Source organism: Durio zibethinus, chromosome 26 (genome assembly GCF_047325235.1).
Source record: "Durio zibethinus cultivar Kanyao isolate XHJ-2024 chromosome 26, ASM4732523v1, whole genome shotgun sequence".
Lineage (NCBI taxonomy): Eukaryota > Viridiplantae > Streptophyta > Magnoliopsida > Malvales > Malvaceae > Durio > Durio zibethinus.
This window is the reverse complement of record NC_143187.1, coordinates 2573167-2642156: the sequence shown is the minus strand read 5'-3', so window position 1 is coordinate 2642156 and position 68990 is coordinate 2573167. Positions and strand designations below refer to the sequence as shown.

Sequence of the window (68990 nt, the reverse complement as noted above, 5' to 3'; positions counted from 1 at the left end):
TTTTTTCTTTTTTTAATTAATTAATAGTATTAATATTAATATTAATATAAAAACAAAAAAATCGTTAGTCAAATTTGGTGTTTACAGCTATCCCTCTTTGCTTATTTATGAGAATCTAGAATAGAGTAAAGATAAAAAGACACCAATTTTGTTCAAGTAAACACATGTAAAAAATGAAACATTGAACATAAAGTTTTATTTTTTTAAAGAAAATTTGAAAAGCTTCTTTAAACAGGGTTATGAAACTTTAAATTCAAAAAGCTCTTTTGACTAGAGGCAACAAACTTTAAATTCAAAAGAGCTCTTTTAACCAAAGGCAACAAACTTTAAATACTAAAAAGCTTCTTTAACCAAAGGCAACAAACTTTAAATGTTAAAAATCTGAGATGACTTATAGATTATACAATTTGGTTTTTCAAATCATGCCTAATTTTGATAGAGTCCTCTGACCAGAGGATCTTAAAATTAAAAAACTCATATGACTAAAGGCTATGAAACTTTAAATTCAAAAGGCTCCTCTGACCAAAGGCAATAAACTTTAAATTCAAAAGGCTGAAAGGCAATGTTATTTGAAAGATTTCTCTAAATAGAGGGTTCACATCTTTCCTGCTTTTGACTTTTTCTTTTATTGGTCTTGGATTGTCCTAGCCCATAAATCTGTTGTGTCACATGCATGTGTGAATAACATTTTCATGTTTTTGCAATGCCATGCAATGAATGATGATCATGATGCGAATGCACTCATTATGCAAATGAAAAGACCATTTTCTTTCTCTTTTTTTTTGTTGTCATTTTGTTTTAATCTTCAAAATTTTTCAAGGTTTGTTTCTTTTCTTTTTCTCTTGAATCCAATGTATTCCAACAATTGATTAAGTTCAAATAAAAAAGATTTCTCTTCATATCCCATATTCAATGTCGACCACTTTTATGACTTATAGGCCACATTTCTCATTAACCTTGTTCTTTACTATTTGGCTTATCATTTTAAATCTCCTTTAAAATAATGTATGTGTCTTTTATGGTCATTGTTATTCCTTCATCATCTTTTTAATTTTACTACAATTATAACACATTGTACATTTTTTTTTAACAAGAGGGATAAAAGGAAGGATAAACAAAGAGGTATTTTATTTCGATAAAAGGAAGAAATGTTTCATGCATTATCCAAAAAGATATAACAAGGACAACAAGTAATCACATAATAAATATTCAGATGATCATGAACTAATTCATCATGGATTCTTTTCTAAATACTCTTGATTGGTGCCCTTAACTTTTGAAAATGTAACGAACCAAGCTACCATTTTAGGTTTTTAACTCAGATATCTTTTCAATTCATTTTGTTTTTTTTTGTTTTTTATTTTTTTAAGCATAATACTTTTTTACTACATCGACATTGATTGGATTAGGCAAATCATCTCTATCCATTCTTGCTAAGATCAGTGTCCCACCAGAAAAAGCTTTTTTCACCACATATGGGCCTTTCTAATTAAGAGTCCATTTTTCTTGAAGATCCTATTGGTTAGGAAGAATCTTTTTAAATACTAATTCTCTCTCTAGAAATTGTCATGGGTGAACTTTCTTGTCATGAGCTTGCATCATTCCTTTTTGATATAGTTGGCCATGGTAAAGTGCAACTAATCTCTTTTCTTCAATGAGATTCAATTGTTCATATCGAGCACGAACCAACTTAGCTTCTTCTAACTCAACTTTCATGAGAACATGCAAGGAAGGAATTTCAACTTCAATGGGCAACATTGCTTTCATCCTATATACCAATAAAAATGATGTAGCTCTTGTAGATATGCGAATTGAAGTTCGAAGATAAACATGTAATATAAATGGTAGTTTTTCATGCCAATCTTTATATACATCTATCATCTTTTCAACAATTCTCTTTATATGCTTATTGGCCACTTCAACTGCTCCATTCATCTTTGGATGATAATGCGTTGATTTATGGTGTTTGATTTTAAACTGAGCACAAACTTTAGCCATCATTTTATTATTTAAATTAAGAGTATTATACGAAATGATCTTTTTTGGAAGGCTATATTGACATATGATCTCTTTCTTGATAAACTTACAAACCACCATTTTTTTTGCATTAGCATATGAAGCTGCCTCTACCTATTTTGTGAAGTAGTCAATCATCACTAAAATGAATTGATGCCTATTTAAGGTTTTTGGTGTGATAGGCCCTATCACATCCATTCTTCACATAGAGAAAGGCCAAGGTGTTGACATAACATGTAAGGATGTTGGAGGAACTTGAATCTTGTCTGCATAAATTTGACATTTATGATATTTTCTAGTATAGTCAATACAATCTTTTTCCATTGTCAATCAATAGTATCCTGCTCTCATTATTTGCTTAGTCATCATGTAACTGTTTGCATGAGTTTCACAAACACCTTTATGAATTTTTTCTAGCAACTTTTTGGCTTCAGCAGCATTCACACATCTTAATAGTGTTTAGTTTAGACTTTTCTTATTTAAAATTTTTCCATCTAGAAAAAACCCATTGCCAATATTCTCAAAGTTCTCTTATCATTCTTTGATATGTGCTTTGGGTACCGTTGATACTTAACATATTGTAATATGTCAAAATACCATGGTTTTCCATCAACACCTTTATTAACATTTGAACAGTGAGCTGGTTTCTCTCGTAAGCTTAATTTGATGGGTTGGATTTCAGCATTTTCATTTAATTTGAACATTGCTGCCAATGTACCAAAGTATCCACCATCTGATTCTCTTCTCGAAGTAAATGATGAAACCAAATATTCTCATATTTTTTGATCAATTTTGATATGTATTTTTAGTATAAAATCAATTTTGAGTCTCTGGTTTCCTATTCTCCTCACAATTGGTATATGACCAAGGTGGAGTCTCCATAAACTTTTAATGCATAGGCTATTCTTTCAAGAGCAGCTTGAAGACCCAAAACACATGTTTCATATTCTACCACATTATTAGTGCAATCAAAATTTAGTTTTGCAGTGATTGGGTAGTAATCCCCTTCTAGAGATATCAAAACTACTTTTATATTGTGCCCTAAAACATTTGATGCACCATCAAAATACATTTTCCATATATCTTTATTATGCTCTTCTTTATCTATGTATAGTATAGACATTAAGTCCTTCATCTTTATAAGTGCGTTCTGTAAGAAATTCAGCAATAGCATTTCTTTTGATTGCCTATTGGGATACATATACAATGTCATATTTAAAAAGTAATGCTTACTATCTTGCTATTCTTATCGACAATGAAGGTTTTTCAAAGATGCACTTGATTGGGTCTAATTTTACAATGAGCCAAGTGGTATGATACAACATGTATTGTCTGAGCCGACGAGCTGTCCAAGCTAGTACACAACATATCTTTTCCAATGGTGAATATTTTTACTTGTAATTAGTAAACTTTTTGCTCAGGTAATAAATAGCTTGTTCTTTCCTTCTTGTTTCATCTTGTTGTCCCAAAACACATCTCATTGATTTTTCATGCACTGTTAAATATATGATAAAAGGTCTTCCAGGGACAAACGGCATTAATACTAGTGGGTTTGATAAGTATTCTTTAACTTTTTCAAATGCCATTTGACAATCTTTATCCCATTCTCCTAACTCGTGTTTTCAAAGAATCTTAAATGTAAGATCACATTTAGTTGTAAGTTGAGAAATGAAACGAGTAATATAATTCAATCTTCTTAAAAATCTCTTTACTTTTTTTTTGCATGCGCGGAGGTAGTAGCTCTTAAATGGCATGTATCTTATCTGGATCCACCTTTATTCCTCTTTTACTGACAATAAATCTTAGTAATTTTTTTGAGGTTGCACCAAAAGTGCATTTAGTTGGATTGAGCTTGAGCTGAAACATTTTTAATCTCTTAAATAGCTTTCTGAGATTAGTCACATGATTTTCTTCTTCACGGGATTTGACAATCATGTCATCCACATACACCTCTATTTTTTTGTGCATCATATTATGGAATAGAGTTACCATGGCTCTTAGATAAGTTGACCCAACAATTTTCAAATTGAAAGGTATGACTTTATAGCAAAATGTTCCCCATACTGTCATAAAAGTAGTATTTTTCATATCTTCTTAAGTCATTTTAATTTGATTGTAGCTTAAAAATCCATCCATGAATGAAAACAGAGAGTGCTTAGCGGTATTATCCGTTAGAGTGTCAATGTGAAGTAGTGAAAAATTATCTTTTGGGCTTGATTTATTTAGATCCTGATAATCAATACATATTCTCATTTTGCCATCTTTCTTAGATACTGAGACTATATTCGCCATCCATTTGAGATATTTGGCCACTTCTAAGAATCTTACATCAAATTGCTTTTTTACTTCTTCTTTGATTTTTAATAACATTTCAAGTTTCATCCTTCTTAACTTCTGTTTAATTGGTTTGCACTCAGGCTTCGGAGGTAACTTATGCACTACAATTTTAGTGTCCAACCTTAGCATATCTTGATAAGACCAAGCAAATACATCTATATATTCATATAGTAACTTTATCAACTCATGCTTTATTAGTGATGACATCAAAGTATCAATCTTAACCTCTTTTTTAGTTTCTTCATCCCCAAAATTAACAACTTTAGTGGCTTCTTGATGAAGTATACTTTGCTTTTCTTTTTATTCCACTAATCTCAATAATTCTGGGGTATTGCGTGGTCTTCCACATTCTCTTCAAGTTCACCAATATAAATAGAATTTTCAAAATCAAATTTCAGAATATTGTAATGATGATCTTCATATTCATTATTCAGATACCTAAAAATAAGTAAATGGATGAAATGTAGAAGGACATATAGTAATGCAAGGAATTGAAATGAAAGATGCAAAATAATGGACAAATGTGCTATGCTTATCATTATTCAATTGAAAATGAAGAAACAAACACATATAAGACATTTAATGCTTTTAACAAAAGCATTTAGATTAGGTTCAACACATTACTTTGGAGAAAATTTAAAAACAATAGATAGCTCCTCAACATGCCAATTTTTTAGTTCTGCACAAAGAGAAGTAATATAGACCCATAAACAGCTTGGATTTTCATTCCCTTCTTTTTCACCTACCATTTGTATTGAAAATTTAGCAAAGATATCTTTCAATGATGCTATAAATTCTTTCTTTTTGTTTTCTACTATATTTGGATAGATATAACCGACTAAGATGAAAATTTCATAAAAAAAAAGAAAAAAATAGGCCTTCAGTCTCTACCTCTTACCCCAAAAAATGAGCTAATCTTTTTTCTCTTTTTTCCTTTATGAACTTCATTTTTTCTTTTTGAGTTGATTTGTATCCTAGCCCAAACTGATCATTTTTCTTGGGCATCATCCATGGTCGTTGCATCCCTTGCAAGTCAACCCACATCTGTTATCCTTTCCTTACCACTTCTTTGAGGGCTATCTTAATAGCTTTAGATAGACATGTAATAGGTATTTTTGATCCTTCACCTACATATATTGCATTAACAAATTCAAAAGATCTAAAAGAATATTCTGGGGCTTTCTCAGCTGCTTCAACATATAATGCAGTAGAAGGTTTAGTCACCAGCGGATCTTTTTCACCAGCAACAATGACCACTTTTTCATCAATTATGAATTTCACTTTCTGATGCAAAGTGAAAGGAAAAGTTCCTACCATGTGAATCCATGGTCTTCTTAAAAGACAACTATAGAAAAAAGTGATATCCATTACTTGAAAGACTATATCAAAAGGTCATGGTCCAATTTGGATTGGTAGCTCGATATTGCTTATCATTTCACAACGAGTTCTATAAAAAACCTTCACTATCATATGGCTCATCTTCATGTAAGATATGTCAACTGGCAATCTAGATAGTGTAGTCATAGACGACATTTTAAAAAGATCCATTATCAATGAGCACCTTTGCTAGTGTATGATCTTTGTATCTTATGAAGATATGCAAGGCCTTAACATCACCTCTACCATCAGGTGAAATTTCATCATCACTAAACGATATAAAATTTTTCACTATGATATTTCCCACTATGCGATCAAGTTTTTTCATAGATATATTATAAGCTACATAAGCCCCGTTAAGTACTTTAAACCAGGCATTTCTATGAGGCTCAAAATTTAACAATAACGAGAACATAAAAATCTAAGCTGGTAAGTGATTTAATTGCTCTACCACACTATATTCACTGTACTTAATAAGTGTAAAAAACTTACAAGCCTCTTTTTCTGTAACTTAATTTTTACATTCTCGATCCAGGACTAAGGTTAAGTGAGTCTCTTGGTCGTTAGGCTATTTATTTTCTTTTTCTAAGCTTGTCTCCCTTTTTTTTACTTTTTCTTGTCATACTCTCTCAAGTGCTTCTGGGGTATAGCATTGCTCACTTTGAGTTATGCCCTCTACGTCAGTTATGTTTGTTGTACTTGCATCACATGAGCCATATTGAAGAGAACCATTATCCAAACCTTGTAATATGATATTACAATCATATTTTCAAGGGATTGCCTTATCCGATTTGTACAGGAATGGGCTAGGGACCTCAATTGTCACCTTTGGCGTAGTTGTACAAATTGGTTCACCAATTTTAGCACTCAATTTTTCATCATAAAAGATCGTGACAGCTCAAAATTTATATGAACTAGCTTATTAACCTTAACACTTGGTTTTTCTTCATAGAAGATGATAATAGGCTCAAAATTCATTTGGTAAGGTATACTTTTAGACGAGTCTCCTGTCACAATATTCACTGAACTTTCTTCACATTTTTCATAAAATTCAACCAAAAAAGAATCCATTATTCTCTACAACTCATGTCAAAATGCTTCATAATCTTGAAGCGAATGACCAACCATCCCCATATGGAATTCACAAGTGTGATCTGAATTATATGTGAAATTTCCATTATTTAAGTTTTTAGGTATTGGATGAATTATATTTGCTTTCACAAAGGCAACAAATATTTCATCCATAGAGGTTTTGATCTTGTTTACTTCTTTTTTAATATTTTGAGTTGTCTCACTATTTAAAGCATTTATTGATCCTTCACTATGATTAGGTAACGGATTGACCTTCACACTTGATCCAGCTTTGGTTGTGAAATTTAAAATTTTGTTATCAATCAGGCTTTGGACCTTACGTTTAAAAGCTATATAATTTTTTAGATAGTGGCCCTAAATTCCATAATGATAGTCATATGAAGTTTCAGGATCATAATTTTTGGATATGAAGGTTTCAAGGGCTCTATAGATTGTCGAGCCATCAAGTGTTTCTAGAATAACTGAGGGAACAATTTTATGTATGTCATAGGAATTGGATCAAATTATTGTTGCTTTCGATTATTTCGAGGTTTCTTTTTATTAAAGTTTATGGTATTTGACTGAGGGGAAGGTCATGGTGAAGATGCTCGAGGATGAACATTGGCTTGGAAAGTAGATGTCTAGGTTTGCACTGGTTGGTAATGGTGTGGGTTTTGGAAAATGTTAGAAATGGTTGGGTAAGAAGGTTGGTATATAAGATATGAGTGGTATAGGATAAAAGGTCTTAGTTTTAGTTTTTTAATGGTGACAGCTTGCACTTTTACTTTTTTTTTCTTGGATGATCCTTATTTTTTTGATCCAAAAATATCACCTCCATCAATTTTTTCATTTTTAATGGCATTTTCTATTATCTCTTTCGTAATCACCATATCAACAAAGTTTTTTCATGGCCTGACCAATGAGCCTATCATAGTAAGGTGCTCAAGGGTATTGATGAACATAATAGTTGTTTCTTTCTTGATGAGAGGAGGTTAAACCTGAGCGACAACATCTCACCATCTCTGGGTATATTCTTTAAAATTTTCATTAGCTTTCTTTTTCTTGTTTTGCAGGGACAGTCTATCTAGAGCCATGTCTATGATATGTTTGTATTGAGTAATAAATTCTTTGGCCAGATCTTTCCATGAATGAATACGACTCTTGTTTAATTGAATATATCATCTGGCAGCTGATCCAATAAGACAATCCTAAAAATAATAGATAAGCAACTTGTCATTGCTTGTATGCTCAGTCATTTTTTGATAGAACATAGTGATATGTGCCTGAAGGTATTTGGTTTCGTCATATTTTTCAAATTTTGATACTTTAAACTTTTATGAGATTACCAAATTTGGGACCAAACTGAGTTCACTAGCATCAATTGCACCAAAAATATTTACACCTTCAATAGCTCGTAGCCTTTCTTCCAAGAGATCTAACTTCTGCTGTGCCTTTGTATTCTTAGATTGTTCAGACATGCCTTTCTTTCGTTTCTCTTATTCTCTTGGGTTATCTAAATCTGAGACCATAATGGGCTTAACATGACTTGCCCCAATATTTAAACTAGCATGTCCTTAACTACGTGGTTGAACTGTGAAGTGAGGTAAATTAAATTGAGCATGTGGCTACCTTTCAGGCTATGTCATTTGTGGATGTGTTTGATAAAAGGTTTGAGCATACGGTGGAGTAAACCCTGGTGGATACGATGGATTTTCCTTATCATCGGTATTTTTTTGGGCTTAAGGCTCTTTCTTAGTAGTCACTTCTTCAACTACCCATTTTTCTTTGTTCATTTTCGTTATCATGTCCATCATTGCAGCCATCTCTTTTTGAGTCTTTTCTTAAGTCCTAGTCATTTGTTCTATCAACTTTTATTGAGACCTAATCATTTGCTTCTACATATCAAATTGAGTTTTTTCTATCCTTTTTATTCTAGATGCTTGCTCGCTTTCCATGATCCTGACTTGTGAGCAAATGTTGTAACAATGACAATTGGTTTGATCTATATATTTTTTTTATGGCCTAACTATCCTTGTAGCTGATTGAGTTAAAGGAAACTCTTTGAGATTTGGTATTTCGAGGCATTTTTCTTTTAGTCATGATGTATATTTTAAATGAAACACATATATGATGCATGAATGGAAATAATGTGCTTATTATATATCCAATATTTATAAATTTAAGTTTGAACTTAAACCACCATATCATAATTTCACATTATCTTTACAAAATACTTCTTTCATTACAATATTAAAATTTTCAAAAAAAAGCATTCTACATGCTTGTATTACTCATAAGCACTATATAAAAAATTGGTCAAGTATTGGCTGTGCTATCCTGGGTAAACTTCTTCTTTTACTCGTTTAGCTTTTTAGGCAATATTTCTTACTTTGAAGCTAACTTCTCTTATCTTTTCTACTAGGTGAGTGGCTTGAAATTCTTTCAATTGATATTTTTCTTTCCAATACTGTGCTTTATGTTCAAATTGATTTCGTTCCTCTTTCAAAACTTGAATGGCTTCACGTTGATAATGCATTTGCTGTTTCAAGTCATCTACGAGACCTTGTAGTATCTTCTTTTCTTTCACAGATTGACTAAGCTCTTTTTCTTTAGATAACAAATTAGACCAAATTTGTTTTGTATTCTTTTTGAATTTTTCAAGTTATGTGGTCATTGTGGTGATGGACCTATGCCAGCTTTTAGAAATATTTTCTTGTTCTCTTTCAAGCTTTCGAGATTTTGCTTCACTCTTATCAGGTTTGTCTTTCTACTCATTAATCTCATGCTGGAGCTTCTTCTTTTTAAGCATCCATATTTTTATTTTTTCTTCAAATTTATGCTTTATAGTTTTTATATCTTCAGGAATCTTTTCATAATGGGTGTTTTCTTTAGGACCAACTTTGCTTGTGACTCATTGACTTCTCCATATCAGATATTCAGGTGTGGCTTTGTCTGCATATCCTCCACGATCTATTCTTCGAGTCTGCTTCTATTCTTCGATAATCTCTTTTACCTTTTCCAGAAATTATGATTCCTTAAAAAAGAATTCTAACTCTTAAAGCCCATGAGTCATTAGGACAAATTGCTCTAATCCTAATTGTTGATGAACTAGTGCCGAAACATAGGTCGTACCTCTCCACGGTCCTAAGAGTGGAACCCATGGCTTGTCACCACACTTGTATAACATAGCCTCTCGTGGCATTCATGGAGCTCTCCATATAACCTGAGCAATAGTGAGATTTTGCAAAGTCAATACCCATTCTTCTTTAGCCTTTGATTCTGACCACTCAACATTGTAACATTCTTTTGGTCTACTTTTATTATAATAAGTAGGATGAAATTTACCTACGGGATGTTAAAGATGACTTTTTGCCCAAATGTAAAGTAACGGTACACACCCTATGAAGCATCTTTCTTTTCTTTGACAATGATTCAATGATCTAAAGGTTTCTACTAGTATAGAAAGAGCATGATTGATTTTATTGTCCACCTGCTCAAGAAAGTCAATCACTGATACCTCATGTGCCCCAAGACCTTCAAAACAATTATCAAGCCATAAATTACCAAAGCTATCATTCTCATGCCTCATTCATCCTCTAAGTGTTTGATGATGTGATCACATAAGATTTCCCATGGGATGCAGTCACTTTTGCCTTTTGTTTGGATATATAAGTTCATATTCTAAGTGGGGACCTCCATCATACAAGCGAGTTTCTTTTGAGATCCAAGTTTTTGACTTTACCAATAGATTTTATCTTGATTAAAAAAATGCAACTATAACAATGTAGTATACTCTTCAATTGATGGGGTCATATTTATTTCGTTGAATATGAAACATCTGTATACAAGGTCCCAAAATTGAACTAAAGCTCTTATTAGCTGATTTTTTATAGATACCTCAAGCAGTGAAGCAATATGACTATATTTTACCTCGAAAGTCATCTTTCTAGAAGTTGTTACACAGCGCCAAATCTTGACCAACTCAAAAATGTCATTTTGTTGAAGTTCCAATTTGATTTCTTCAGGCAAAATTTGCAGTGAAGCAATATGACTATATTTTACCTCGAAAGTCATCTTTCTAGAAGTTGTTACACAGCGCCAAATCTCGACCAACTCAAAAATGTCATTTTGTTGAAGTTCCAATTTGATTTCTTCAGGCAAAATTTCTTGTTCAGATTCTTTCAAACAATTTCTCATTCTATTTTAGGCTTATAATGATAGAGTTATCACCACTTTGGTCTCTTCACACACGGTGAGCTTCAAAGTTGAAAACATCATGATGGTATTTCTGAAGCAAGACTAAAAATCTTCTTACTGATATTGGCATATTGATAAGCATATCCTTTATGCAAGTGTTTATGATGATGCATGATCATGAAATGAAAAGAAAGCAAAACAAAATAGGGATAGTAATCATATTAAAATAAATATTCCCTCACGTATCCTAATTTAAGGTATAATCTACAAAAATGGTAAGGCCTTATCTAAGGTTGGTTTCTTAAGGTTCATGCATGGTTTGGTAATTAACACAGGCTAAAAATGTTCCCAAATTGATCTTTACTGTCATCCACTCTAGACTAGCAAGGCTCCCGATCTTTACCCATAACGGGCTGTTGATGGAAAGGGTTCAACTTGAGTGAAAGTATTTCGCTAGCCCAAGTGGAGGCATTATAACCTCACGAAAGTGTAAGTACTCTACTCCCTCCTAAAAAGGGATAGATTTGGGAGCTCGGGTATAGAGCTCATGCATGAATGCAAATGTGCACATGTGTGAGGGAATGTAACAATTATTAATCAAATTAACAATATAGTTAGCAATAATATAAAATAAGTACAATAACATATCAAAACTAAATGAAACAAAAAAAATTATTCTAAGATGAGATAAGAAATTAAAATTAAATATAAAAAAGAGCATAAAATCAAAATTTGGATGACGTATGTTTAATTTTTGGCTTGACTCTCAAGGATCTCTAGCGGAGTCACCAAGCTGTAATAACAATTTTTCGTCTAGGGGACTCGATCGCTAGACTTGATGAAATTTTCGGAGTCGCCACCAATATTTCTAGAGGGTATGATTGGCCACCCAAAAATATCATCTTTTAATAAAAATCTTAAAATTAATTAAGATTTACTAAAAGAAGTTTAGGTCTACGAAACTAAAATTAGATTTTGGAGTACGATTATGAGTGAGGGAGGTATCAGCACCCTCACGTTGCTGGTTCAAAGAATAGTACCAATTAAACATGTGTAATCCTTTAATTTTGATGATATAGTCTTTTATATTTATTTAATTTCTTAAAATTTATTTAAAAAAATATTTTTTTGTTGTGAAATTAGTATTATTATTATTATTTCATATTCTATAAATTCTCCAACACTTTGATGGAATTTATAGAAAATCACTATTTAGAAAGTATTTTGAAAAAATTGATTATTCACAAAATTCTTGAAATCTTGTTATAAGATATTTTATTTATTTGTTTTAAAAAAAGATTTTAGGAACATCTCGACTCTTTGGTAAGTTTTCAAAATTTATTAAACAAATTTTAAGATTATCTCGACTATTCAGTGACAACCTAAAAATTTTGAATAAGTTTTAAGATTATCTCAACTTTTGACAAGATCCTAAAAATATTTTTTTTTAATTAAAGGGAATTAATTAATTAATCTTTATTAGGATTATTTTAAAAAATTTTATTATTTATTAATTATTTTTATTATAAAAAAATTTAGATTATCTCGACTCACCGATGAAATCTAAATATTAATATCTTACTTGTATTAAAGAAAATCAAACCTTTTCAATTTTTTTATTTTTTTAAATATTCAAAATATCAATTATTATTATTTTTTATTATTGTTTTACATTGTCTAAATCAATCTTTATTTTAGTAAAAATAATTTTGGATTATCTCAACTCTATGTTAAAATTTGAAAAATTATTTTTACTTGCAACAATTAAAGAAAATTTAACTCTTTCAGCTTTCCCTAAAAATTACACTTACAAGTTTCATTTAAACAATTTATTTTTTTATTTATAATTTATTTATTATTATTTATTTAGCAAAAAATATTTTTTAAATTATCCCAACACTTTGATAAAATTTAAATAATATTTTTGTTTGTAATAAAATTTATTTCCCTTAAATAGTTATTATTATTAATTTCTTTTGCATATTATATTTTTTAGGTCGTTATTTTATTTTATTTTAGTTTTGTTTTTTATTTTATTTATTCATTTCTAAAAAATTATTGCTAATAATAATATAAAACAACAATAATAATACTAACAATAACATTATAAAAAATCAATATAAAAAGATAAACATAAAAATTAACATAAAATAAATAAAATCAAAAATCAAAACAAAAAATAAAAGGAAAAAAAAAGAAAAACCTATGAAATGGGTCGGGTTGGCGCACTGGTTGACGCGTAGATTTTGTATGGGTCAAATGCCCAAAACGACGTCGTTCTGGAGTGCTTATAAATAGGCCAAAATCAATTTTTTTCTTATTTTCTTCTTTCCCCTCTCTACCCTAAAGCCTCTCTCTCTAAAAACCCAGCAACCAATCGTCATGGCAACCCAGATTTCGACCGGTTGCTATTGTGCACAAGTGGTCGGAATCTTCAACGGCACCAGAAAATTCAAAGATCCCCAGATTTCGGTGGTCGAAAAATTTAAACTTTTTTAATTTTCAATGACCCAAAAAGTTTTTAAAAAATTCTCAAAAAATCCTAAATTGCTCATTTTTGTTTTTTAAGTACTTCTTCAAACCCAGATTTTTCAAAATAAAATCTCAAACCTCTTAGATCTAAAATTTTATTCTCGGTTATTTTTTTTTCTAATTTTTTGTTTTACTATTGGTTCTTCAAAGAGGATTGTGATTGCTCCTTTTTTTTTTTGTTTTGCAGAACCCCTAGTTGTTCCCCTATATTCCCCTCTCTGTTTTTTCCTGTTTTTGCAGAAATTAACTCTATTTATAGAGCTTCTAAGATTCAAGATCCCAGATCTCCTGGGATCTTTTGTGAAAAATTTGAAGATCTGTTCGATGACTTTTGGTCACCGGATTTCATGCTGCCAAGTTAGGCAGTGTCAAAAAGAAAAAAAATCACTTTGGCAGCTTGATTTCAGTTACCAGAATTAAAACCAAAAGATTTTTTTATGACTTTTTTTTTCTTTTTTTAATTAATTAATTAATAATATTAATATTAATATATAAACAAAAAAAATCATTAATCAAAATTAGTGTCTACAATAATAATAATAATAATAATAATAATAATAATAATAATAATAATAATAATAATAATAACAAAATCGATTAAATTTGGTATATATATAACATATGTATATGTGTGTCTGTATAAGAGTAATTGATAAATATGCAAATAAGAGAATAAGATAAAAGCCATATGCACTAAATTTCTTTGTTACACAAACGACTAAATCGGTTAAGAAGACAACAAACTATAATATGCAGTTTTGCTATAATACATATACATCAAACATTCATATATAATCTTCTAAGGGGTAAATGGAAATAAATAAACAAATAATTAACAGCAATAATTTTCATTTTAAATTACACAAATTTAGCTTGCTTCGACTTTTATTTTGATACAGGTACTATGTAACATTCAAATCTAAATTCAGTCTCTCCAATTCATCCTTCCAAACACAGCAATAAGAAAGTAATACTAGTAGCTACACACCACAATAATCTGAAAGAGCACATTTTGCAGTTTGGCCAGCCTCGGTGTAAAGGAATCCCAAAAATTGATCATGGGTAAAGGGTTTAAAGAGCAAGGGATGTTGTTCATCCACTAGCTCTTCGGGGGCCTTTATTGTGTAACCGGCTTTTGGGATGGAAAATAGTCCCGCTGAGTGTCTTGTCTTGTTTCCCTTCAACATCACACGATGAAATGGAGAGTGCACGTGACCATTTAACCATGCCTGCAAATTTATGATACAAACTGAGTTTCAGCACAAATTTAATTTATGTTTCCAAATTCATATACTCCCTCTCCCTTCTTCATCATGTTTGTTTTTTACATAAGAAAGAAGGATAGTCTATGAAAACTAAGTTGTAAAATATTTGTTTAGTGATTTGTTTATTGCTTTCAGGGTTAAAACACAAAGGAAAATTAGTAAAATGATGAAGAGTGACGTTTCAACCGAGAAAAATTTAAGTACAACAGCGACATAGGAGTTGAAATTTTTCGATAATATTTTAGCATCTTACGAGGATTTTTGTCCAACCGATGGATACTTCAGAGTTTAAACCTTTGGACATCATCTTTTTTTTTTTTTTAATCTTTTGACTTATTGAAAAGGGGAATGGGAAGGGACTTACATAGAGAATATCCCCAATCATCACAATGAATGAGGCAGGGGAGGGCTTGAGGTGGATCCATTCACCATCTTTGGTTCGAACCTCTAATCCATCCACATCATTTTGGTACAATATGGTCATTGTATTCTTGTCCGTGTGACCATATAGTCCAAGCTTTGCCTCAGTTGTTGCAGGCCCTTTATATTTCATGAGTCTAAGAAGGTAGTAATTCGACTCCATGTGCTCATCCATGTATTTCTCAAGACTTAAGCTCTCCAAAATCATCCTCCTAACCATTCGTTCTATTCCTAACACTTGCTCAGACAAAGACTGTATCGATTTGCTGCCAAGATCAAAATGCAAAAGATCAGTATAAAGAGTTATCTCTCGCATAGAAATTAAATTTGGTTGACTTTTTTTTCTTTGCCGATAATTAGAGTAGGAGAGGATGATTGTAGAAGGGAATTAAGCGAGTATTGTTATATAGAATTAGAACCTGAAAGCTGTATTCCCTTGGGGCCATAAAATGTTAGACAAGCCTTCTACATTCTGGGTGATGTTTGGTTCATCAATACCAATGCTTTCATATAGTGGCGACCTCTCAGGGTGAACCCCCAGATATCCATGGTAAGGCTTCTCAGAAACATTGAGCATTTTGGTTTCCAATGGGAGGTCAAACACTTCTTCCAATGCTCCAAATACTGCTTCTCGAAGCTCTATATCTTCATCGACCAAAGCCTCAAAGCAGCCGAATTCTTCAAGTGCTTTTCGGACTAGAACTTTCACTGAATCCCATTCAGGGGTGCCTTGCTTTAGGTCTTTGTTTGAGAAATCTATGATTGGAAGCCTAAGTGGTGTCTCGCAACATATTTCTTCTCCCATCGCGTGGTAAACAACAATGGCAGATGTAGATCCTTTCTTTGGGTCAATTAAGCTAGCATTTTAATTAAATTGCTTATATAGTTTAATATGATGCTTATATTAATACAATATTTAGGAGATAAATGAATGATAGTGGGTTTTTTTCTTCTTTCTTTACTAATTAATTTTATTTAAGGAAGGCCGAAACTTAATGATTATATCAACAATCGCGTGGTCGATTGGTAGATTCTTAATTTAATAAATAAGATTCAAATTCTAGCAATCTAAATATTAAAAAAAAATCAATGATCATGTGTTATTTTAAGAGTAACATCAGTTCTCTCATTAACGAGATTCTTGGCAATGGGCAAATCACTTTGTATGTGCTGGCTATAAACAGCTAGCTAAAAAGTCAACTCCCAATTTCATCATTAAAAAGGATCATTTTTTAAATTGTTGCTGCTGATTGGACCTGATATTGGTTCTCTTACTGATGATGATGCAAACGTGGTGATGGCTTAACTAACTATTATTTAATTTTATTTCAGCCACATTTCAATAATAATCGATTTCCTTGGTTTATGGTTAAAGAAAATGGGGCATTATTTACATTTTGTAGGATGATAAACAAATGCCCATCTAGTTGTTTTCTTTCTATGGAGTACAGCTTTTTGTTTAAAGATCAAGTTTCTTTTAGGTACGTTATTGATTAATCAATTAATATAACGCCACTAGACAATCAAGTTGAAGGAACAAAAATGAAGAAATGTTTTAGTAGGTTTTTATTGGGGAAGGAGGATGTGAACTTGGTTATTTGAGTAGGAGTAAAATGTATCAATTACATACATGATTTTTGTATAGTATTTTAATTTATTTATGGCTTTTAAATTTGAGTTCTTTCATTCATGATCTTTAAAATATGTTCTAAATTCATTCATTTCGTCGATCATTGTTAAAAATTTAACAAAATATGTCATATTAACACAAGTGGATGTTCTTATGGCATAAATTTTAGCTAAAAAAAAATTAAAGACTGCCGTTTTGCTCATGTCAACATCCACAAAGACATACGCATAACCTTGAGACGATAAATTTTGTTGTTTTAATGACAACTGGTGGAATGGATGAATTTTGAACATTTTAAAAGGTTATATACCAAAAAAATTGAGTTTTAAAAATCTTTGATGAAAATGAATTGTTACTTAATGTCGTGGATCTATGATGTAATTTATTCTAAGAAGGAGATATAAGGAATTACGTGTTAGTGAATCAATTATTGCTTGAGTGCCAAAAAATGGTTTATGATATCGCTTGAATCTCTAATTTTGCATCGAGGACAATAGAGCGCCACATATATCCCGGCTTATATTTTGAGAAACCTCGCTTATGAAACAAAACATGAAACTAAAATGTTTTAGTTGCTTTGATTTCTTTGGATTTAAAGTTATCAAAAATTAAACTTTGACACTTGAAATTAAAAATTTAATATTTTATCAAAATCACATGATTATTTATAAATTAATTGCTCAGATTCAAAGTTAAAATTAATCCGAAATTGTATCACACGTTCATTTTTTTTGAACGACATCTCCCTACTTTCAGGCAAATAATCAGAGTAACTCGATTTGTTTTCTGTTTCCAGTGAACTAAAAAAGAAACAGAGAGAGAAAGGAATGAAAGAAGAACGCATGTGACTTTGCCACCAAATCAGCACACAAACGCAACATATGATGGTTATTGAAGAAATAAAATAACTTCAATTAGCGAGAATATTGCAGCCATCACAACCAGATGAAAGGTTTTCCTTAAAAAATTTGGAGACTTCTCTTTTAGGACACTGCCGAAACAGGTCAATCCTAGGCAGCTGTACTGAGGAAGAAAAGAAACACACAAATGACAACCACATTAACCTGGAAATGATAAAATTTTTATAGCTATCGTTTTTTTTCCTTAAATTATCCATATCCATATCTATATTACTTGTAAAACTTTTGTTCGAGTTTAATATCACGAGTCAAATGGCACAAATTTAATTTAAAAATAAAAAATTAAATAAAATCATAATATCAAATAATAAAAGCTGATATTCATGTCTTTCAATTTTTTATATAATTTTTTTTTTTGAAAATAAAATTGCCTAATGCTTCCTATATATAAACCTCTTACTTTTCCTTAAAAAACTACCCACACGTAACTTCTTATTCTCTTCTAATATAATTTTATTTTATTTATTCACATAATAAGTGAAGTGTGCACATTTTTAGTAATTTAGGTAACAACAATTTTTGGAGAGTTTTGCATCTCTCTTGTGTTTTGAACCTGTTTGTACTTTGGCAGTATTGTGGATCAGCTAAAATAATAAAGGAGTCGCTAAACTTTATCACTTTATTTAGAAAAATTATTATATTTTTATTTTACCCAAAGAAGCTCTTTTTTTTTTTTTTAATCTAAGTATGCTTTTATTTCAAACAAAAGATTAATTTATTTTAAGAGTTTATTTAGATGCAAATTTAATAATAAAAATTTATTTAGATACAAATTAAATGATAAGACCTTATTAGTGTGTAAAAATTAAGGGCTTATTTGGGTTTAGCGCCTTATATAAATAAAATGGTAAAATTCAGATTTCTTTTTCTTATTTTAACCTTGTGGGTCTGATTTTTTTTTTGGAATTTGGCCCACTTCCCTGCAGTTAGTGTTTTGATTGAATGAGGTTGTAATAAATGATCATTCTCATCACTGTCAATTAATTTGTTGTGGGCTAACTTGAAATCTCATTCGCAGCAATCTTGACACAAGTCTTGATTCATAGGCCACTCAAACATATTTTACATATACTAGTTAACTCATATTTTACATATTGTTTTACATATTTCTGTTATTAGAGAATTTTTCTAGTTAAAATGTTTAAGTTTTAAATACAAAAATAAAAGTAAGTATATATCATAAAATTATAAATATTATAAATAATTGTGATATGTATTTAATAAAATTAAAATGCAATTTGATTTTTGTAAAAGCATAAGGACATTCTTTTTTTAAGTAAAAATACTTATTAAAAATCAATAAATTATATTGGAATTTATACCTTGCTTTTTAGTTTTTCAATTGAATTACATATCATTCTCTCTCTCTCTCTCTCTCTCTCTCTCTCTCTCTCTCTCTCTCTCTCTCTTTTTTTGAATTAACCAATGAGAAATTTTCTTTAAAATTACTTTTAAGGACTACCTGCGTATAAGTGTTAATTAACTCTTTTAAAAGCTAAGCTCGAACTTGGATCAAACCAAACATTTAAATTTATTATTGAAATATATGAAAAATTTTCTGTTAATATTAAATATTTTTAATTATTTTTTAAAATTAAAATAATTTTGATTTATATAGTAATATCCTATGTTGGGACCCACCTAAAAAATTCTATCCAAATCCAAACTCATGAACAATAGACTTTGGCCTCCAAGACCAATATTTTGTCACTGGAAGCCCTATTTTTCTTGTGGTGATATTCTCACACTAATAATAACAATCCATTTTTTAGTCATAGTAGAATCTTTAAATATATAACCAACAAATCTTCCATTATTCAATTATAAAAGATAATGTCAAAAATAGCGTGATATATTGAAAAAGTACTGAAATTCTTAATTTTTTGAGTTTCAGTTTTGAGAACTTCAAATTACAATACTATTAATTTAAAGAAGTACTTAAGGTTTTGAAAATATCGAATTAAGATGCAAACTATATATATATATATATATATATATATATTTAGACACCACAATAAACTTCAAGAGTAGAGTGAGCTTTTTGGCCATCTTCGGTATAGCAGAATTTCAAGAATTCAGCGTAATCAAAGGGCTTATAGAGCAAGGGGTGTGCTTCATCCACTAGCTCCTCTGGTACTTTTATTATGTAGCCTCCTTTTGGAACTGAAAACAGTCCAAGCGAGTACCTTGTCTTGTCTCCACTCATCATCACGCGATGATAAGTATACTTCAATCGCCCATTTAACCATGCCTGCAACATTCAACTCAATGTATCTATAAGCATTTTTCTTTCACTTCAAAATTTTATTAATTAGCCTAAACAGGATAATTATAAGTGGTCTATATATATGATACAATGTTAAATCATAAAAATAGAAATTCCACTAAATTTGGTTTAGCTTTTTTCTTAACGAATTCATTAATAGATGGGAAAACTTGGAAGATACTTACATGGAGAGATTCCCCAATGGTGACAATGAAAGAGTCTTTAGAGGGTTTCACATCGATCCATTCTCCATCGTTGCGCTGTACCCCCAACCCATGAACCTCATTTTGGTACAATATGGTCACTACGTTCTTGTCTCTGTGAGCTTTTAGTCCAACCTGTGTTTCAGTGGTTTTTGGCCCTTTATACTTCATTACCCTAAGAAGGTAGCCCGTTGAGTCCATGTGCTCATCAATATATTTCTCAAGATGGAAAATCTCCAATATCATTGTTCTTTTCATTTCATCTAACTCCGATAATTGCTTTGAGAAGGATTGTATAGTTTTGCTGTCAAGATTAAGTAGAGGTAAAAAAACATGTTGATAAAAAAAATTTAAGAGAATAAGTATATGTATACATAGACAATATGCTATTTCATGGAAAAAAAAGGCAGAAGGAAACTTATGAACCTGAAACGTGTGTTTCCTTCAGGCCAAAGGGTACTAGTCTGGGCTTCAACTTTTTCAACAATGTTGGCATGTTCAATGCCAATGCTCTCAAACAATGGTACTAGAGGGTGTTGACCAAGATACCCATTCTAAGGCAGTTCGGAAACATTGCGAGTTTTGATTTGTAGAGGGAGGTCAAAAAGCTCTTCCATGGCTCCAAATATTGCATCTCGAATCTCGAGAGGGATCTTGTGGAACAATGCCTCAAAGCAACTATACTCTTGAAGGGCTTGTTCCACTTGCCCTTTCAGCAAATCCCACTCAACCGTGCCAGGTTTTAGGTCTGGCTTAGTGAAATCAATGACTGGAAGCTTCAAAGTAGTTTGGGAGTCCATTGCTAACAAAGAACAACGGAGAGGAAGTTAATTTTTTCTTGTGATTAGATCTGAAGTATTATCATGTAAATGAACCAATTTATATACAGCTCCAACGATGCTCGAATCCTTAGGGACGCTTGAATGATCAAGATCAGTTTCTATTCAAATATTAAAATTAAAAAATGGTGAATAAATTATGGCTTTAATATTTCAAGAATTCATTTACAAAAGATACTTTTAATGTAATCCTTGTTTTTATTGAAGTTTCGACTTCCGATGAATCACGTTGACATTTGATAAAAAAAATACTTATAGAAATTAAATTTGTTTGGAGGCGGTATGTTTCCAGGAGCTTCACGTGTTTTCATGTTATTGATATCTTTTTTTTTTTTTTCAGCTGGACCTAGCTGCTTCATAGTATGTAAGACTTGCAGTTCATTTAGAAGCCTTCACCAAATTCACTTCTTGAAAATTTTATGATGAATATGCAACTACTATTTTCTATATTTTTGCGAAATAATATTTACTTCTGTCCCAAATTTGAGGTATCTTTAGAGCTCACACCCTTCTATCCTAATGATCTCTTTCTCTCATCATCTTCTCCGATTTGTTTTAATGGCCAGATCTATTAATTTGATGCTTAGCATGAATGCTTTTGGGCAAAACATCTCATGTTTCTCTTTCATCTATTCATGAACAACCCAAAAAGTTTTCTCTTCCCATGTTATTTTTTGCTTTTCAGTATAGTGTATATACGATTTCTTTTTTTAATGAATTATACAATTTACAATTAATCACAATTAACTAATCAAATATTACATTTATATATAAAAAATTATTGAATAATCAAACAAATAAATTAAAACATAATTAGATAAATTTAACATAAATTTAAATCTAAACACATAATGAAACTTGAATTTAAAATCTCATAGTTCTAAGACCTCTTCTATATATGATTTATTGTCATTTGTGGCCAAACAATTTGATTTGATACGAAAAAAATTGTAAATGAAAACATCTAAGAAAGAAGAAAATAAAAAGAAAGATCATCTAACTTTGTTGCAATCTTAATAATTAAAAGGATAAAAGAATTTTTTTTAAAACAAAAGGATAAAGAAAGTGTTAAAATATTGACTAAAATCTCGACAGTTTTGATAAAAGATTTTTTGAGATTTTTTTTTTCAAGTCTACTAAAGATATTGTTTGACAAGCGTGAAGTGAGCTTATAAATGGTGGGCTCATGATGAATGTTTTATATTTTGAAGTTTGGTTGGAAATTGTTAGAGAGAGAGTGAAAGAAGAACGCATGCGAGTTTACCACCAAATCAGCATCAACAGCGTGTATAAATCCATTAAGCAACGTATGATTACTAGTGAAAGAATAAAATAACTTCAATTGGATAGAATATTTAAAGCAAAGATCACAAGCAGACAAAAGGGTTTACTTAAAAAATTTAGAGATAAATGAGAGTGGAGAGAAATGAAATTTCATATCTATTAAATTATGGATAAATTGGATACATAAATATAATAAGAGCTTCTCTCGGTATTAACCTCATTTGGGTACAATATATAAAATAATTATACAAATAAAATAATAAAATATTTATAAATATAAATATCATTATATTATTTATTTTCAATTTAGTTTTTGGTTTGGACTGATTTTTTTTTTTTTAAAAAAAAAAACCAAATCAACATATTTTAATTTTCAAATCAAATCAAACCTATCCAATTCAAACTAAATTAATTCAAATCAAATAAAATCGAATTTTTTTTTCACTGGAAGCCTTGTTTTTCTGTACTGGTACCGTGGCACTCATATTCATACTGGAAACTTCAAAGTACAATACTGACATATCTTTCATATACAAGTCTAGAAACCACAAATAATTTCATCCCACGAATTATTTATAGAACAAGGTTTTGACCATAACTAAGTTGCAAACCATTTTTATAGCCAAATTAATTCTCGATACCACAAAAAACTTTAAGAGCAGATTCAGCTTTTTGACCAGCCTCTGTATAGTAGAACCCCAAGAATTCAACGTGATCGAAGGGCTTAAACAGCAAAGGGTTTGCTTCATCCACTAGCTCGTCTGGGGCCTTTATTATGTAACCTGCTTTGGGGATTGAAAACAGTCCAAGCGAGTACCTTGCCTTGTCTCCGCTCATCATCACGCGATGATAAGGAGCGTGCAATCGACCATTTAACCACGCCTGCAAGTTTATGGCACAAACTTTATCTTAGCGATTGTTTATTTAGTATTTCTGAAATTTATTCCCTATTTTGTTAATTAAAAGAAAAGTCATTTGATTTATATAATCATTTAAAAAAAATTTAATAAATTTAAAAATTAAATTTTAATATCTGTAATTTTTTACTCTATTCTTAAATTGTAACTTACTTTGGGAAAATAAAATACTTTTAATTACAAATATCAAATTAGATTTAATGTTTGAAATCTATCTTTTCTTTTATTTGTTTTTATCTTCAATATCGTTGCTTTAAATTTTTTATAATGTTGGTTCGAACAAACTGTAAGAATATTTATCTAGTACGTATTATTGCTATAATATACAATAAGCCTAACATGATCCATCATTTAACATCCTTAAAAGTTAAGCTTAGACTAAGTTGGTTCGTCAAACAGAAATTTTATTGTAATATTTTAATAGTAATAATCGAAAGCTAAACAAATAAATGCTATTTATTAATAAAATAATCTATTAAAACTTATTGGATCAAATTCTAATGTAAAAACCTTGGTCCAACTTTAATCAATTCAAGTCCATTCGACGGGACTGGACAACCAACTCTGTCCCTAGACACTTGTACCCAAATATCTAGTGTCTAGAATATATTTACTTTGACTTATTTTTATTTTTATAGTCTAGCCTTTAAATTATAAGTTGTCTACAGGGGATTTTGTAAAATCATAGCTATGAATTCCTCTAAATTTGTTAGATTTTCTCAAGAATTCGTGGAAAGGGAAGCTAAGATGAGACTTACGTAGAGAGATTCCCCAATCATGACAATGAAAGTGTCTTTGGAGGGTTTCACTTCGATCCATTCTCCGTCCTTGGTTTGAACCTCCAAGCCGTCGACCTCATTTTGGAACAATATGGTCACAACATTCTTGTCCGTGTGACTGTTTAGTCCAAGCTTTGTTTCAGTGGTTTTTGGTTCTTTATACTTCATCATCCTAAGAAGGTAGTTCGTCGAATCCATGTGCTCATCCAAATATTTCTCAAGATGGAAACTCTCCAATATCATTCTTCTAATAATTTGATCTAACTCCGATGATTGCTTTGAGAAAGAATGTATAGTTTTGCTGTCAAGATCAAAAAGTATGTTATCTGTTCTGAATGATGAAAAGTTGTATCTAGTTTTTATGCCAAAATAGGAGTTCGATGAAAAATTACTGGAAAATTATAGTTAGAAGGAAATTATGAACCTGAAACTTGTGTTTCCTTGAGGCCATAAGGTACTAATCTGGGCGTCAACTTTTTCAGTAATGTCTGCATCATCAATGCCCATGCTCTCGTACAATGGTACTTGAGGGTATTGGCCTACATAGCCATGGAAAGGCTTCTTGGAAATATTGCGAGCTTTGATTTGTAAAGGGAGGTCAAAAAGCTCTTCCACGGCTCCAAATATTGGCTCTCGAAGGTCGAGGGGGATCTTGTCGAACCTAGCCTCAAAGCAACCATACTCTTGAAGGGCTTGCTGGACTTGCCCTTTCACCAAATCCCAGTCAATGGTGCCTGGTTTTAGGTCTGGCTTAGTGAAATCAACGACTGGAAGATTTAGAGGAGTTTGGGAGCCCATTAATCCTGATCTAATGCACAATGGAGGAAGTTATTTTCTTGTTACTAACTTGGTGTGAAGCGTTTTCATGTGAATGACCCAATTTATATACACCTCCAACGATACTTGTATCCTTAGAGGACAAAAGAATGATCATGAATTTCTATCCAATATTAAAATATTATAATATTGATCAAGGAATTATTGCTTTAATTTAAAAAATTCATTGGCAAAAGATTCTTTGAAATGTGCCCTGTCCAGGCATGTTTACACTTTACTCACCTAACCCTTTTTTTTTATTGCAGTTCCATCTTCCGACTTCCAATTCAAGTATGATGTTTGATGAAATAAAAAAAAAAAAATACTATTAGGAATTAGGGGGCAGCATATTTCCAGGACCATTTTCATGTAGTTTTCATCTAATCGGTATTTTTTTGAGTACGAATTAATTAATTAATTAATTAATGCATTTGGACAAAAGATTTAGCCAAAGTATTTCTTTTTCAAAAATTTGTTTTCTGATTGAGATTGGTGGAAAAATACGTATTTTGATGATGCATTCTTTTGGACCACAAGTTAAAAAAGAGCTAATACTTTCATTATGAGTGGTTTTAATTTTTTGGATCGATGCTATAGTTTTTTTTTTTTTTTTGTCATTCAAAGGATAGAATCTTACATTTAAAAAAAAAAAGAATGTTAAAATTCGAATCTTGATTTTGATATTTTTTTTAAAATTATTTTAATTACTAAATCAAACACTTGAAGACATACTGTAATTTGCAATTGTTACAAAGAAGCTACCACGCGCGACCGTGCCACTGTTTATCGAATGATTGTAAACAAATGTAATCTGTAGTACTTGTTGCACTGTTATCATTAGTGGCGGGTCCAGGATTTTACATTAGGGAGATCAAACTAAATAATAACTATAATTTGAAAATTTTTATTTAGTATAAAATATATTATTATTTTATTAAAAATTATAAAAAATTTTAAGCAAAATATGAGATTTCATAATATAACCATAAATAAAATAAAAAAATTAAGTTTTGAAATAAAAAAATAAATAATTATTTAAAATAGAAGAAACTCAAATAATTTTATTTAAAATTGTGTATGATGATATTTCATAAAAAAAATTCATTAAATTTAAAAGATTTAACAAATTTTCTCACAATATAGATAACAAGAATAAGTGTTTTTTTCTCAATAAATATTTATAATTTTCTTTGATTTAAAATTTAAAAAATTTATAATTTATTATTATCGTAATGTTTTTGAAACCGCTAAACGTAAAAGAGTTTTAAAATAAAAAAAATGAAGGAATCGTCATCAATTTTTTTAAGGTATGATTAATTATTCAAAAGTTTTATTTTTAGTTTAATTAATAAATATTAAAGTAAAAAAAATAAAATAAAATATAAATATGTTTTGGGTTTAAAGAATGAGATTGAGCTTCATACCTGGTTGGATCAAATTGGGTTTGAAGCTCAATTGAGTTAAAATCGGACATAGAATCTAGTTGAGTTAAAATCGAACCTGAGATCCAATTAAATCGAAATTAGATCTGGGTTTGAAAACCCAATACACGTGATAAATTTTAAAATGAAACTTGGCTAAAAATCAGATAAATTTAATATCTACAACTATTAGTGATTTTAAAATCAGAAGACAAAAGATGCATTAATCTTATTATGGAAGAAGTTATATGCATTAATTTTATCATGGAAGAACTTATAATTGCCTTTGCACCACCATTATAATTGGCTTTTTAAAAAGATAAAAATGCCATTTTTTGTAATAATTATAACGACTCGATGCTGGGTTCAATTTTTTTAAGAAATAAGACTTAATTCTAGGTTCAGGTTTGTGTCTTTTTTTGTTATATTAATCTCATTTTTTATTTTTTTGTTAAACTTCTTTAAATAGTTTTGACTTTTTAATGTAGGTCATATTTAACAAATATATTTATTTTTTAAATTTTTAATGAAAACTAAACTATAAATATTAATACTTTTTACAAAGTAATTAAAATTAGAGAATTGAATTTTTTTCCTTAAAAGTTTTTTTTTTAAATTATAAGTATAGATTATAATTATAATTAAATATTACATAATTGAATAATCAAATAAATAAACTAATCAATAAATTAGGACATAACTAGACAAAATCACATATAATAAAATTTAAACTTAAAATCTCGAGATTTTAAACATTTATAATCACTAAAAACAAATTTTTATTTTTTAGGAAGACTATTTTTAATTTTTTTAGAAAAACCTCTTATGAATTATATACATTATACCAATTTGAAGTAGAGGTTTAAAAATCTTAGGGGAGGTGGGGGGGGGGGGGGGGGGGAAGTGGGGGCATGGCCCCCTCTGGTTTAAACGTGGCTCCGCCATTTGTTATCACCTTTTTTTTTTTTTTTGAAAAATAAGATTTTATTAAGAAAAAGAGGGGTACAAAATTACAACCATGCAATCAAGTCAGTGGATCTATCCACTCCCGACTTGGTTAGATAGTCCGCTAAGTGATTAGCTTCTCTAGATACATGAACAAACGAAATAATGACAGCTTGTAAATGACAGAGGCGGTTGATGACATTACTGAACTTCCATGGGCTTTCGCTAATGTGATTCACCCATGAGATAACAACTTTGGAATCATTTTCAATAATGAGGTCTGGCAGAGGATTGACATTTGCTTCCATCACAATCGTGAGTGCCTCTACCACAGCCATTAGCTCAGCAAGATTTGAATCCATGAATCCAATATTTTTGGAAAAGAGAAGCTTAATCTTTCCTTCACTAAAGTGAAGCACTTCACCTATTCCTGCTGGTCCCGGTTTTCCACGAACAGAGCCATCAACATTGATCTTCCATTTTCCTTTCGGGGGTGGACTTCAGAGTGCTGACTTGTTTCTTGGTTTCTTAGGCAGTGAGATTGAGAGATCTTGCATGCTTTGTAGAGAAGCTTGATATATTGAAATTTTGTTCAGGAAACTTAGCTTTCATCCAATAACCAAGACGGGCTTTAGTTAGTTCAAAGATTTGATCCCCTGATATAGATTTTTGGTTGAATATCACTTCGTTTCTCGCCAACCAGATGGACCAGACAATTGCATAAAAAAGGGTCTCCCAAGTCTGCTTCTGTTCTTTCTTACAAAGCAGATCACACCAATATTAGAAAGCTACCTTTAAAGAACCTGGAATGATCCAAACTAGGCCCCATTGGTTATCACCTACTATGAATATTTTGATGGTTTTTACTAATTAATATAAGTTTTAGATCACATTAGGTGTATAAGATAATAGATAAGATAGGATGATAATTATTTTATATTATATTTGATTTGTATTTTAAAAAATGGATAGAATTATAAGGAGAATTAATCATCCTCGTTGTATAAGATGATTTAATTCTTCCAAAGTAAAAAAAATTATTTTTAATCCATTAAATTAAACTTACATGCCTTATTATTATATTTTTAAAAATTACATAAATAATTTAAATTATATAAACTTTGAGAAAATATAATTTTGACTAATAAATAAATTATTCTATTATAATTTTTATATATATCAAACATAAGATAAGATGACATTATTTAATTTAATCTTTTTTATAATATTATTTTATCTTATCCTATCAAATCATGTTTAGTATACAAAATTACAATAAGATAAGATAAAATGATATTATAAATAGGATTAGATTAAATAATGTCATTTTATCTTATTTTTTATGTGTATAAGGATTAAAATAAGATAATTTATTTATTGATTAAAATTTATACAATTTAAATTATTGATATAATTTTTAAAGATATAATAGGATATGTAAGTTTAATACCATGAACTAAAAATAATAATCTCTACTTTGAGAGAATTGAATCATCCTATATCAAGATGATAATAATCCTCTTCGTAATCATATCTCTTTCAATTAAATACAAAATAAATATAATATAAAATAATTATCATGCTATTATATCTATCATTTTATGCAACAAATATGATCTTTCATAATCTTGTGTAGTAATCAAATTCATAAGATATTATATAAGTTATATGGTGTTGTTCATTTTAATTAATTTATATGAGTTTGGTTCAATTTATATTTGATTAATTTGTTATATTTTATGTAACACATAATTAGTTATTTGATAGTAAAAAATGTAATTTCATTATAAAAGAAACAAAAATATTATTGTATCATCTTTTCTACCTCCGTTATCTTTTAAGATTTTGATTGGCATGAAAAAAAAAAAAATGTATAGTACATCTAATGAGACCATTAAGATAAAATTTTATTATAAATAAAATATAAGAAAATATTTATTTATTTGTTTGAAAGTTGTATTATAGTATAAGATTCTTTATATTTAATTTTGTCAATATTAAATTAAATAACAAAACATTATAAATAAAAAATATTATTTTACTGATTCTATTGACACATGCAGTTGTCCTCAACAAAGTATATTTTAGTAAGAGTTAATATTACGAATAATTCTTAAATTATAATAAAATGTTTAATAAAATATTAAATTTTAAAAAATTTTATTTAAAATATAAATTTATTAATTAATATGATATTCATTTTTAATGTAATTAACTTTAAATTATGATATATGGTGAATAAATAATCATTTAAATATCATATTAATTAATAAATTTAGAATTTAAAAATCACATAAAAATTTTTAAAGTTGAGACATAATATTTAATATTTTACTATAATTTAAAATTATTCGTGATATTATTCTCATTTGTGATTATTTTTTCACATAAAGTTGTAGAAAGAAGCAACAGAGATCAGAAAACTTAGTGATATAAAGCTTCGGAGCACAAAACTTGTGATCTAAGAAAAGAATCCGGAAATTAGAGCAATCTTTGTTGAAGAAGAATCCAAACTGAGCCTAGCTTTGACAAGAGAGAAAACTTAAAGCCCTAATCAACAATACTTGTCAGGTAGCCTATGAACTTAGCCTTAATCACGTCAGAAGCATTTAAAAAATAGCAGAAGTAGAGTTCATTCTATCTTTGTAGATATGCCACTAGATTTAATTTAATAAACAATATAAAGGTCATATTCTTGAAACTGTCTTTCATGTAGTTAATAATAAACTGCTACATCACATTTCCTTTTTTTTTTAAATGATATCATTAAATCCCAATTTTTTAAAAGAAATCCAATTATTGTGAAAGCTTTGAGTTTTGCACTTGCATATGTTATGAAATCTTCTAGTTGGTTGAAGAGGAGAGTAAACCACCAATCCCTTTGCTTTGTTTGCTTGAAGTGATTCCCTTCTTAGATCTCTAGCTGCTGCTGAATTTCGACATATCCACTATTTCTTCCTTGAATAGAAAAATGGGCACTTTTTACTCTGCATATGGTTTTTTTCTTAAATACACCTATAAATTTTATTTTTATATTTATTAATTGTAAAGACAAAATATTTTTGAGTACTTAATATATAAATTAATCTGTATATCCCTCCTTTGTATGCTCTTAGTTTTATCTCTCTGCACTCGATCCCCGCCCAATTTCAGCCATCGGTACGCCATGGTGTCACCTCTCCCACTCTTCATGCCTTTAACCCTCTATCTTTTTCATTGTTCATCTCAAATTAATAAGACCCAGAGATTCCATCAATGATTGTTTCTTTCTAATAATTCCAGAGAAAACTTCGACTTTGTCTTTCCTCTTTGTCCCTTGTTAATTTTCTAGATGCCATTTGAAGCTCTTGGGCCCTGAAAAATACCATTTTGCTTTGAAAATTTATTGTTGTTGTATCTATTTCTTTATGCTATTGAAAGCCATTAATGTGCTGATTCCTTCATAACTTATACTAGATATGTGGATAACAGTGTCAATGACGAAATATAACAGATCGATTGTAATGATTTTTCTATATATATATATATATATCAATTGATTTAGAATTGATCGTAGATAATAGAGTTCTTTTATTCAAGAAAAGTTTTTAAGACATGAGCATAAACAGGGCATTGACACTACTGAACATTCCACATTCAAGACCGTAGGTATACTAAGCTGGCAACGAAACCTTATTGGATCGTGTTCTTTTCATCATATATAAACATGTTTCAGAGACCACAAAAAGCTTTGATAGAATACTTAGAGTTCTTTCCCTCATTCGATTTATAAAAATGAAGGAATTCAAAATGGTCGAAGGACTTGTATTTGATGGGGTGCGCCTCATCCCCTAGCTCTTCAAGTATATGTATGATCCCACTAATGAATGCAAACATTCCCACTGAGTATCTTGTTTCCTTCTCCTTCATGATGACTTGATGGTAACAGTGTGGTATTCTGTCATTGCTCCAAGCCTAATCAAAGCAAACATCATTAAAATTGTCAATTTTTTTCTATAATTTCATTAAATTGAGAAAAAGCGATTCTAGTTTGGGATCTCCTATTTGATGAATCAAAATGATTACCATTAAAAAGGAAAATATGGTTAGGTTTTAAATTCAAAGATGAGATTGGAGATCGCTAAACTCACCATCAATGCATCCCCTGCCATGACAACAAAAGATGTCGGCGATGGCTGTACATCAACCCACAGACCATCCTTCAATTTCACCTGCAAACCACTGCTATGACCTTGATGAATTATGGTCAGGAGAGTTTTGTCTGTGTGAGGCACTAAACCAGTGTTGCTTTCGTTTATGTCAGGCTGTTTATATTTGAAGAATCGAAGAAGATAGTTGGTCACGTTGATGTAATAATCATAGTAATTTCCAACACCATAACTTTCAAAAATCATTCTCATCACGGTTCGATCAAGTTCTGCTACTAGCTCTGAAAAGGTTTGAGTACTTTCGCTAATTCATCAAAGAACAAATGAAATAAGAAGTTAATTTAGCATCAGCTAAAAACAAAGCGCAATTCATAACTGGAAGATCATAAAGATTAAGGGAGTTGCTCAAATTATACCGAAAGCGATCATTTCCAGTAGGCCACATGAGATTAGTGAAACTTTGAGTTCCATCAAGAGTTGTTGGGTTGTCAATCCCTAAGGCTTCATACAGAGGAAGAGATTTGTGTTGTCCGATATAGTCAAAGTAAGGTTTATCGCTAGTGTTTCGCATTTTTACCTCTGTTGGGAGATCGAATAACTCTTTAGCTGTGGCAAAAATGGTGTCATGAAGCTGTTGAGGTACTTTGTCGAATTTTGCTTCAAAACAACCGTGCTTTTCCAGAGCTCGCCGGACATCATTGCATGCTGACACCCAAGTGCTTGTTCCATGCTTTAGATTTTCCTGAGTGAAATCGATAACGGGAAGCTTAAGCTGTGATTCCAAACCCATAACAAATAAATCGCTATTATTATTTCTTCTCTGAAGGTTTTTGGAGATATATCAAATTAGTATGTTGAGCTTGCTCTTTATAGATGGCTTATAAGGGACAAAGTCACGTGAATGCACTACAAGGGTTTAGATTTTTAGTGGTATTTTTTTTAATGTTTAGCGGTGTTTATAACACCAATAAAAATTTACGACATTTGCAAAAAATACCAGTTAGAATGTCGGCTATGCATCGAAAAAAATAGTGACGTTTTTATAAAAAAAAACACCGTTAATATGGTGACGTTTGTATAATAAGACGTCACTAAATTAACAACATTTGTATAAAAAAAACACCGCTAATTTAGCGGCATCTTTTGATAAGGACATCGCTACTTTTAATGGCATTTTTATGGTACAAACATTACTAAATTATTCATTTAACAACATTATTGAACGCGAATGTCGCAAAATTAAGAAATTTAATTTTTTTAATAAAAATTTTTTATTAATGTTTATTATTTTCATTAACAAGAAATGTTAAAAGAAATAAAAACGAACTTAAATTCAAAAATTGAAATTAATAAATACTTAATTCACATTCAAATATGTATCTAATTGAAATTCAATGTGTTCATACTAATTGTGTTAAATTATTTAGGAACGGTTCAACGTCCCAATTGACTGTAAAAAGATTGTGTTGCAATCTGCTGAAAAAGCATTCAAAGACTTTAAAAGCAGATTGACAACCCAATATATTTTATCGCTGGCTGATCAAGGTGATGTATTGGTTGTTCCACCTATGTCATATGCAAATGTAATAAGTGTTGAAGATTGGAGAAATTTTATTCGAAAACGACTATAAGAAGATTTCTTAGTACTCAAACCCATTACCAAAAAAATTATTTATAAGATTTTATGCAATATATTCAATATCTTCATATTTAATTGATGTAATTTCTTTCTTTTGTAGAAAATCAAAGAAAGCCAATAGAACATTCGGGCCAAACAAATATATCACCATCGGATAGCGAAAAAGGGATATAAAAATGTGAAATATAAGCTTGTAAGTATTCGCACACTTGTTTTATACTCATTAATGAATATTTATAAACATTTATTTCATAGATTTTGATTCTTATATTACAGTAATTTAATAGGAATCAATGAGCTCTGGCACTGAAGTTTTGAAATGGGATATCTGAAAACAAAGACATCTGCGGAAGGATGGAGCCTTTGTAGAAGAAGCAACCTAAAGAATGACTAAAAAGATTATATGTGTAATTGCTTGTTTAATATCATGTATGATTGGCATTGTGGTTGTATGCATGACTCTATACTAACTTATATAGATTTGTTGTTATAACCCATCTTGTTATAATTTTTCAGGATGATTATGCTGTCAAAGTTAAATTCAATAAACTGGTAACCCAGTGTGGTGAAGATCCATTGTCTTTAGCATTAGGAGCTAAAGAAAAGCCTGATCGAGTTCGTGAGGTTGGTAAATTTGTGTTGCCATCAAAGGTTTTTAGTAATTAACCCAAAACCCAACGAATGACAAATGCACAATATGAAGCAATCATTGAGCAATGATGACCAAGAGCAATGCTTCAGTGAGCAACAGCAAAGACTTGCTATTTTGGAGGTCATATTGGTAGCAATGCAGCATTGCATGCCTATAGGCCAGTCGGATAAAATTGTCCACATAAGACAAGCTTTCGTTGCAAGTCAAGCAAAGACCTAACCTCCGCTACCAGCCATAAAGTATGATTTTGTTTATAAGTTTAATATTAATTTGTTTATTATACTTATTGATTTGGTTTTAATACTTATATTTCATTAAATATGATAGTAGGATGTTAAAACTCAGAGTGTGACCTTTGCTCAAGCTACCATGGATGAGTTATCTAATTATTCACTTGATCATTTATCTGGAGGAAACTGCATAACCATTGAGTTTGAGGAATGATTATTTGATAAACCATCATTTTCTTACATTGATATGGATGAGGTTAAATAATTTTGTGAACTGGATGAAATATCAGTTGTTGAATTGTTGTTCATATGAAGTTAGCTTATAAATACAAATATGCACACTCAATATGTATTAATCTATATTACAATGTAATACTAACTAGTATTGTTGATTGTTATTATGTAGCTTTCTATATAGAGAGGTCAAGGCGAGAGAGTTGACCCACAGATTTAGATTCATTGACCCAACTTCATTAGTGAGTAGAATGGCATAGTGGCTTATCATGCTAATCATGTGATTGAATGCATGAAAAACTCGGTTGATTATTATTGACTCTCGTATAATGCGCAGTAAGTTATATTCATACAAATAATTATTTCAACCTTACCCAAATTTGATATGAGACCTAATCTAAGTATATCATTCTTATATTTTGCAGTCATCATTGGGTGTTTATTGTGATTGATATCAAATCCTTAACACCATACTTACTAAATTCAGCTAATCCAATGGCGATGCCTAACCCCAAAATTCAAACTTTTATAAAGAGTTATTACATGTTATTATATTATATATCTTTTGTTTCTTCATAAGTAATTTTATTTATGTATTAATTTTTTTTTTCAATTTAGGGTAATATCTATATTCGATAAAAAGGCAAAAAAAAATAGGTGTCATTTTCGGTAAATGTGAAATTTATTCTTTTATGTTGAGTTTATGTAGATATATGTTTCTTAAACCAACTCAATTTAATTTTAGGTACCTCATTAATTTGAAAATACTGAATGTGGATATTATGTCTTTCGTTTTATATGAGAGATAATTTTATATGATTTTATGATCATACTATTCAAGGTTAGTATAAATTTCATAAAGTCATTATATCTTCAAAAAAATAAAAAGCTAAATTATAACCGACTCTCGAACCCAACCTGATTTTCGTAGACCAAAATTTATTTTTTTGATAAACTTTAAACCCGTTTTTATAATTTTATTAAAAAGATAAACTTTTGGGTGGTCAATCACACCCTAATAAAGATTGGTGGTGACTTTCTCATTTATTTTGATTTTAAAACTCATTTACGTCTAATGATTTCAAAATCATTACGACACCAGATATGGTTATTCCTCTGAAGTTTAAGGTGCCAGAGTTTGAGAAATATGATGGTACAAAATGTTCAAAGACCCACATTACTATGTACTATAGAAAAATGGTAGCCCATGCTAATAATGAAAAACTATTAATGTATGTGTTTCAAGATAGCCTTACAAGCTCTACTGCTATATGGTATGTCCAGTTGGATAGGACTCGCATTTGCTCTTGGAGTGATATGGTCTATGACTTCATTAGTCAATACCGATATATCATAAACTTAGCCCCAGATCACTTTTTTTTTGTAGAATATGAAAAAGAAAGTGACTGAGTCATTTAAGGAATATGCCTAGCGATGGAGGGATATTGCTTCTCAAGTATAGCCTTTTTTGACTAAAAAAAAAACCACAGTGTTATTCATCAGTACGTTGAAATCTCTCTATTATGAAAAGATGATAGGGAATGTCACAAAAAATTTCGTTGACATGGTGATCTCAAGCAAAATCATTGAAAATGCCATTAAAAATGGCAAGTTGAAAGGATGGAAAACCAAAAAGGCGTCAAAAAAGAAAGAGACTGAGGCTTAAGTTACGAGCCTTGATAGACAATTTAGGGGATGTCAACCCTATCCACTATAAGGTTACTCTTCATACTATCCTGTTGTGAACAATACCTTATCCTACCCATACCATAGCCATCTTACTCATCCACATACCAGCTTATTTTTAGCCACCAAGCTCCTATATATAGCCTTAACATCCAACCTCCTGTAAGACTTCAAATTTGTTTTACTAACTCAACAAGTGGTTAATGAGAGTAATGAATTACTCGAGAAAATCTCGTGTTTGATCCAATCCTTATGACTTATACGGAGTTATACCTAGAGCTTTACAATAACCACTTGATTACCTCCAACCGTGTAAAGCCACTCAAGCCATCCTATCCCAAGTGGTATGATCCTACAGCCCACTGTGACTACCACTATGGAATTGATGACCATTCTATTGAAAATTACACTACTTTAAAGCATAAAGTGCAACAGTTGATCAAGGATGAAATGATAAGTTTTGATCAAGAATGAGCAACAATACCTAATGTTAGTGGCAATCAATTGCCTAATCATAATGTCAATGCTCTGAGTGAGAATCAAGAACATGATGGTCTAAAAAAGTCTGAAGAATTACAGCGAATCAGAGGACAAGATGTCAATAAAGATTTTTCACTCGATTGCACAGAGGCCTAATTTTTTAAAATGATGTTAAAGCTGGTTGAAAGTTTCTTGTCATTTTAAGATTTTTTTAGAGTAATGTTAGGATTTCTTTTATGCAATAGGATTTCATTTGTTATCATTATAATAAAAGGCAAGGATCATGCATTTCTTTACATTTTCTGTTTCATTAAACCATTGTTCCATGCTTTGTCACCTTTTATAACTTTTCATTCCCATTCTTAAATTTTAAATAATGAATATTTAGACAATGATAACAATAATTCTAAAATTTAATTTTGAGAACTCATTCATATTAATCTGATGAGACTATTTGAGTAGAAGAAGCCAGCTACTAGCAGATATGAAATAGATATATCTTGAAGATGTGCAGTCATTTATAAAGATGCATAAGCTTGTTTTTGTTTCACAGATGATCTTCAAAAAAAGCGTTAACATTTGAGATGAAAAATGGCCATCTTTCTTTTACCATTCGAAAAATCATTCATTGCTACCCCTTTGAGCCTATTATGATTTTTTTTTCTAAGGAACCCTAACCAAAGATTACCTTTTACATTGGGGGTATTTTTTTTTTTAAAAAAAAGGTAAAAGATCGTAAAAAGTCTCAAAGAGAGAAAGAAAAGTAAAATGAAAGAAAGATTGAAAAGAAAAATGCCACAAACAAGTTAGGGCAAAGTAATGAGAATACTTTTGTAAGGAATAAGATGAAAAAAATGAAAAAGTAGGGAAATGATGTGGAATGGGGTAAAATGCCAAGGTGTTAAGAATGATAAGAAATGATCTTTTGATTTTGAACCCTTTAAACATATGTTTTGAGCCTATTTTACTTATTTTTTTCATGACCCTTCACCATGGCCTATATTTAACCTTTAAAAGTCTATTTGGATCAAGTGTAAATGCTTGAATTGAATGATCATATGTTGAACTAAGGTATGCTTATGATGGAATAATGAGAATACTTTTGTAAGGAATAAGATGAAAAAAATGAAAAAGTAAGGAAATGATGTGGAATGGGGTAAAATGCCAAGGTGTTAAGAATGATAAGAAATGATCTTTTGATTTTGAACCCTTTAAACATATGTTTTGAGCCTATTTTACTTATTTCTTTCATGACCCTTCACCATGGCCTATATTTAACCTTTAAAAGTCTATTTGGATCAAGTGTAAATGCTTGAATTGAATGATCATATGTTGAACTAAAGTATGCTTATGATGGAATAATGGAATCGTATTGCATTGCTTTAGAGATTGAAGTGTGAAAGATACCACTAATGGATGGAAAAAGATGAAAAAAAATAAAAAAAATGAAAAAGAGAAAAAAATGAAAAAAATGAAAGAATGAAAAAAGATGAAAAAGAAAAAAAAGAAAGACTTATATTGAAAACCTAAAAAGGTAATTTGGGTATAAAAATCTCTGAATTAAGAGTTGGACACATAGATGAAAGGTCAAAGATATCTGAAGATCTTTCAAGTTGGAGAAAATTTTGATGAGCTCAAAATGATTTTGGTAGTTAATGGAATGAGTTGTTGAAAAAGAATCCTTAATTAATGTTTAGAATTGTTTGAATATTCATTGTTTGGATATTATTACTCTATTTGTTCCATTTATCTCAATAGCATGCATTCGTCTTGTTTCTTTCCCCAATTGTTTGTAGCAAACTCGTTCTTCATTGATTATCTTTCTTCGTACCTTGTGCTCCCTTATAGTTGCATCCCTAAAATAAATCGAGAAAATATATGAATGCATTATATTTGTCATGATTTGAAATGATGATGAATGAATGACAATGTGCACAAAAGATTCTTACATTTCTTGAAAAAGAATCTAAGATGATAGGGGATGAAAAGATGAAAAGAGTGCAAAAACCTAAAAATGATGATTTGAAAAGGCACATGGTGTGACCTAAATGATGAATATATGGATGAATTGATAGACATAACCTGTGAGTTGTGATCGAATGATGAAAATAATATGGATCAGTGAATAAAATTTATTATAAAATGGCTAGTATTGAGAAGTCTATGAATTGTGGTGAAAATTGTATGGGTCAATGGATGAAGTTTATGCTAAAATTGCTAGTATTGAGGAGCCTGTGAGTTGTGATATGGGGCAATTGATAAAACTTGTTCTGGAATTGTTAGTGCTGAAAAGCCTATTAATGGTGATTAAGTTAATGAAACTTGTTTCAAAGTGTTGAGAAGCTAAACAAGGAGAAAACGTGAGATGGTGGAGTCCTAAGGACCATATTACCACATTTTGATTAGAATTTCATGACATTGGCATCCGCGTTACATGCATTACGTTCGTATTATTTTTTTGAAAATGTTTAAAACTTTGGTTTGGATATGCATTTGCATTATGCAGTAAACATTTGAATCATGGTTAAGAATATGGCATTGTGAGAATCTAGATTGTTGCATTTAGAAAGCATTTGCATCATTGATCATGACATTCAGTACATACAAAATTTTGACTCTGGTGAAAGTTTGAAGCTTATCTGAAAAAAAAATTGAATATTTTGATGAAGTCTTGATCTCAAATAAGAATATTTGAATTTCAAATGAGAATATTGAGTTTCAAATGAGAATTTTTTAGGTGTGAAACCTTAAAGTTTGTAGAATGTGAATCTTCAAACCAGAATGAAAAGTTTTGAACTTTTGGATGTGAATCTCCAAAATTCAAATAAAAAGCTTTAAGCTTTTTGGATGTGAATCCCAAATTTGTCAAGTGTGAACTTTTGAACTTAAATGAGAAGCTCTGAACTTTTAGATGTGAACCTCCAAAATTCGAATGAGGCTATTTGAATGTGGATGCAAGTCTTGCAATTTACAAATGCGAATCTTGAGATCTTGCAAATTTGAATCATTATGAAACTAAAATTTTGATAAACAAATTTTAATAAATTCTTGCGAAGTTGAGAGGTTCTTGCGAATCTAGACCTTTGATTTTTGAACTCAAATTGTAAATCTTTGAGCTCCCATTACAAATTTCATCAAATTTGATCTATGACTTCTCTGGACATGATTGTCGATGAGCTTTTTATTTTTCCAAAGTTGTGGTGCCTCTGTTTAGAGGAGCATTTTATTTTTCAAAGTTGTGGTGCCTCTGTTTAGAGGAGCAATTTATTTTTTCAAAGTCATGGTGCCTCTGTTTAGAGGAGCAATTTATTTTCCAAAGTCATGGTGCCTCTGTTTAAAGGAGCAATTTATTTTTTCAAAGTCATGGTGACTCTGTTTAAAGAAGCTTCTAAAGTCGTGGTGCCTCTATTTAGATGAGCAATTTATTTTTTCAAAATCATGGTGCCTATATTTAGAGGAGCAATTGATTTTTCCAAAGTCGTGGTTTCTCTGTTTAGATGAGCAATTAATTTTTCAAAGTCGTGGTGCTTCTGTTTAGAGGAGCAATGGTGCCTTTGTTTAAATGAGCAATTTATTTTTTCAAAGTCGCGGTGCCTCTATTTAGAGGAGCAATTTAATTTTTCAAAGTTATGGTGCCTCTGTTTAGAGAAGCATTTTATTTTTCAAAGTTGTTTATGCCTCTGTTTAGAAGAGCTTTGTTTAATTTAAAAAAAAATAAAAACAAAAACAAAAACAAGATAAGTGTTGAGTTGAGTCTTGCTTGGGTGTCTATATCTTTGCACATTTTCTGTTTCACAGAAAATGTGCAAAGAAGGAAAATCAATGTAGACACCCCAATCTATCTAGGGTCTACATTTACTTCTAAATTTTTTATGGGATAGTAAAGAAAGCCTCATGGTAAAGAAACTTGATGAAGTTCGTAAAGAATTGTGTGAGTATGTATTATCATTTATTGATAAACCTTGAGGTTGACATTGTTGGTTGAATGTAATATATGAGGATCATTTGTTATAATGTTTTTAACATGCCATGTTGAATGGATAATTTAAGTTTGTAGATTGGGGTATTGGTTTAATATTATTGGTATATATTTGTTTTATATGAATACACATATATTGAGTATGATTATTTGAGAAAAGTATATTAATATCGCAATATTATCAGTTTTAAATTCGGATATGTGATCAATTTATTGAAATACAATAATATTCATAATGTAAATTCCAAAATGTAATTCATAGTATCACATATATAAACCAAATGTTTTCTAGGCATAAACCTATAACTGACTTCAAATGTTTTCTGGGCATAAACCTACAACTGACTTCACATATATAATTGAACAAAAGTTTTTTTGAAGGGATTATTGAAGGTATATTTCGCAAGAAAATGCCTTGAATAATCTCTAACAAAGTGTTATTAAGGCATTTTTTTACCAAAATCACCTTCAATAATCCCATCTAAATTTTTATTGTGTGCATTATTAAAGGCATTTTAGGTCAAAAATGCCTTCAAGAATCCATTTCAAATTTTTTGTATGGATTATTAAAGGCATTTTGGACCAAAACCACCTTCAATAATCACTCATAAAAATTTATTGATTGGATTATTAAGGTGTTTTTAGCCAAAAATGCCTTCAAGAATCCATTCCATATTTTTCCTATGGATTATTAAGGGCGTTTTTCTACTAAAAACACCATCCATAATTCCTCTCCAAAAAATTTTAAATCGATTGGTAAAGATGCTTTTGCCCAGAAAATGCTTAGAATAATCTATTACAAATAACCCCTTCAAAAACCCAAAAAAGGCTAAAGGGAGGGATCGAACCTATCACTTTTTGGTTAACATTCATATGATCCTTAAATTTTGAAAGGATATTTATTGAAGGCGTTTTTGAACAAAAACGGCTTCAATAATCTTGTGAAATTTTTTTGTGAAATTATTGAAGGCGTTTCTTGTAGAAAACACCTTCAATAATTGCATACATTTTTTATGAGGGGATTATTCAAGGCGTTGTCTACAAAAAATGCCTTCAATAATCTCCTATCAATTTTTTTAGTTGGATTATTTAAGCCATTTTCTGTAAAATATGCCTTTAGTATTCACTCAAATTTTTAGAGACAGGATTATTCAAGGCGTTTTAGTAGATAAACATCACTAATATCAAGTCTTGAGTGGCGTTTATAAGTAAAAATGCTACTATTTGAATATCTAGTGACGTTTTAATAATAAACGCATTAAGTTTTATAAAAACATGAAAGCTAGCGGCATTTGTAAGTGAAACGCCACTACAAAACTACTACTAATTTTTCATTTTCTTATAGTGATGGTGACTAAAGAAACTTATTGGTAATATAGCTGAAATATAATACTTTCTTAGAGTTAGAAATTTGGTAATGGAAACAACTTAGAATCGATCGAATTTGGGTTAGAATATGTCACTACTAACAAATAAGTATCACTGACGAAATTTTACTAATAGAATTTTTTCATCAATAATTATTGACAGAATATCGATGAAATGTACTTGAAAAAAAATGACAATTACTGACGGATTATTGACGGAATTTAATGACAAAAGAAATTCCATTGGTGCCATTTACCATGGAAATTTTCATTAGTAAAAAAGTTTTTCAAAAAACTTTTAAAAATTATCGATAGAATTTCTATTGATTAAATTGAATAAATTTCAAACCTCCTTCCTAGAATCAACAAAACCCATTTTTCCCAAAATTTCCCCCTCCCTCCAATCCCTAATCCCTATCTTCCTCTCTCCCCATCGTGAGGAAGTCATCAGTCAACCAGTATCTCTTTCTTCCGTCAATAATTAATTTACTTCTTCCTTCTTCAAGTTTTTTTTTTTTTTTTGAGTTTACTGTCAAATTTTTTGTTATAGATTTGTTATATTTTTTTGTTATATATTTGTTAAGTTTTTGTTGGTTAAACTTGTTAATTTTTATTGATTTTTTTTTTAAGTATTGTCAAGCATTGTTAATTTTTGTTGGCTTTTTTTTTGTTAGTATTGTTGAGTTTTTTTTTTTTTTTTTTATTGAGTATTGTTGAAATTTGTTGGGTTTTTTTTTATAGATTTATTAACTTTTAAGTGTATAAGATTTTTATTGATTATATGGTAAATTTTGGTTTGAAGTGTATTAAAATTTATATATTTTTATGAATGTTTTATATATAATATTTTTTAAAATTTAATAATAATTATATAAATTAAAAATTTTGGGTTGACTTGATGTTAAATTTGGGTTTGATGTGGAATAAGATTTATATTTGTTTTTACAAAAATTTATATTTGATTTTTTTTAAATTTATTAATAATTATTGAAATATTGTGGTAATTATATTGATAAAAGGTTGATAAATTTTATAATATTAAATAGTATTATGAGTTGATGTGCTTGAAATTTTTTTTTAATATTACGATGTTGAATCAAAAAATATATTAAAGGTTAAATGATAGAAAAAAAATTAAATTGGATTGTTATAATTTATGAGTTAGTATATAATAGTTGTTGGGTTTATTTTTTATTTTTTTTCAAAACTCTCAATATAAATGATTGACAAACTTAATTTAAATGAATTAATTTTTTTTCCATAATCTATATGTAAATATGTGTTTTGAATAGAGGTTTAGGATTGATGTATATTCTATAACGAATATGATTTATATTTTGAATCCAAACATCTTTTTAACTGTATTTTTTTAACGGAAATAATAAAGGATTAACTTAAATCAGTAAATTTAGTAAAAGGAACTTCAAATCAGGGTATCATGGTTATGTTACTATTAAGAGCAAGCCCCTTTTTCTATGGAAAAAAAAAAAAAAAAAAGAACGAATAGGAAATCACGTTAAACTTATAACCTGTCAATTGAATGAATGAATGAACTGATAACCGAGCATGCTAAGCTGATATCTATGATATGGTTATGAATTATAGGAACTATATTCGGCCTTGATCAAGTTTGTTTATAGGTTGCTTCAGAAAAGGTTGGCTTTTCTCTTTAGTCTTCAATTTTCAAGTAAGTCTTCATAATGCAAGTAATGTTGTATCTTGAATTGATGGATCAGGAGGTTGAGTGGATTATGTTGTTTTTGTACCAAGGTTTTAGGTCAACACACTATAGTATGGTATTCTATTTTGTGAAAAGGGAATTAGTACCCAAATCCCTTTTGCATCGGTTTGTTGATGGTGATGATGAATTCCGGAATAGTAGGCTGAAGCTTATTCCATCAGTGCCGAAGGTATCTATCTTTCTTCATTGTGTTTGGTTTGATACTTAAATCAGGATATTTGAGACAGTTGGAAGCACTCTTCATTGTAATTGTGCCTCCAAAATTCTTGTCATCTGTTTTCTATTAGTCTTCCCGAACTCGTTATCTAAGAAAATTACTTGCTTTATTTCAATTTATATTCCAACTTTTTTTTTTATCAATTTTGTAGGTATTTTTATTATTGTATATTGAACGTACTTGTTTATTTGACTTATGTGTATTATCAAATATTTGTAAGAAATTTGTAACGTATGTATTTTTTCTACTTTTACTTAATAAAATTCATAAATAATTTTGTAATATATTTTACATTTTTTTATAAATAAAATGGAACATTTTGTTTTTTTATTTTTTATTTATGTATATTTATTATTCATGTAATTACTTTAAAAATAAATTAAAAAACTTAAATAAAATGGCAAAAACTATAAATAAAATATATTAAATATAATTAAAAAATAAGTAATACCAACGGAATATCAATAGATTTTACTATCGATAAATGCCAACAAAATTTTTATCGATAATTACCAATGAATTTTGTTTATTATCGACAAAATAATATTATCGACTTGACTAACATCCGTTGGAGTTTACTTTAAATCTTATAATCTCACATGAAAAGTTAAGTGACATTAAAAGAATTTAAGTTTATCTTGTATCTCACATCGAGAGTTTAGTAAAAGTATAAAGAGTTTCATCTTTATAAATAAGATGTTTTAGTTTTAAATATCTAATTTCAGATAGTTAAACATTAAAAGAATAACTAAATAAGTAGGATATTAAAATGGTGTAATTGAGTTTTGAATTAAGTTTTAAGTATGGAGTTTTTAGTGATTTTTTTTGTTCCAAAAATTTCACAATTGTAAATATTTATTTCTTAGTGAATTGGCTTGAAGTAAGCCATTTGAATTGGGTCAAAATAAATATATTAGTGTATTCTTATTTTTTATTTGAATTTGTTATTTTATGTGTTAATGCTACGTGTGTGTATTAATTTTTTAACAATATTGACAAAATTTTTTCATCAATATTTAGTATGTTTGGATAGGCAATAAAATTAATTTTGATGATATTAAAAATATCTATATATAATAATAAAATTAATTAATATAATGGTTTAAATGTGAATATAATAATGACGAGGAGATTTTATATTGTAGCCGACCACATAATTTTATTTTATATTAAAATAGTCGACCGTCCTAAAATTCAATGAACTGTTTGATCTTTCTCCCTCCAAATGAGTAATGCAGTTATATAAAAGTGCTCAATTATACCGATGCAGTGCTATTCAAATACATCTTAATCCGATTGCGGGCAAACACACCCTTACTTACAAACTTGAAACTTGATTGTTACCATAACTTAATTATGTGGTCAAATTAAAAGCTAAACGAGAATAGTAAATATTAAATTTATCTAATTGTTAGATAAAACAACAAATATGCTAGACATATAAAGATGAATTTTAATCCAAGAAGAGAAGGATGAATAAATAAATAAATTTTTTTCACCTTCATTTGGTTTAGATCTATCCACCGACAAGGCAGCCGTAGGTGTTGGGTTTTGGACATTACTTTTTAAATTTGAATTCGATACGGTTAAAGATATTATTAAATTAATAAAAATAATTTTAATTATAAAATACATTTAAAATATGAATATTTTAATATTTTAAATATTTCAATAGATTTTGTTTTTAATTTTTGGACCCCTCGGACCTGAGCCGACAGACCGAATTATTGGCCTTGGACAAAATTTTCAAATGCGAATTGAGTCTAACCTTACTCAATTCATGATCACTCCTAATTTTGCTTTCGTACTATAGACTCTACTATATAATATATACTATATTCTAAAACATGATAAAAGTCTGTAACGGACCGAAAGAGATCGAGTTGGATGTAACAGGCTCACTTGAGGCACAAAATACATGCATAACCGATTATTTCAATAGTGAAACATCAACTTAATTGAATTTTTTAAAAAATAAAAAGATTACATCGTAACTATAATATATATATATATATATTATGTATAATTTTTTTGTCCCATTACGCTTGTTCCCTACTGATTTTTTTTTATCAAGCAAATTCCACTTTGATCATTATTTTAATAGAATTATAAAACTATAAAATTTTGAAACTAAAATTTGTAAATTTTGAAAAATTTTAATTCAACATAACTTTTTTAAAATGATAATCAAATTTGAGTTTAATATTTGACCAAAAAAAAAATCAAACATGAAGAAAGAAAATGGGATCGGGATAGTAGTAATTATAATCAACCAATTAAGCCACAAATTTGAAATACAAGAAGAAGATAATGCTCAGTCTCAATTCCTATAAGTAACAGTACTCTATCAGACATAGTACTTGTTGATAAAAAAATATCAAATTCAGAAAATGTGTCACTTCATTTAAATGTTTGAAGCACCTATAATAACATTGAAGCTACTCAATTATTTAATTAGATTAAAAAAATTAATTTGGACCACATTCTTAATAAAATTATATATTGCCACACCAACTAATGAAATTGATGGAAAACGAAATAAAACCATCTATATTGTTTTCTCTTTATTTGTTTTCCAGTCTTAAGTTTTCGTGCAATATTAATAATATAGTATATATAAGTCCAGGGACTGTACTTTTCAGTTCAATTTCAACGCAACAATCATTTGTTTATTTAATTGCATAATCTAGAAATACTTGATGGTATATATGCATAGATTATATCTATGCCCTGTTAATTCATCTTTAGGACCACTTTTATTTATTTATTTTTTAACACAAAGCCAAAACATTTAGATCATCACCCCAATGGCGAAGCTTTGATTTAAAAGAACTTTGTTATATTATGTACTCAGAATGCCCCAATTTGATTGATATTATTATTTCACATTACTAATTAATCATGAGTTCATTTTCTTGAAGCATTTAAGCTAAAATCAATTGGTAATAAGTATAGAGGTCCAATTGATAATATGGTTAAGATAAAAAAAAAAAATGTAACTTCTATTCTCAAAGTTTCAACTCATTTTTTAAAATTTATATATATTTTATTTTGATGAAAATATATTTTTTAATGATTGATGTATTTATATTTTTCAATTTCAATTTTAAAATTTTAAAAGAATAAAAGAATAAAAATTTTTCATAATTCATCGAAAGATTGTGTAATTAGTAATTTTACCATTAATTTAAAAGTTTTGTTATACTTAAAAGGTCGTTAATGCTTAATATTTTTATTTTATTTATAAAGATTAATAGGTCTTATTAAAAAATTAAAAAAAAAAAGATAAGGTATAGTATTAGTTGCTCCCCGTTTGACAACTATAAGAAGAAAAGAGAACAGTAAAACCAAGAATGTTGACTTGAAACTATGTAGGTCAATAATAAGGCACATTAAGGATGAGGGAGAAGAGATGTCTACATTAACCAGATTTCCATCCCTCGTTCGACCTCTACAGCATTGACTTGGTTTTGTTGAAGTATCGTTGTGAAACTCTTGTCAGTATAAGTAATAAAGCCTAGATTAGGCTGATTCTTCTGAGGCGCTGATCGGTTCTTCAAGAGTCGGAGAACGTAGGTAGTTGTATCGATATAAGCATCATTAGTATTTCTCCACACCGTAGCTCTCAAATATCATTCTGATCACCATTTGATCTAACTCCGCTGCTACCTTTGCATACTTGTAAATATATTCGCTGCTACCTTTGCATACTTGTAAATATATTCACTAATTACCAATACAGAGCAAAGCAAATTAGTAACCAAAAAAGATGTTGAAAATTTTAGTATGAGAGAGAACAGTTTGAAGAGTTTGATCAATACCAGAAACAATCATTTTCTTGAGGCCACATTAAATTTCTAGAGTGGTAGCTTTTTCGATGCCCAAGCTTTCATGTAGAGGAAGCTTGGGAATTTGTCCGACGCAGCCATTCAAGGGCTTTTCGCTTCTGTTTCTCATTTTTGTTTCTGTTGGGAGATCAAACAATTCTTTCAAGAGGGACAACACTTGATTGTGAAGTTCTAAAGGAAATTTGTCATTTTCTACTATAAAACAACCATACTCTTCAAGTGCTTGTCTAACGTTCTTGCATGCTAGTAACCAAGTTTTTGTTCGAGGCTTCAAATCTACATGGGAGAAATCTAGGATAGGAAGATTGGGTGATGATTCGGAACCCATAATCAATGCTTTCGTCTACTTCAAACAGGGCAAGATTAAGATTTTCTCTTAAGTTTCTTGTTTCTTATAGTAGCATATGCGTCAATAAAAAACAAATAAAATCTAGAATTACTTTTGACTGTGTACAGTTTTACGTGAGGGAATATATATTCCTAGAACGTTAGAACTGGTAGGTAATCATACGTACTATAATCAAATTGTGTTAATTATAGTTGGTGGCCAATCCTTGAAAATTCTCATGACGTTTTACACATACCCACACACACACACACACACACACACACACACACACATATATATATATATATATATATATTGGAAAAGCTATTAAAATTTGATAATATTAAAGATAAATATGGTTTTGGTTTCAAGCAACATTCAAAAGATTAAAAATCAGAGATTTCATCTTCAAAGTTATGATCCGAATTTTAAAGAAAGATAGATGGAATTTAAGACATTTGAGAGAAGGAATTATCTGCTGTTGTGTAAACCCAAATCATATATAACAAAAAATATATATAGAAATTTCAAGAAAGGCATCGACATAATACTTATGATTTTACTATGAATCATTGACGATCTTATAGGAAAGGAGTGACTGTACTGTGCTAATAGACGCATATTGGAATTCAAAATAAAAGATACATGGAATATCGGTTGCTAATAATCAAATTTACATTTATGAAATTAACGGAAAGAACCTAAATATTATTAATTAATTTTTCCAGCTTTCAACTAATGAAAATAAATAAATAAAATTGATGACTCCCCTTGTAAGTCTTAAAATAAAATCAGGACTATATGACATTAGATTTATCGAATCTCCTAATGGTTCCCCACAATCATCATTAAACATAATTTACGTCGTTTGCACAAAAAAATAAAAATAAAAAACATAATTTTATTCCAAAAATAATTTTTAATTTCTTATTCCGTACTAACGTTGTGACTTCAATCTTAGAAATATCAATCACTTATTATTTATAATACATATTATCATGCAGTCCCAAAGAGATACTTCATTTATTAGAATTTAAAACTTAATTTTAGAGGTATCGAAGTTCTTATCTTATCATGGAAAGGGAAATAATTTATAATATTTTTATTTATTTAATTTATTTTATTATTTTTCTATTAAAATAATTAATCTATCTCAGCGTAGTGGAGACTAATTCTAATACATATAATTTCTAGCCCAGGACCATTTCAAGTAGAGGACCACTAATATTTCAATGACCATTGATAAATTGTTCAATCATCATTTTAGAGATGCAAATTTGGTCCCCGGCAAGAAAGTCAAGAAAAAATACAGAAGGAAAAGGAAAAAATTACCGTGTTAGTGCTATTATTGTTAAATAAAATCAGGATTTCAATATCTAAAGTGATGAAAAATATTATCTTTGAAAGTCGTAATCCTGTGTTTTCATTATATAATACCTAAACTACCCCACCATTTAAAAATTTTCTCAACAACAACTGTTATTAAATCACGTATACAACTTTCATTTAATGATTAGAGGTTAGATATAGTATGCTTCTGATGGTAAAATCAGGTTATAAGTGCTACCATATATTGGTGTTAACTGTTAAACGAGTGGGTTTTAGCCCACTGCAGTTGATCAACGCCGACGGACCAAACTATACCTATATTCCTAGACTTCAATTTTGGATTACCATATTGTAGCCCAAGCCTCAATCCAATTATTATCATGTTTTAAAGCTCAACTTATGAATTAATCTTTTCCCAGTTAGTTACTGAAATAATATACTCTCATTGTTGGCTTTTTGCCTGGAAAGGAGGTTGAGTTTGAATTCAACCAATTTGAAAAAGAGGTTGGAAAAAAAATGTTGGGTTTAGCTGAATGGAGAAAAACAAAAAAGGTTCCAGGGACAGGCTCCTTCCTTTTTTTTTTTCCTTTCTCTCCATTCTTCTTAGTTCATTGAACCTTCAATTTTCCATTTAATTTGAAAGATGGAGAATGTGATTTTTCTACTTGAGTGAATTGTGTTCAAAGGGTTGAAATCCCATGGCAGATTTGAAAAAATAAAATCCTATCATTGCATCAAAAACCACCTGTTTGAGTGCAGAAATTCATCAGAGAGAAAAATACCAACATTGTGCTTGTGTCTTGATATTTTCATTTACTTAATGGGGAAGAATTATGTATTTAATTTGGAGGACACCCTTTGGAAATACCGAGCATTGTGTCTTGATATCTTGTCACCTCCTTTGGAAATTCAGCACCTTAATTGAAAAAGCAAAGAGGAGAACATAGAGTGCTGGGACTGCAACCGTTACAGCAGCAACAAACCCGAGGAAATCATGTCTGAAACCATAATAACTTTTGATTAAACTTTGCACTGTTTCATTTGTGTCAAGCAAGTCTTTCACATCTCCGAATTGTGAGCCAATCAATCCGTATAAGGTCCAAGCAAGTGGACACATCCAATAACACCATCTCCACCACACTGGAATTCTCTATATTTCAAGAAAAGATCATAATACAAATTGGTAATTAACAATTCGAAATTACCGGAATGCAAAAGGGACTTGCCAATGGTTAAGATTTAAGACTTACAGAATGTTTGGATCGAGGAGAAGAAAAAGAAAGGAAAGGAAAATAAAAGAAAATAATGAAAATAAAAAACTAATTTTTTTGTTTGGATAAGCTTTTAATTTAAAGAAAAAAAAATAAGTGAAAATTCAATAATAAAAGAAAATAATGAAAATAAAAAAATATTTTTTTTGTTTAGATAAGCTTTTAATTTAAAAGGAAAAAAAAAATGAAAATTCAATAACCTTTGGTTTCCCCTATAGTTTTTATTTTTTTAATATCCCAATTTGAAAGAAAAACGGAAGAAATGAAAGTTAAAAAAATTTTATTTTTATAAAAAGATTATTATATTCAACTTTTTATTAATATCAAAAGTCTAGTAAAAAAATACCTAATCACATTACAATCTTTTTGTAATTTTTTTAAAATCATCTCTTTTTTAAGTAAGTTTCACACGTCTCTTTTAATATAAAAATTTTTTATAATTTTTTGGTGATTTGATCTTGATGAATGATTGCATATAAATAGACATATTTTTTAAGTTTATGAGATGTTAAAGTGATAATGTGCTGAAATTTTGATAATAGCCAACAAATCCATCAATGCATGTTTGTAAAATATCTTTTTGTTTCACTTGATTAAAAACCACTAATATAATAGCAATTGTGAGATTAGATAAGATGTAAATATATTATGATCCAGAAATGTATTATAAAATCAGAAGTAATAAAATGTTATAATTAAAAAAAATTATTATAATAAATCATTTCCTTTCTTTTTCACTCTTTATCCAAAAAATGGTTATTATAATTCATTTTCTTTTTTTTCTTTTATTAATTTTATTATCCAAATAAAGGGTACATATATCTTTTCTTTTTTTTAAAAAACTTTTTTTTTCTTTTCCTTTCCTTTTTTTTCCTTTCCTTTATTAATATTTATTCAAATATAACGTTAAGCTTCAACCCGAATGGCATAAATTTCATGTACAAATAAAGAAGAGAACATAAACCATTCAAGAATAATGAGGTTAAAGAAACTCACAGGTCTTGGGATCAACAATCCGGCAAACAGGCTCCATGGTCCATAGATAGCACTGGAAACTATAAATGCAACTTGCTCGTTTGGCGTCAAGGCTATGACCATCATACACCCGTAGGTGTAGCCCAACAAGTTGAAAAAAATGATGAACATATACCAGAAGAATTTAGCAGCATTCCACTGAAATCCAATCATTTCACAGATGATAACACCATACACCCCTTTTTGTACTAAAAAGATAAGGGAGCTCAATCACAGCCTAAACCAAAAAGGGAAAACGTGATTTTGTTTTAGTCCGAGGGAAGCTGATAACGAATAATGTGGAGTTGTATAACTGAGTTTGCTTGTTTAACCTATGATTAAAAGAAAATAAAAAGAATTCTAAGGAACTAGCTAGTTACCTGAGCAAGTGCTTATGCCATGGTTGAATACATTCCAGCGGCTCTTTCTGTATAAAATACTCTTCGTTCCACGGAAATTACTGGCATCACTGAAAAGGTGTTTTAACACCCATGAATGAAATAGAAATGTACATAGCTCCCATTGCATTAAATATATCTTGTTGCCTCTTCCTATATAAACAATGATTCCTGAATGACATGAATAGCGGATTAGTATACGTAGCATGATATGAATTCTTGAAACTACTATTTACTTATATTTATTGTCCAACCACAAAAAAAAAAAAAAAATCATCTTTGGTCTCACCTTTTAGAGCCAAGCTTCCAAAACATACTTCCAAATATCAAAGCTACACATGCTGTAAACAAAAGTCTATAAGCAGTGTATGATGTATTGTACCAATATGATCGATGTTGTTTCCATAAGCAAGCTTTGAATTGGGTGAAGAATGGCTGCGAGTATTTTGTAACGAAATACAGGTTCTTCGATCCTGGAGAAGGGGTACTTAGTTCTTTAATGAGAGCTTTATTTCTCCTGTTAAGAATGCAAGAACAGAATAATGTTTCAGAAATACATCTAGCTTATTCTGACTATGAGGTTCACTTCAAGCTCATTATTGATCATTCTCTTTATTTATGCATCTGTAAACACACACCTGAGGCAGAGCTACGCCACTAATAACTTTCCAGTTGAATAGTCTAAAACAAACCTGTATAGTTCTGAATTCCGATAAACATCATTTAAATTTATTCCAAGAACAGCTTGGGCTGATGTTGTAACCTCTAGAGCCCATGTTGCTGGATTATAACCATCCTTGATTTTACCTATTCCTTCTATTCCCTGGATCATGAAAATTCATACATTTTCTTGTCAAATATCAAAAAAGGGAAAATAAAGTCACACACAGAATTGAAACTTGAAAAAACTAAGTTAATTTAACACTGTTAGGTGTTAGCAACTTTTGACTTATAATGGCTTCTTACCTCAAAATACTTAATTAGGTGACAAGAATGCTGCCCCAATGGCCCAACATATATTTCTTGTCCCCCTCGTGCCATTAGAAAAAGCTGCATTCACAAGCAAAATATTTCAAGATCCCACAAAATAAATAGTATGCTATGTACTTATTGAAGGTACTCTCCAGTCAAGCTAACCTCATCAAAAGATTCAAAGATATCAATGCTTGGCTGATGTATTGTACACACAACTGTTCTTCCAGTGTCAACAGTATTTCTAACTGTTCTCATGACAATGGCTGCTGCTCTTGCATCAAGTCCTGAGGTTGGCTCATCCATGAATATTATAGAGGGGTTTGACGTAAGTTCAACTTCAATAGTAAGTCTCTTGCACTGCTCCAGCCACAGACCATTCACACCAGGCAACCCAACAATTGCTTCCCTCAATGAGGACAGTTCTACGAGTTCCATTACCTCCTCAACAAAGATCTGCAGGCACTAATAGACCACAGTTAGAACACTCTTTAAGGACAATATTACAGCAACTTAATGTATTTTCCTTTGATGCCCTCTCAGGATGATTAATAAGAAGGAAAATTTAATGATCAGAGAATAGCCTTTTTGCTTGACTATTCCAAAAGAAATGCTTGAACTAGGCTCACTCTGCCAGTTAACGGAGCAAAGCTAACACGGTCCAAGCTAACTGCAGTAATCATGTATAATGTTAGGAATTCAGTTGGCTTTTTAGACAGGTAATCAGAATGTTATTAAGTTTTCTCCTCCATCAATCGCAGAAAATAAAAAAGATTACTATTTCAAATTAATTGACCTTTCGAGTTTCAGAATCAAGTTCAAGAGGTAGCCTAAGCCAAGCTGAGTAGACCAAGGACTCGTAGATGGTAACATGGGGAGAGTGAATATCATTCTGTTCACAGTAAGCAAAAATTCGACCAAATGTTTCTTGCTTCTTTGGGTAACCAGCAACTGTTATGGTACCCTCAATGTATCCACCAGTTTTTCTACCAGCCAGAACATCCATCAAAGTGGTTTTACCAGCACCACTAGCCCCCATTAAAGCTGTAACGCCAGGCCTAAAAGAGCCACTGACACCCTTTAGCAATTCCAATCTGTCTTCATTAACACCTTGTTCTTTCATTTCCTGCAAGTCCAATTATAACAGAAAGTATTCAGTTATACATCAAGCCAGTTTTTAGCTTCTGGAAATATTGTCTGTAAAATTAAAGTTACCAGCGGCAAGTCTATAACGTATTTAATTTCATCAAAGGTGATTGATTGTAGTTCAAATGGAAGAATCATTCCTCTTCTCCTAGTTTGTGCTTGGTGTTCCTCCATATTGCTTCCAGTCTTTGTCATTGTTAAGGCCAAAGAGACTTGTTTCATCATACCATTTCCTCTCTCTACAAGTTGTATAGATATGTTAAAATTTGCTTTGTGAAAAGAAATAAAATGCATCGACAAACACCCGTAAATATTTACGTGATTACTATACAAAAGGAAAGTGGAGATTCATCACCTGCGGGTTCGGTCCCATCAACAGATCTATTCCCTTGATGAGGGAGCTCAGATGTGGCTTCAATATCATCATACTGTCTATTTTTCAATGTTTCTTCTGATATAAAGGACTTACGCTTCTCACTTGCTGAAAAATTAATCCACAAGAGGAAAAAGAAAATGAAAAATGAAAAAAAAAAAAAAAAAAACTTAATGAAAAGTCATTCCCTGTTGGAAAAGTTACAGAAATAGGGAGCTGAGCAATACGTTTGAGATAAGTGAGAGCAATAGTAAAGAGGCAATTGTATAGCCATGTGAATCCAATTATAGCTCCTACTTCTAGCCAATACCAATATGAATATGGAAACATTCCACGAGCTTCCAAAACAGCAACTCTAAGTGGTTTTGATGAATTTGGATAAACCTTCGACACAAAGTGACAGCAAGCATTAGCATGATTTATTTAGTATAACTTAAGGACAAGTAGTGGCTACATTGGAAACAAAATAAGAAACTTATTGGATGCATCCAGCTGTTTCCAAGGAACTCATTTACTGCTATTGCATTTTTTCCATACATTGCAGGACAAAACCAGTAAAACCAGATCCACCATTTCTTCACATTCTCTGAGTACCAAAAGAGAAATTAATATATCTCTTATCATGTTCTTAATATGCCACTTTCCTTAAAAAATTATTTTGAGTATACCTCGTGAGATCATATATCCATCTAAAATAAAATTTGTCATCAAAAGCAGAGCACCAAATGTGTTCCCAATAATCGCAGTCCTTCCAGCTGCTCCCAAGAATCGGAAGAGTGCAGATGCCATCACTTTTACAAGCAGAAGGAGAAGATACTGTCTGAAGAACCTGCAAGTTGTTATCTCATATTGTAATACAATTACCAGGAAAGGAAAATTTATTAATTGAACAAAACATTTGGTAGTTGATTGCAGTGTATTTAGGCTATACCTGCCTATATTTGGATCATATCCAATGACATAATATGTAGGTAAAACAAATACAGCTACTTCTATAACTGCAATAGGAATCCTAAGGAACCGTGAGGGAACGGCATAAGCCCATGGGAGGATAAAAGAGAAGAGCCCTTTGCTTATAGAAAACTGGAAGTTTTGCAATGACCATGCTCATTTCCGAGAATCCATTAAACAGCATCTGATAAAGCATATAACATAGGGAACCCATAAACATCCCTCCATCTCTCATTGAGTCCCGGTGCATCACAGTTCGTAGGAAGACTGTCATTGCAACAAATGCTGTTACTGCGAGCTGAAATGTTGAAAAGAAATGGCTGATTGCAAAATTGTATCTAAAATTTAAAATAGTACTTGCATTCGTTATAAACATAAAATGATCTAAATATTCACCTGCATGAGCTTGAATTTGACAACAAAGGAATTTCTTTTCATCAGCAAGTGTTCTCTTGATATGCAAGCTCTCAAAAGCTCCTTGTTTCGAGCACCATACTTCTTGCTTGTCAGAGCTGCTCAGTTACTCTTGCTCTTATCAAACGGGATATGAAGCTCTGCTCTGAGTTTCAAGCCAACATGAAATGACACGAATGCCTCTGCAAATTCTTTGGCCGTAACAAAATTGTAAGGCTCATATTTATGAGCCCAGTACTGCCCCTGATCCTTCCTTGATGTCACCTGTGAGAAAAGAGTCTTGTTCAAGTTCAACCAAAAGATTAAGAAAGGCATTAATAATTATAACATCTAATATAATAATATACTCTTACTTCTTGCAGGAAATCAGCCACTTCCTTCCTCTCAGGACATTTAAAGCCCATGGATCCAAAAAATTCAAGCACATACTCACGAGGTCCTTGATACACAATCTGTCCATCAGAGAGGAGAATAATGTCATCAAAGAGACCATAAGTCTCTGGCGGGGGCTGTAGAAGAGAGATTACAGCTGTTCCATCAAGAATGTGGACGTATCTCTTGATCGCATTAACTACTTGGAAAGTTGTGGAGCTGTCCAACCCAGTTGATATCCCATCCATGAACAGCACCTTTGCTGGTCCAACCAGCATTTCACCTAAATTTTGCTAGTCCAAATACTGTAAGTAATTTGATCATGTGATAAAAATTGGTTATTAGTTGATTTACCTGTAGTAAGGTGCTTCTTCTGCCCTCCAGATATACCTCTTAACATGGCATCCCCCGCCAAGGTATCTGCACAGACTTCTAGTCCTAGAATCTGTATTTCATATAGCAGATTATCTTATCTGTTAGGTTTATGTATAACAAAATGCTTACTAATAATTTCAGTATATGTGGAGATTTTACCTTCAAAACATAATCCACAATAATGCTCATCTCTTGGCCTTCTGTAGCTGCTGCCTGAAATATCAGTGCTTAGGGGAAAATGAACCAAACAAAGAAAATGGTGACATACAACAATAAGAGAGCTTGGATGTGACATTCAGTTGAACAAAGGTTTCATATTCCTTTAAATAACTTTAAATAACCAAGTTCAAAATGATTTATGTACAAATATTTCTTTAAATAACTCACCTTCATAAAAATATCAATATCAGGATCTGGCTTAATATTTGATGCCTTCTCTCTTCTTAACAATTCCATCAACATATCTAAGTTAAATGAAAAATCAAGTTGTCAAATAAAACTTTTCACGTGTATAGAGACACATCTCAAAAATATCTGCTCGCAACAGAAGTAGCTTTTTGTACTGACCGTATTGTGATCCAACACCCTGGCATCTTGCAGACAAAGCCAAGGTCTCCCTGACAGTCATTTCAGGTATATGGAGATCATGTTGACGGATATAAGCTGCAGACTTTTGAGGCACAAACTCCCGCATGTCATAGCCATTATAAGTAACCTTCCCCGAGAACTGATTTCGCAGAAAGGATAAAGATCAAGTTAAAGTTCCGCCTAGACCAACTGATAATTACTTTCAAGGTCCACTATTCCAATACTCCGAAAGATAACAGTAAAAAACTCATTACCCTGAGGTCTTGATCGAGCATCCCAGCCAAGGCCAATAATAGCAGTGTGGTCTTTCCTAAACTTGGAGGACCCAAAAGCAACGTCATTCTGCATCAACTCATAGTACACATTCAAAAGTAAGAAAAGGTATATATACCAGAATTCTATAGGCCACAGTAACTTTTCTTGCCTTCTCACCTGGGAGGTTTAATAATTCCACTAATGTCTTGAAGAATACGAATTTGTTTCTTTCTACTCGGAAGCACATGGATGTAGCTCAGGAAGCTCTTGAGAACAAAGGCAGAAAATCAGAAAATGTCAACAACCAACTATTAATATTGAAGACTATAAGAAGCAAAACACAGAATCCACATTTGTGGATGATTACCTCCACCATGTTAGTATAATAGCTAAAAAATGTAGGCAAAGCTCTGCTTCCCACATAAGCTACAGCATCGACATTTAGGTGCTCAACTCGAACTTCAACTGTGGGAAGTTTTATTCCAACCCTCATACCATCCAAAAAAACAATCAAGCTGATATCTGCAATTGAAAATGAATCACATATACATACTACCATTAAAAGTGAAGTTATGCAAGAGAAGAGATAAACATGGTTCTATGAAACTCATGTTGTAGGCATTCGAATAATCACATTCTTATATTCCATCTATAGATTACTTTCTGTTTGCATATTTAGTTGGAGTAGGCAAAAAGAAAGAAAAGAAATTTGATGCTTACCTATCAATCCGTTTCCTGAGCTTCAACAAGAACTTTTCATTATCTTCTTCAGAGTTCTTCACCAACCTTTCCACTACCTTATATTTTTCATGAAAATCAAGGCTTTTTATGTGAATTTCACTAGTCCGACCCCGTGATCCTAGCAGTAATCCTTTCTTTAGACGATCATAAGTGGGAAGTCTCTCAATGGTCGCCCACTCGAGAGATTCTTCATCATCTTCATCATGTGAAGATGTAATATAACTTTCCAAAGTGTTGTTTCTGCTAAGTTTATTAAGATTCTCCATTTCCATATATGTTCTAATAACTAAACCGATAGTGAAATCCCAGTATAAGATTTCTTGTGCATGAATAATACTTACCGAAACATGTTTGTTTATATACAACTAAAGACTTAAATATTGTCATAAATCTCCTCAATGAACAGTGACAACTAGCTTTTTAGTGAGAAAGTGCAAGACAAGATAAATTTACACCTTATGGCTTCTAAGGTAACTTCATTACTAGCTTATATTCAAATCATGTTATATAATTGTATTATTGAAAAAAAATCAACTATTTATTACATATCATGTGCATGAGTCTATTAAAATAAATATTTAATTTAATTATCACATGTGAGGTGTAATTAAATATTGATTTTTTTCAATAATATAATTATGATGCATGATTTAAATGAAAGGACATATGCTAATATAAAGAAAACATTCCATACAATCTATTTTTCAAATACCATTGACTGAAGGCAAAGTTTACTGAAAATTATTGCCACCTTAATTTAAAAGTCAAAAACAAAATCCTTGATCCAAGTTGCCATTTTTAGCAAGCATCAACCAAACATAATCCTGAGACATTTTGGGGAGATAACACAAAATAAAACATCATAAAGCGACAATGTAGCTTGGTAAGAAAGTGCATAGAGTTCTAGACTTTGCTTACCCACTTACCGGTTAAGTGAGGAAAGGTTTTATCTATTTTATAGCTTTAGCATTAAAAAGTAAAAACAAAAGCAAATCTTAGAGTCCACCACTCTAAAAAAATGGAGTATATCATATACAATTGTTACATTATAATTAACTATAATCATAATTTAAAATTGTGTAAAGTCCATTAAAATTTTATATGAAGTCTGCATTTAAAAATAATAGATTCTTATATAATTTTTTATTGTGATTCAATACTTGTAGAATTGTAATAAGAAGAATTATAGGTGAAATACACCAAAAAAAAAAAATCTATCTCATGGACCATAACTAGATTGGTGTCAAATTGGGTTATTAAATCCATGCAAACCCACCACCTATGCGCATGTATAAGAAGAGAAACAACCAAACAAATAATAAATAAATAAAATGCTATAAAATTTGAAACAAGTCAATAAAAAAAGGGAAAATAATAAGTGAAAAAAAATTAAAAAAATAATGTTTTAAATCTTTCAATTATTCTTTTCAATAGAAATGAAAAAGTACAAGACAAGATAAAATTACACCTTATGGCTTCTAAGAGGAAGGTAACTTCATTACTAATTATTTTGTTTATTTAAATATCTTCAGTCTGGTCAGGTCATACACAGACCTGCCTGAGTTGGGCCTGCCAGGCTACTTGGGCTGTGGACACCTTTATATGGAACCTCTGAACACTATCTTTTTTTTTTTTTTAATATTTTACCTTTCGCTCCATATTCTTTGAAAATTAAAAGGGGAAACAAATTTTAATCTTGAGGAACTCCTTTAATTTGCATATTGTTCAATTCAAAATGAACTCCAAAGAAAGAGGAAAGATACCAACATGATATATTTGACAGAAAAAATTACAAGCAGAATAAATCAATAGAGTTGCATGGAGGGAAGCCATGAAATGGCTCTGAAGTCAGCTTTTATGTTTCCTGATGTAAATTTACCTTTGATTCTACAATAATAAATAGGAAGCCACATAGAGACATTTTTATTTTCCATTGCAGATTATTTCTGGTATTCACCACAGAAATTTTGCATTTCTACACAATAATCTTGTAACCTGCAGTCACCTCCTTTGGAAGTTCAGCACCTTTATTGAAAAAGCAAAGATGAGAGCAAAGACTAGTGCAACAGCAACCATTACAGCAGCAGCAACCCCAATAAAATCATGTCTGAAACCATAAGAACTTCGGATAAAGCTTTGAACTGTTTCATTTGTATCAAGTATGTCTTTCACATCTCCAAATTGTGAGGCAATCAATCCGTACAAGGTCCAAGCAAGTGGAGATGCCCAATAATACCATCTCCACCACATTGGAGTTCTCTGTATTTCCAAGAATATCAGAATCATTAACAAATCTAAACCACTTAAAAGAATACTAAGCATTCAAGAGTAATGGGGGTGTCGGAAACTCACAGGTCTCGGGATAATAAACCCAGCGAACAGGTTCCATAGAGGGCACAGAGCAGTGCAAACAATATAGGCAATTTTTTGGTTTGGTGTCAAAGCCACAAGCATCAAACCAAAGAATGTGTTATACAACAAATTGACATACATGAAGAACATATACCAGAAGAACTTTGCAGCATTCCACTCAAATCCAAACATTGCATAGGTTATAACACCGTACACCATTGCTAGTACAAAAAGATAAGGAAGCTCAATCACAACCTAAGGGAAAAAAAAATTTTTGTTAGACATAAACTTCTATGGTAGCCGGTGTAAAATAGAAAGGAGATGTATATATATATATATATATATATATATATATATATATATATTGTTCAATTGCTCAAGTTGTAATAGAATAAAACAATTTAATGACCTAGTTACCTGTGCCAGAGCATATGCTATGGCTGAATACATCCGTGCAGCTCTTTCTCCATAAAAGACTGTTCGTTCAATTCCAACTACAGGCATCACTAAAAAGTTACTTATGGCACCAACATAGAAAACAGAAGCATATATAGCACCCATTGCCTGAATTAAATCCTGTTGCCTTTGCCTATCAAAGATGATTCAAGAATTGATGAAAGAATCAGCTTTAATGATGTTACGTAATCTTCTAAATATCTTTTTTGTTTACTTAAGTTCGAAGTCACCTTTTGGAGCCGAAGTCCGAGAACATACTTCCAAACATAAAAGCCAAAAAAGCTGTGAACAGAAGTCTCAAGGCAGTATATGATGTATTGTGCCAATATGAAACATTTTGCTTCCACAAGCAAGCTTTCCATTGGGGGAAAAAACTCTGTGAGTATTTTGTAGGGAAGTAGTGCTCCTTTGATCCCGGAGCAGGAGCGCTTAGTTCCTTAATGAGAGCCTTATTTTGCCTGAAGCAGTGGAATAGTAGATTACAACTTCTGCAATACATTCTCAGTGTAACTCTACTACAGGGCTAAGTTAGTCTCTTTATTTACCTATATAGTTCTGATTTCTTGTACACATCATTGAGATCAATTCCAAAGCCGGATTGTGCTGATGTTGTGATCTCTAGAACCCATGATGCTGGATTGTAACCATTCTTGATTTTACTTGTCCCTTCTATCTCCTAGATAATGAAAATGAGGCATTTGAATTACATTTGATCATCATCCTTCACCCCTTTCCATTAGAGCAGGGGTGGAAAAAGGAAAAGCAACAAAGAAGGATTTAACATTTATATCAGATAAACTGGAACATAAGGAAACACTACCTCAAAATATTTGATTAGGTGGCAAGAATGGAGGCCCAATGGCCCTGCATATATCTCTTGTCCTCCTCGTGCCGTTAAAAACAACTACAATCTCAGGTGAAAAAGTTCAAGATCACATCAAAGTCTACTTTTTACCTTTTTTTGGGTAAATATAACTGATGAATACTAAGTGCAAGTCTTTAATCTAGCTAACCTCATCAAAAGCTTCAAAGATGTCAATGCTTGGCTGATGGATAGTACAGACTACTATTCTTCCGGTGTCAACAGTGTTCCGGACTGTTCTCATGACAATAGCTGCTGCTCTTGCATCAAGACCTGAGGTTGGCTCATCCATGAATATTATTGAGGGGTTTGCCATGAGTTCAACTGCTACTGTTAGTCTCTTACGCTGCTCCAGTGATAGGCCATTCACACCAGGCAACCCAACCATTATTTCCCTCAATGGCGACAGCTCCACAAGTTCCAATACCTCCTCAATGAACATCTGCAGCTACTTATTATAGCAGTTAGTAAATACTTTTGGGTCAAATTACTTGACTGAAAGTTTAAACATCGTTCATCTAGAACCCTATTAACAAAATTAAGTTGAGCTCAAGCATGTGCCTAACACATGAGCTAAGTCTACTCAACACCATGACAAGCGCAGAAAATGAGCCCCAACACTGATTAATAAGATGGAGAAAATAAATGTAGAGATAATAAGCTTTGTTGTGCTCAACAAATGTTATGAGTATTGCTTGGACTGCCTTCATTCCCACTAGTCCAAGCAATGCTAATCAAATCTAAGCCAGCTCTGGCAAAAATGGACACTTGATTTCAGAAAACCAAGGTCAGCTTGCTTGAAGCACAATCCTAAGACATTTATTACTATTTCAAGTAATTAAGTTGACCTTTCGGATCTCAGAATCAACTTCGGAAGGTAGCCGAAGCCAGGCTGAGTAGATCAAGGACTCATAGACAGTAACATGAGGAGAGTGAATGCCATTCTGATCACAGTAACCCAAAATTCGAGCGAAAGTTTCTTGCTTCTTTTGGTACCCCGAAACTGTTATCGTTCCTTCAATGTATCCACCTGTTTTCCTACCAGCTAGAACATCCATCAAAGTGGTTTTCTCAGAACCACTAACACCCATTAGTGCTGTCAGAACATAAGGCCTAAACGTGCCACTTACGCCCTTCAAAAGCTCCAATCTGTCTTCATTGACGCCCTGGTTTTTCATTTCCTGAAAGTCAAATTAAATAGATAATTTCGAATTCCCAAAGACATCCATTTTAGCTTCTGGAAATGTTTAGATCCATCAAATTTGAAGTTACCTGTGGCATGTCCACAAAGTATCTAATTGCATCAAAAGTGATTGAATGTTGTTCAAATGGAAGGACCATTCCTCTTCTAGTGGGTTGTCTCTGTGGTATCCCCATGGATGTTGAGGTGGAGGAGACTCTTCTCATCGTATCATTTCCTTTTCCTAAAAGTCAAATATAATAGGCTTTAACCATCAAATAAACTATCTGACAGAAAACAAGCAAAGTTGCAAGTAAACTATACAAGAAGAAGATTAGAGAGAAGAGATATACCCATGGATTCAGCCCCTTGGCAAGGAAGCTGCATTTTCTTGTCATTACTATCATCCTGTTTACCTTGAAGGGTTTCTTCTGATATGAAAGCCACATGCTTCTCAATTGCTGTAAATTAATTCACATATAATAAATCAATTAAAACTGATTCCTTCTAGGAAAATTTTATGTATAGAGGGGCAAGGCTACATACGGTTGAGGTAAGTGAGAGCAATCGTAAAGAGGCAAATGAATACCAATGTGAATCCTATAGTTCCTCCTACTCCTATCCAATACAAATATGAATCTGGAAACATTCCATGATCCTTTAGGAAGGCAACACCAACTGCTTCTGTTGAATTTGGATAAATCTTTGACACAAAAAGTGAAACTAATCATTATCTCATTTTACTAAGAAACTTTCTTGGTTTGCCTGTGGCTACTGCTAAGACTCAAATTTAAAAACTTACTGGATGGCTCCAACTCTTCCCAAGGAATTCATTGACGGCTAGCGCATTTTGCCCATACATCATTGGAGATGTCCAATGGACCCATATCCACCATTTATTCACAGTTTCTGGAAGCACCAAAAGAAATGGACTTCTTATAGGGTTCCTTAGTAATAAAAATAATTGTTCCATTTTCTATTCTGTGAAAAGATCTTAGATATACCTCTGGAGATGACAAAACCACCTAATACAACATAAGTTATCATTCCAAAAAGGCAAAATGTGTTTCCAAATATTGGGGTCCTACTAACAGCTCCAAGGAATCGGAAAAATGCAGAGGCCATGACTTTTATAAGCAAAAGTAGGAGATATTGTCTGAAGAATCTGCAGGTACATTAGCTGCCTCTTTATATCATATGATGACAAGAAAAAGCAAATAAACCAAACTAATTGTTTAGAAATTAACTGTTTGTTTGATTAGTTTATACCTTCCAACATTTGGATCATATCCAACGACATAATAAATGGGGAAAACTAAAACAGCTATTTCTATTAATGAGACGGGAACCCTAAAGAACCATGAGGGAAGAGCATATGCCAAGGGAGGATAAAATAGAAGTTCTCTTTGCTTGTAGAAAACAGGAAGCTTTGCAATGATCATGGACATCTCTGATAATCCACTAAACATGCTCACATAGAGTATGAAGAAGAGAGAACCCATGAATATCCTTCCATCACTTTGTGAATGTCTGTGCGTCTTAGCTCGTAAGAAAACTGTCATCGTAACAAACGCTATTATCGCTAACTGAAATGTGTTGCAAAGAAAAGTGAAAGATTGTAAGATTGCATATCTACACTTTTAGTTAGTATATTTGACTATGGACATCAATCTATTTCACCTGGATGAGCTTGAATATAATAACGGACAAGTTCCTCTTTGTCAACAAGAGTTCTCTTGACATGCAAGCATTTAAAAGCTCTTTGTTCCCAACCCCATACTTCTTGGTAGTTAGGGAAGCTTTGTGATTTTTGCTCTTGTCAAATGGGACACTGATCTCAGCTCTAAGTTGGAGGCCAACATGGAATGACTTGAAGGCCTCTCCCTGACTGTGACATATCTGTAAGGATCATTTTGACGAGCCCAGTACTGCCCCTGATCTTTTTTCGATGTCACCTGCAAGGAAAGAACACGATTTCAAGCCTCGTCTATTAATGTGTATAACATGTTTTTATAACAATTTAATCTTACTTCTTGAAGGAAGTCAGCCACTCCTTTCCTCGCAGGACATCTAAAGCCCATGGATTCGAAAAATTCAAGCACATGTTCACGGAGACCTTGGTACACAATCTGTCCATCAGACAGGAGAATAATGTCATCAAAGAAATCATAAGTTTCTGGTGGGGGCTGCTGGAGAGAGATAAGAGCATCCCATCAAGAATGTGGACGTATCTCTTGATTGCATTTACAACTTGGAAAGTGGTGGAGCTGTCCAAACCAGTTGATATCTCATCCATCAATAGAGCCTTTGCTGGTCCAACCAGCATTTCACCTGAAATTTACAAATACAGATACTGTCAATCATCTAACTATATGAAACGGTTATGAAAAATAGCAATCTTCTACAATTGGATTGTTTTACCTATAGTAAGACGTTTCTTCTGCCCTCCAGATATCCCTCTTAGCATCCCATCGCCTACCAAGGTATCTGCACAGACTTCTAGTCCTAAAATCTGATATTTCAAGAGAAGTGCATTAATTTATAACCTTTGATTGCTTCATGTACAAAAATACCATCAGCTCACTTAGGCATGATAGCAATTTTTTGGCAATGACTATACCTTCAACACATAATCCACAGCAATATCCATCTCCTGGCCTTCTGTAGCTGCTGCCTGAAATATTAAAGCGGTTCAATTTAGGGGAAGAAAACAAGAAAAAAAGGAAAAGAGAAGCTTTATCAAATAATATTTAGTTGTGAAATTTCAGCTTAATAAGGATTCAAAAATGATAGGGGTTTATTGACAAGGAAATATCAAAAGTCATAACTCCAATGTAGCTGAGTCTCAGGAATTTGAAGTATCAAGCATTAATTACATTCTAGGAAATATACTACAACGTTTGAAGCAATTGAACTCACCTTCATAAACATATCAATATCAGGATCTGGCCTAATATTGGCTGCTTTCTCTCTCTTTAACAATTCCATTAGCATGTCTGCATGTACAAAAATGAATGACAATTTCAAATAATGATATAAAGTTTCCACATCCTATTTAACAACAATTCCAGCAACCCTGTTCATTATTTTTAGCAGTAAATTCTGTTGCTTATTTTTTAAGTTACAAGTAAAAGTTATAATCATAATACTAATGTAAAATATCAATAAATTAAATCAATTGAACAAATCAATCAACAAAGTAACACGTAATTAGACAAATCTAACATAAAATCGAATCAAACCCACACAAAAGATGTGATGGCAAAGCCCAAGAACCCATTACCGTTTAAAAAACAAGAAAGGACTTGAACCGGATAACTTAAGAATAATTAATAAAAAGAATTTAACTAACCATATTGTGATCCAACACCCTGGCATCTGGCAGAGAAAGCCAAGGTCTCTCGACAGTCATTTCGGGTATATGGAGATCATGTTGACTGATATAAGCAGCAGACTTTTGAGGCACAAAGTCCCGCATTTCATGGCCATTGTAAGTCACCCTCCCTAAGAACTAATCTTGGATAAAATGGAAATGATCAGTTTCAATTGAGCCATATTTTAAATGGACAAGTGTTAACCGTTTTTTTTTTTTTTATAAGAAAGACAAGTGTTAACTTTTTCAATCCTTTGTAAAATTAAAAAATTACTTTAGATAATAATCTACAAAAGCAAAATAAATCTTTGTACTTTGGAAGAACAAGTTTGGCTTGCTTCCATATTTTTTTTTCGTTTTCTTTTATCTTGGAAATGTTGCTTTTTTATATAAATAATCATATTTAAATTTCACCTACATAATATGTAGCTGTTTATAAAGTTAGTATATTAATTCATAAGTCAAATAGATGTTAATTCAAATGATATTAATTCAATTCAAGAAAATTAAAAAAAAAAAAAAACTAGATTTTAAAATCAACAATATATATTAATAGGATCGTTTTTTTTTTTTTTTGAAAAAGAGTGAAACACAAATTTTACCCTTTTTTTCTCTATTTTAAAAATCAATTATTTTATATTTTTCTTTCTTATACATTTCGAGATAACTATATAATTTTTTTTGTTCTTTAAATACTCTTGTAAGTATTAAATTTTTTTATATATTTACTCGTACAATAAATGTGCATAGGGCTAGTGTAAATAATAGCCTTGAGAACTAATCTTAATTTTATTTTTTTTTGTGAATAAAAATTTTGTGTCAGTTTCATTTTTTCTCAATCTTTTTTTTGTTTTTTTTGTTGGGAGCTACCCCACTCTCTTTCTGAACTTTTAGAAGCTCTAGTTACTTTTAATATTTTAAATTCACTTTTCATATTTTTTTAGACTTTTCAATATAAAAAAGAAGTAAATATTATTAATATTATTATAAATTTCTTTGAATTTTTTTACATAAAAATCTACTAGATTCAAACAATTTTTTTCTTAATCTCCATGAATGTGTCATATTTTTTTAATTATATTCATTTTTAAAAGAAAATTATTTTTATAATTAAAATTTCAGAAAAGAAAGAATTTCATAAAATTAAAAAATATGTTTTATGTTCAATTTTTTATTTTAAAAAATGTTTTTTTCTTAAAATTTTTTATTTTTTAAACTGAAAAATAAAAAGTTTTTTTTTACTTTTTTTCAAGTTTCATTGGTTGAGATGAAAATGAATTTTTTAAAAATAATTAAAAAAAAAAAAAGAAAAACCATCAAGGAGAGAAAGGTATCATGATTTCCTGTAAATTTTTTCTTTTTTTAACTTTCAAAAATATAAATAATTAATAAATAATATGATTTTTTTATCACATATCATGATTTTATCCTTTTTTTTTAACCACATAAATAATTAATGACAAAGAGTATTACTTAAAGTTGACATTATCGTTGAAACCACCCAAAACTCTGGCTGACATCTTGCTAATAACAAAGAAATATATCAACGTTGAAGTTACAATGAAAATAAATTGAGGTGAGAGAGGCTCATCTCCTCTCCTCAATCATAAAAAATATAAGATATTCTACAATCCTCCCCCAAGAGGCAGACAACATAAGGCCAGAAGCCCCAGCAAAGAAAAAAGCTACATTGTACTGAATACCTTATGTGAGACGATTCTGATGCAAATAAAAAAAAATCTTGACCTTGGATGGCCTAAGCCACTAAAACATAACACAAAGCGAGATCCAAAAAAAAAAGCACCTTTCACCGAAACATCAGTCATACTACGAAAGACTTTATTGACCTGAAAAATGAGATAGAGGCTCTAATAAGATAAGGTCAACTGAAAATATTTATAAGACAAAAAAAAAAAGATCAATTTAGAAAAGACTATAGAAATGACCACAAAGCACCTACCTAAAACAAAAAAAAAAATATATCATATCAGAAAATAAGGGATGTCCGGGGAGAAAAACTGAATTAGGAAAAGGTCAAACTAATAATAATAGATCAATCGTCAAGCTGATTAATGTGATTATAGAAGGCATTTTCACCTCAGCAAAAAGAAAGTTTAATTTAGGTACAATGATGCCAATAAGTACCTCGATTAAGAAAAAAAGATTAGAGAGATGAGTCAATCTTATTCAATTTAAAAGATTTAGAGGAGTTCCAACACCCACATGATGATGCTATAGTGATCACAGCCCTAGTATATAACGATGTGGTCTAAAAGAATCATATTTGACAATGAAAGCTCGACCAATGTTATGTACTATGGCTGTTTCAAGAAAATAAGGATTGGTAAAGATCAGTTGAAGTCTATTACCATAACATTAGTGGGGTTTGGAAATGAATAAGTGTCAGTAAGAGGAACCATCAAGCTCCCGATCTCTTTAAGGATAGAGCTAAAGATAATTACCCCAGTCGTAGAGTTATGTCCCATCTACCTATATTAGGCCAACCTAGCCAATCTGTTATGTAGTTCATAGGCCCAGCTACCCATTTGAAAGTGAAAATTTTAACACATGCAAAGGTTGGAGAAGTTTGAGGAGACCAGTCCATGGTACAATAATATTATGTCACAATGATGAAAGATAAAATTGAGAAATAGGCAGACAACTCAACCAATACCGAGGTGGAAAGTTTTAAAAAAAAATTGATATAGAGAACTAGTAAAGAGTAGGGAACCACTAACAAAAATACAAACCGTAAGACCAATCTAAAAGAAGCATGCTTTTAAG

General features: G+C 30.8%; 5 protein-coding genes and 3 pseudogenes across 7 annotated transcripts; all 8 read right to left on the bottom strand.

Moving 5' to 3' along the window:
- Positions 1-14354: 14354 nt before the first annotated feature.
- Positions 14355-15823, bottom strand: LOC111274121 (putative 2-oxoglutarate-dependent dioxygenase AOP1.2). Its single transcript, XM_022858768.2, has 3 exons — positions 15635-15823; positions 15160-15481; positions 14355-14759 (listed from the first exon to the last, which is right to left on the bottom strand). Exons 1-3 carry the CDS (start codon positions 15790-15792, stop codon positions 14511-14513), a joined length of 729 nt encoding a protein of 242 aa, XP_022714503.2. The 5' UTR covers positions 15793-15823; the 3' UTR covers positions 14355-14510.
- Positions 15824-19767: 3944 nt separating this feature from the next.
- On the bottom strand, positions 19768-20537 carry LOC111318554 (putative 2-oxoglutarate-dependent dioxygenase AOP1.2). The gene is made up of 2 exons (XM_022921413.2): positions 20217-20537; positions 19768-20016 (listed from the first exon to the last, which is right to left on the bottom strand). The coding sequence occupies exons 1-2, from the start codon at positions 20490-20492 to the stop codon at positions 19768-19770; spliced, it is 525 nt and encodes a 174-aa protein (XP_022777148.2). The 5' UTR covers positions 20493-20537.
- A 2306-nt stretch (positions 20538-22843) lies between these two features.
- LOC111318553 (putative 2-oxoglutarate-dependent dioxygenase AOP1.2) lies at positions 22844-24902 on the bottom strand. The gene is made up of 3 exons (XM_022921412.2): positions 24478-24902; positions 24114-24354; positions 22844-23239 (listed from the first exon to the last, which is right to left on the bottom strand). Exons 1-3 carry the CDS (start codon positions 24849-24851, stop codon positions 22985-22987), a joined length of 870 nt encoding a protein of 289 aa, XP_022777147.2. The 5' UTR covers positions 24852-24902; the 3' UTR covers positions 22844-22984.
- A 5935-nt stretch (positions 24903-30837) lies between these two features.
- Positions 30838-32217, bottom strand: LOC111318551 (putative 2-oxoglutarate-dependent dioxygenase AOP1). Its single transcript, XM_089755725.1, has 3 exons — positions 31800-32217; positions 31366-31687; positions 30838-31189 (listed from the first exon to the last, which is right to left on the bottom strand). The coding sequence occupies exons 1-3, from the start codon at positions 32171-32173 to the stop codon at positions 30947-30949; spliced, it is 939 nt and encodes a 312-aa protein (XP_089611851.1). The 5' UTR covers positions 32174-32217; the 3' UTR covers positions 30838-30946.
- A 14628-nt stretch (positions 32218-46845) lies between these two features.
- LOC111274120 (putative 2-oxoglutarate-dependent dioxygenase AOP1) lies at positions 46846-47784 on the bottom strand (annotated as a pseudogene).
- Positions 47785-49743: 1959 nt separating this feature from the next.
- LOC111274119 (pleiotropic drug resistance protein 1-like) lies at positions 49744-58255 on the bottom strand (annotated as a pseudogene). Its single transcript, XR_016334002.1, has 23 exons — positions 57963-58255; positions 57610-57730; positions 57420-57508; positions 57242-57329; positions 56967-57126; positions 56787-56863; positions 56559-56612; positions 56379-56469; positions 56006-56307; positions 55635-55916; positions 55219-55536; positions 54956-55116; positions 54775-54873; positions 54515-54688; positions 53984-54395; positions 53565-53894; positions 52934-53224; positions 52763-52846; positions 52489-52619; positions 52086-52313; positions 51779-51949; positions 51381-51636; positions 49744-50263 (listed from the first exon to the last, which is right to left on the bottom strand). The product of XR_016334002.1 is annotated as a pleiotropic drug resistance protein 1-like (transcript).
- A 1404-nt stretch (positions 58256-59659) lies between these two features.
- On the bottom strand, positions 59660-63443 carry LOC149511114 (pleiotropic drug resistance protein 1-like). The gene is made up of 10 exons (XM_089755053.1): positions 63187-63443; positions 62926-63077; positions 62502-62834; positions 61805-62095; positions 61612-61695; positions 61337-61467; positions 61022-61249; positions 60753-60924; positions 60336-60590; positions 59660-60242 (listed from the first exon to the last, which is right to left on the bottom strand). The coding sequence occupies exons 1-10, from the start codon at positions 63218-63220 to the stop codon at positions 59985-59987; spliced, it is 1938 nt and encodes a 645-aa protein (XP_089611179.1). The 5' UTR covers positions 63221-63443; the 3' UTR covers positions 59660-59984.
- A 576-nt stretch (positions 63444-64019) lies between these two features.
- Positions 64020-68692, bottom strand: LOC149511113 (pleiotropic drug resistance protein TUR2-like; annotated as a pseudogene). Its single transcript, XR_016334001.1, has 11 exons — positions 68576-68692; positions 67953-68053; positions 67680-67730; positions 66481-66493; positions 66186-66344; positions 65753-65829; positions 65454-65507; positions 65255-65345; positions 64864-65164; positions 64514-64788; positions 64020-64419 (listed from the first exon to the last, which is right to left on the bottom strand). The product of XR_016334001.1 is annotated as a pleiotropic drug resistance protein TUR2-like (transcript).
- Positions 68693-68990: the final 298 nt, after the last annotated feature.

Coding starts and splice junctions, on each gene's coding strand:
- LOC111318551 (XM_089755725.1), bottom strand. CDS start 32,173: ATGGGTTTGGAATCACAGCTTAAGCTTCCCGTTATCGATTTCACTCAG. Junction 31,688..31,799: donor ACTGGAAATGATCGCTTTCG/GTATAATTTGAG, acceptor TTGATGAATTAG/CGAAAGTACTCAAACCTTTT. Junction 31,190..31,365: donor TGGCAGGGGATGCATTGATG/GTGAGTTTAGCG, acceptor TGCTTTGATTAG/GCTTGGAGCAATGACAGAAT.
- LOC111318553 (XM_022921412.2), bottom strand. CDS start 24,851: ATGGGCTCCCAAACTCCTCTAAATCTTCCAGTCGTTGATTTCACTAAG. Junction 24,355..24,477: donor CAAGGAAACACAAGTTTCAG/GTTCATAATTTC, acceptor TGATCTTGACAG/CAAAACTATACATTCTTTCT. Junction 23,240..24,113: donor ATGAGGTCGACGGCTTGGAG/GTTCAAACCAAG, acceptor ATAAACTTGCAG/GCGTGGTTAAATGGTCGATT.
- LOC149511114 (XM_089755053.1), bottom strand. CDS start 63,220: ATGCAGCTTCCTTGCCAAGGGGCTGAATCCATGG. Junction 62,096..62,501: donor TTGATTCTGAGATCCGAAAG/GTCAACTTAATT, acceptor AAGTAGCTGCAG/ATGTTCATTGAGGAGGTATT. Junction 60,591..60,752: donor TAGCATATGCTCTGGCACAG/GTAACTAGGTCA, acceptor TTTTTCCCTTAG/GTTGTGATTGAGCTTCCTTA.
- LOC111318554 (XM_022921413.2), bottom strand. CDS start 20,492: ATGAAAAGAACAATGATATTGGAGATTTTCCATCTTGAGAAATATATT. Junction 20,017..20,216: donor CCATTGGGGAATCTCTCCAT/GTAAGTATCTTC, acceptor TGAATGTTGCAG/GCATGGTTAAATGGGCGATT.
- LOC111274121 (XM_022858768.2), bottom strand. CDS start 15,792: ATGCTCAATGTTTCTGAGAAGCCTTACCATGGATATCTGGGGGTTCAC. Junction 15,482..15,634: donor CAAGGGAATACAGCTTTCAG/GTTCTAATTCTA, acceptor TGATCTTGGCAG/CAAATCGATACAGTCTTTGT. Junction 14,760..15,159: donor TGATTGGGGATATTCTCTAT/GTAAGTCCCTTC, acceptor ATAAATTTGCAG/GCATGGTTAAATGGTCACGT.